At 47.1% G+C, this 69,733-nt stretch overlaps 6 protein-coding genes across 16 annotated transcripts in view; 3 read left to right on the top strand and 3 right to left on the bottom strand.

The window, feature by feature from the left end:
• The window catches only part of nmbr (neuromedin B receptor), an 18,434-nt gene extending 13,101 nt beyond the window's left edge, over positions 1 to 5,333 (top strand). The window contains exons 4-5 of the mRNA XM_061703672.1: positions 4,360 to 4,598; positions 5,077 to 5,333. Coding sequence (XP_061559656.1) covers positions 4,360 to 4,598; positions 5,077 to 5,206 — 369 coding nt within the window. The 3' untranslated portion in view covers positions 5,207 to 5,333. The remainder of the gene's footprint in view (positions 1 to 4,359; positions 4,599 to 5,076) is intronic.
• Positions 5,334 to 8,147: 2,814 nt separating this feature from the next.
• On the top strand, positions 8,148 to 15,071 carry txlnba (taxilin beta a). 4 transcript variants are annotated; one of them, XM_061703659.1, is made up of 12 exons: positions 8,148 to 8,178; positions 10,106 to 10,232; positions 10,324 to 10,369; positions 10,467 to 10,552; positions 10,640 to 10,768; positions 10,905 to 11,099; positions 11,162 to 11,281; positions 11,361 to 11,435; positions 12,847 to 12,939; positions 13,912 to 14,007; positions 14,072 to 14,796; positions 15,004 to 15,071. In XM_061703659.1, the coding sequence occupies exons 2-11, from the start codon at positions 10,119 to 10,121 to the stop codon at positions 14,780 to 14,782; spliced, it is 1,665 nt and encodes a 554-aa protein (XP_061559643.1). In that variant the 5' UTR covers positions 8,148 to 8,178; positions 10,106 to 10,118; the 3' UTR covers positions 14,783 to 14,796; positions 15,004 to 15,071. The 4 variants fall into 4 exon arrangements, with proteins under 4 accessions (XP_061559643.1, XP_061559640.1, XP_061559642.1 ...); XM_061703656.1 differs by lacking the exon at positions 15,004 to 15,071 and having other exon boundaries at positions 14,072 to 14,975; XM_061703658.1 differs by lacking the exon at positions 15,004 to 15,071 and having other exon boundaries at positions 8,157 to 8,178; positions 10,109 to 10,232; positions 14,072 to 14,975.
• A 4,684-nt stretch (positions 15,072 to 19,755) lies between these two features.
• On the bottom strand, positions 19,756 to 23,985 carry slc35d3 (solute carrier family 35 member D3). Its single transcript, XM_061703664.1, has 4 exons — positions 23,691 to 23,985; positions 22,267 to 22,477; positions 22,040 to 22,197; positions 19,756 to 21,447 (listed from the first exon to the last, which is right to left on the bottom strand). Exons 1-4 carry the CDS (start codon positions 23,913 to 23,915, stop codon positions 20,827 to 20,829), a joined length of 1,215 nt encoding a protein of 404 aa, XP_061559648.1. The 5' UTR covers positions 23,916 to 23,985; the 3' UTR covers positions 19,756 to 20,826.
• Positions 23,986 to 24,089: 104 nt separating this feature from the next.
• Positions 24,090 to 39,480, bottom strand: pex7 (peroxisomal biogenesis factor 7). 2 transcript variants are annotated; one of them, XM_061703674.1, is made up of 11 exons: positions 39,396 to 39,446; positions 38,730 to 38,871; positions 38,609 to 38,666; positions 38,319 to 38,472; positions 38,128 to 38,205; positions 37,934 to 38,042; positions 35,069 to 35,175; positions 33,264 to 33,377; positions 32,863 to 32,918; positions 27,879 to 27,978; positions 24,090 to 25,698 (listed from the first exon to the last, which is right to left on the bottom strand). In XM_061703674.1, exons 2-11 carry the CDS (start codon positions 38,851 to 38,853, stop codon positions 25,621 to 25,623), a joined length of 978 nt encoding a protein of 325 aa, XP_061559658.1. In that variant the 5' UTR covers positions 38,854 to 38,871; positions 39,396 to 39,446; the 3' UTR covers positions 24,090 to 25,620. The 2 variants fall into 2 exon arrangements, with proteins under 2 accessions (XP_061559658.1, XP_061559657.1); XM_061703673.1 differs by having other exon boundaries at positions 24,093 to 25,698; positions 38,730 to 38,875; positions 39,396 to 39,480.
• A 1,191-nt stretch (positions 39,481 to 40,671) lies between these two features.
• bub1 (BUB1 mitotic checkpoint serine/threonine kinase) lies at positions 40,672 to 61,382 on the bottom strand. Of its 3 annotated transcripts, none has more exons than XM_061703642.1 (22): positions 61,231 to 61,382; positions 59,578 to 59,637; positions 59,329 to 59,470; positions 58,516 to 58,712; positions 58,360 to 58,403; positions 58,220 to 58,287; positions 56,780 to 56,823; positions 55,926 to 56,259; positions 54,981 to 55,077; positions 54,738 to 54,848; positions 53,882 to 53,995; positions 49,483 to 49,546; positions 46,662 to 46,737; positions 46,426 to 46,573; positions 45,623 to 45,692; positions 44,701 to 45,347; positions 44,535 to 44,635; positions 42,546 to 42,707; positions 41,695 to 41,852; positions 41,448 to 41,625; positions 41,173 to 41,279; positions 40,672 to 41,019 (listed from the first exon to the last, which is right to left on the bottom strand). In XM_061703642.1, exons 1-22 carry the CDS (start codon positions 61,356 to 61,358, stop codon positions 40,818 to 40,820), a joined length of 3,252 nt encoding a protein of 1,083 aa, XP_061559626.1. In that variant the 5' UTR covers positions 61,359 to 61,382; the 3' UTR covers positions 40,672 to 40,817. The 3 variants fall into 3 exon arrangements, with proteins under 3 accessions (XP_061559626.1, XP_061559627.1, XP_061559628.1); XM_061703643.1 differs by having other exon boundaries at positions 46,426 to 46,570; XM_061703644.1 differs by having other exon boundaries at positions 53,882 to 53,983.
• Positions 61,383 to 65,591: 4,209 nt separating this feature from the next.
• mei4 (meiosis-specific, MEI4 homolog (S. cerevisiae)) overlaps positions 65,592 to 69,733 on the top strand; it is a 5,426-nt gene continuing 1,284 nt past the window's right edge. Inside the window, exons 1-4 of one of the 5 annotated variants that reach the window (XM_061703669.1) lie at positions 65,592 to 65,830; positions 66,067 to 66,276; positions 67,668 to 68,101; positions 68,912 to 69,055. In XM_061703669.1, the coding sequence (XP_061559653.1) occupies positions 65,806 to 65,830; positions 66,067 to 66,276; positions 67,668 to 68,101; positions 68,912 to 69,055 (813 nt within the window). In that variant the 5' untranslated portion in view covers positions 65,592 to 65,805. The other 4 variants (XM_061703668.1, XM_061703667.1, XM_061703671.1 and 1 more) reach the window with 4 other exon arrangements.

Below are 69,733 nucleotides of genomic sequence, written 5' to 3'. Positions count from 1 at the left end.
GTGGACGAGCAGCAAGCTGTCAATGACATAATACGACCTTTCTCGCTCCAGAAACTGGGAGAACGAGCTCGCGTCGCTTTGAGCCACAAGCCGATATGTTGACATGAAAGAATAGCAATGACGGCCAATCAGAGGTGGGCGTGAGTCATATACCGTATGTGCGAGTCCTAAATACGAAAGTCTCAAGTCAAGCATGTAAGCGCTACAGGTAAACGCCTCCGGGGAAGTGGTTCTCCGCACGAACTGTCAGTCCATGCAGAATCCTCCACAGCAGTGATTCACAACCTTTATTGAGCCAAGGCACATATTTTAAATGTGAAAACCTCACTGCACACCACCAAAAAAAATGGCACAAAATGTGGATACAGAACTAATGTATGCACTTTCTGCCATCCAATTCGTCCTGCTTGTCACTATACGTCGCTGACATAGATATATGAACAAATTACAAGTATTTGTTGTAAATAAATAATTTTCTGAGCAATTAATGAAATAACATAACTTCCCGCGGCACACCTGAAGAGCTCTCACCCCACACTAATGTGTCATGGCACACTGGTTGGGAATCACAGGTCCACAGCAATAGATCATCACCATCTATCCCCTTCTCCGATGAGGAGGGAGTAAGAGAGATGAGAAACGGCAGTAAAACAGGCCAAAGTCCAGATGTCAAGGGGTAAGACAAATGAAATACTAGGTGTGGTTTAACTTAAATACGTCTTAAATCGAGATTGAAACGTTGCTACAGAGGTAGGCGCTCTAATTTCCACGGGTAAGGCATTCCATAGTACTGGAGCCCAAATAGAGAGTGCTGAAGAACCTGCAGTCCCACAGGTCCCGAGTCACTACGGCAAAAATCAAGTCAGTCATCAACTGGAGTCCCCACTAAATTTCAAACAAGTCACATCGTTATGTGGGGTAAGGGAGACATGGAGTCCAGTCAAGTCATGGATCCAGTTTAAGCCCACTACTTGTCAATGTCGATTTTTAAGTTGTGACTGATGCCATAAGAGAGGAACCACCACGGTGTGTAGATGAAAAAGGGGAAAAGGAGTTACCCATCATGTACAATGTGGATAGAACAAGAGTTTTCAAGCTGGTACCAAGATCAAAATAAAGTCTCACTTCACCCCCCCGTCACCAAAGCCACACTCGTCACAAAGAACGTGCATGAGATGAACGTGAACGCGCCCCTCACAAACAAGAATGTGTACGAGACTAACGTGAACACGCCCCATGCAAACGTGAATGTGTAGATGAACATGAACGCAGCATGGCCCAGGTGGGAGAGTGGTCGTCTCTCAACCCAAAGGTTGTGGGTTTGATCCTCGGCCCCTATGACCATGTCCAAGTATCGTTGAGCAAGATACTGAACCCCCAGTTGCTCTGGATGCTGCGTCATCAGTTGGTGAATGAGACAGTGTTAAAGCATTTAGAGTACCTTAGGTAGAAAAGCGCTATACAAAAGAAAGCCCAAAGTCCATGAATGCACCCCTCACAAACGTGAATGCGCTTCTCATATACGTGAATGTGTACGAGACGAACGAACGTGCCCCCCACAAATGTCAACGTGTACGAAATGAACCTTACCGCTCCCCTCAAAAACGTGAACGCACCTGTCTAGCAGAAAAGTTAGTAATTACACGGGGGTCCTAAAGTGCTGGGAAAACTTCCTCATTAATATAAAATGGGATATTATTGAGGGAGTTTACGACTCTCTTGAACAGACATTGGCCTCTCTCCCAGGCAGCCTAACAACTCTGCTTTATTGCATTCCAAAAGAATGATACCCTACATGGTTTAGTGCATGCTACCAACTTGGAGCATAAATAGTTGAGTTTTTCCACGCCAAATCAGGCAAGTGACTCCCGACTAAGCCTTGTTGCATGAACAGATGAAGCCTGCTCAGATGAGAGATCAGAATCAGAATCAGAAATCAGAATCATCTTTATTTGCCAAGTATGTCCAAAAAAACACACAAGGAATTTGTCTCCGGTAGTTTGAGCCGCTCTAGTACGACACCAGACAGTCAATTGACAGAGAACACTTTTGTGACATAAAGACATTGACAAAAAGAAAACAAAACAGTCACTGAGCAATAAAGGGTTGGTAGTTATCTGATAATGCCGGTACATCATTATTATTATTATTTTTTTTTTTTTGTGACAATTGTGCAAAAGATGCAGAGTCCTCTAGCACTTAGAGCAGTTCGAATGACTCATATTGCAATAGTCCGCTGCAATGAGCATTGTACAAAGGGCGCCGGGACTTCAAGGTAGGGGATGCCGTTTTCCAGTGACGAGTAGTGCGATCATCTGGGACAATGTTGATTGTGCAAATGTTGCAGATACTCCTCAATCAGTGTGAAAATGGAGCAGATGCTACTCTGGCATGAGTGGCCAGTATTGGTCAACAACAGATATGCAAATAGTGCAGCGTGGCGAGACTACTACAGTGAGTGCACAAGTAATGTATAATTGGCCCGACAGAAATGTGACAACGAACTCAAGTAAAAAAAATTGCCAGTTGTAATGTTGTTGCAATGGAATTGTAGGTTAGGTGTTTAAGAAGTTGATCGCAAGAGGGAAGAAGCTGTTGGAATGTCTGCTAGTTGGAGTTTGCATTGTTCGGTAGCGCCTACCTGAGGGAAGGAGCTGGAAGAGCTGGTGACCAGGATGTGGAGGGTCCAAGAGGATTTGTTTGTAAACAACATGAGTCAATATCTTTAAAAAATAAAGACCAAGTCCGAAACCTTGGTGTGCTGATAGATTACGATCTGACTTTCAGCAGTCTTATCAAAACAATTGATAAAACAGCCTTTTACCAGCTAAATAAATATCCAGGGTGAAGGATTGCATGTTCCAAGCAGACCAGGAGAAGCTAATTTAGGCTTGTATCTCCAGTAGACTTGACTATTGTAACAGTCTTATATACTGTATATATTATATATAAAACTATATTTGACATACGTGTCTGCACTTAAGAAGGAGCTGCTTTCAGTCTCAGTGTACGTGTGTATAGTGCCAATAAAAGGCCTTCTATTCTTTTCAATCTAAATAAGAAAAGCAGCAGTAAAACTGGCCAAAACCCAGATGTCAGGGGGTGAGGCCAAATACTTTAAGTAGGCCTCTCACGATACTTACTATCTCGACTTATTGTTCGATAAAGAAAAATGGACACGATAGTTTTTCCGGACTCGATAAATTTTCATTGTTGTGGTGAGCCGAGGGAGAGTCGGGCTGTGTCATTAGCAACTAGTGGGTTCGTGGAACGCCAGCGGACCAGTGTTGGCGCCATCTAATACTCCACAGTCTTGCTCCTTGTGCAGCGCATAGATTCACACAACAGAGACACTTAAGGGAAAGTTAGCTGTTTATTATGTTCGTTATCCAGCGAGCTAACGAGCTAGTGAGTTAAGGAGCTAAACAACTAAACAGATCGCTCCACCGCGACAACATCGTTTAAAGCGTCAGCGCCTTTCTCTGAGTTGTTGTGTGTGTTAGTTACCCTAACCCTAACCCAATTAACACACACACGGGGGAAGTTAACTGTTTATTAGGTTTGCTAGCCTGCAAGCTAACGAGCTGGACAGCTAAACAGCTCGCTCCACCACGGCAACATCGTTTAAAACGTCAGCGCCTTGCTTCGAATTGTGTGTTAGCCCCCAATTAACACAGACACGGGAAACTATTTATTAAACATAACCTCAGTTGCACACGTTATTCAGCCAGCAGTTGACCACAGCGAACGTATATTTGATTGTCTGGTGAAGGGCTCGTCTCCAGCGCCTTCACCAGACCAACCACACAGTCTTGCAGCTCGAGAGCGGGCTTTATTTCTCCTGATCACAGAGGCATTAAAAAAAAATATATATATATATATATATATATATATATATATATATATATATCGTTAATCATGGCAGTGTTTGAGAAAATATATTGTCTTCAAATTGTATCATTGCTGGCCTAACTCCCAAATCATAAAAGTGGCGACTTAAGTCTGACTCCAGTCCAATCACGACTCAATTCCCCCAACTCTGCATCTTGTAAAAAAAAATAATAATAATAAATAAATAAATCAAAATGTACCAGCATTACCAGATAACTAGCAACCCCTTACTGCTCAGTGACTGTTTTTTTTTTTGTCATTGTCTTTATGTCTCCAAAGTGTTCTCTGTCAATTGACTGTCTGTTGTCGAACGAGAGCGGCTCCAACTACCGGAGACAAATTCCTTGTGTGTTTTTTGGACATACTTGGCAAATAAAGACGATTCTGATTCCGATTCTCTGCCGCTAACACAATGCTAATGATGCGCAAACTGCTAAGCTAGCGGCTAATGCAACGCTACCCCTGCAGATGGAGACGAGGAAGCGCTTGGCCAAGATCGTGCTGGTGTTTGTGGCTTTGTTTGCTGTGTGCTGGCTCCCCAACCACGTCCTATACCTCTACCGCTCCTTCCACTACCAGCAGGTGGACCTGTCGCTAGTGCACCTGCTGCTAACGCTGCTCGCTCGCATCCTCAGCTTCTCATCGTCCTGCGTCAATCCGTTCGCGCTCTACCTGCTCAGCGACAGCTTCCGACGACACTTCAACAGGTTTGGACACCGGCGGGTCACATGTGCGCACACATACACATTAACACACACACGCACACACACAGACACACACACCAGACGTGCACACAGACCTACACCCACAGAACTATAAATACAGACATAGACATAGAAAATAGACACACATACACAGGCTCGCAACCACACACACACACACACACACACACACACACACATACATAAATACACTCAAACACACACACACACACACACACACGCACACAAACTTACACATGCATATAAAAACACATAGATACACACACATACACACAGACAAACACAAACCCATAGACAAACTGACTCACACAAATAAATCACACACACAATCCCAAATACACAAACATATAAGCTTATAAACACATTCAGACTCATACACACCAATAATTACACAATTCGCCAGGCTGCTGTCAGGTGACATGATGGTCCTAATGCTAACACTGTGTGTGTGTGTATGTCTCAGTCAGCTGCGATGTGGCAACGTGCGTCCTGACCGTCAGGCGAGCTACCAGCACAGTACATCACACATACGTCTGACCTCCATCAAAAGGGCCACGCCCACCATCGCCATGGGCAACAGGCAGGAAGTGTGACCAGCAGGCAGCAGGATAAGGTCACGTGACTGCCGGCTCCGCTCAGAAGAAGTGTTGTGTGATGAAGTGTTAGACTCATCAATTCATTTGGATTCATTTGAAAGTTTTACGCAGGAACAGATTAATTCACTGGCTCATGTTTGTGTCAGTGTCGGCAGGCAGCCATCTTTGTTTGGTGATGTCCCTGTGACGTGTCAACTGTAATAAAAGTGCACAAACTCTGTGTGTGCTCGTGGTGTGTGCGCGCGCAAAATTATCTCGCTGAGCAACTCTGAAATACTGTACTTTTTTTCTTTTTTTTTTTCACTGCAGCAGTGAAAAGTTGAATTTGAAAGATGGTGATTTTCATGCATGTTTAAGATCTTTAAAAATTATTTTTTAAAATGTACTGGGCGCTGGCGTATTGATGGAACTCAAGACTGGATAACAGGGTCGTGACGTCAATAACCTAACCCACTCCACCATACACCCAACAAGCCCCGTTGGGCCAGGTAGCACCCGCAAGCCCAAAAGGCCCAGGAGCAGACAAGGGGGCAGCCCCGGCCCCACGCCACTCGGGTTGTCACACGGAGGCGGCTCGGCTGGGGGGCCCAATAGGGGTGCGGCGACAGGACCGCCAGACACCCACCACAGTCCCTGCCCATCCAGGCCAGCCACAACCCAGAGAATCCGCAGGCAAAACCCCAGTACTCCCCATCTCCCCAGGGACCCAAGGGCCGTGACCGCATGTTGGATTTATCTTACCAAACATTATAATGAATAAACACAAAAGGAATGAAGACGTTGGTCATTTGACTCATGAGGAGGGCGCATGGGAGATTGTTCAGGTTACAGCCTCTCAACACGCTCTAAACAATCTCCCCCGTCGCTCCTACATTTATTTGAAAATAGGAGGGTTCTACAAGACATAATGTTCTAAGCATTAAGACACAACACAAAACATAGGACCAGACGACACCTGTCCCGTCCCCGACCACATCCGATCACGTCCTTGGTCAAGGCGCCCTTCCATCAAATGTTGCTGAGTCATCTTCTTGAAGGCGAGACATCTTTCTATCTAAATATTGTCCATAATACTAATGCAAGCTACTAATGCAAAATACTAATGCAAGCTAAGCAAATAAATGATAACTACTAAAATATATCTAACACCGCACCACATGGAAAGACTTGGAGCAGGCGCGGGGGACCGGGGCAGTCCCAGGGTACCGCTTCCACGCCAACATTCCCAATGAGGGCCAGGCAAAACAAGCACGCCAACCCTTCACCCGTGTAATTGGGGTACTTCCCATCCAGTCACCCCTACCCAGTCCCAGATTGACAGGAATGACCTTCATGAATCTCCCTGTAACTACCCCATAAAATCTGGAAAAGTGATGATGAAGATAATGATGACGACAATGGCGTTCAACAGGAATGAAAGGAGGGGGTAGGTGGTGGAAGTGTTGATTGGCACCCAGCATACTTGAGCACGCCAAAACGACATCACCGAGCGGCATGCAGCGTCCATCATTCATTAGGAAAGGAAGTGAGGAGGAATGCACTATTAAGCGTCTAGCAAGGAGCCCAAAGAACCAATCAGGACTTTCCATCCTTCCGTCGGGGGCGGCTAAGGCATTCCGCCTCAGATCTGAGCTCATCAAATTGTGGCTGGGTGTGTATGTGTCATGCGTGTTTAGGTGTACGTACATGTATGTGTGTGAGTGCACACACGAAGTGGAGTGGGGGAGGGAGCAATATGTAACTCGAAATAGAAGTATTATCGGAAAACACAATATTTGTTGCCAACAAAATGAAGCAAACTACACACGTACAACAAAGATTTCAGTCCTAACACTACTTGCATGTGTGTGCTTGCTACCCCCTTCATTTGATCTGGAGGCAGGCCAAAGAGAGCAGCACACACACACACGCACACACACACAAATGACATAGGTCGTAATGAATGTGAGAATCGATTCGTTTCCAATTATCAGGATATTATTAGTCATTTAGCTTAGCAGTAAAGGGATGACAGGCATGAAAGGAAGCAAACGTTTGTTCCATCCAATCCCAGACTCTTCACGAAAACTCATATGCACAAACACACGCACACTGACGCACAGAATCAGAATCCTCTTTATTTGCCAATTATGTCAAAAGCACGCGGAATTTGTCTCCAGTAGTTGGAGCCGCTCTAGTACGACAACAGAAAATACTTTTGAGACATAAAAACACAGTACGGAAAGTCACTGAGCAATGAAAGGTTACCAGTAATGTGGTAATGTCGATACATTATTTATATTTTTCCTTGGGGGGGGTTGTCTTAAGTTTCAGTTGTGCCCTGAGTGTCTGCTTACCATGGCAACCTATTCTTATATACCTAAGAATAATTCATACTGATTTAGGCCACGCCCCCTTCCAAAAGACGTCATCTCACTCATGACAGGCACGTCTCCACTTTGGCGACACAACGCTGCCACCAAGTGTTCGCCGCTCAAGTTGCAGCAGTAAAATAGGATCTGCACGACTTCAAACTAGACATGACGGGGTTTTCTTTTTTGTTTTTTTACTTCATGGAATTTGCACATATTGTACATTAATCAATAGACATGAAAAGATGCTTGCATCAGATTTAGCAGAAAGCTAATTTCCATCTGTAGTCCAGAACATAAAATATAACAAACAAAACAAACATGAATAACCCCAAAATTGGGGTACAGAACTAACACAGACTGATAAAATATACAATAAAAATGCATGCTGATGTATTTTTCCACATCTCTCTCATGTGTGTGGATGACTGCACATTTGAGTCCCCCAGTGACATCATCAACTTGTTGACTTCTCTTGTGACCCTTTGACCTCCAGCTGACGGCTGCGAGGTCAGAATGTGGGCGGAGCCTGTCCAATTATTTTGGGACTTCAGCTGTTGTCCTCGGCTTCCTCCTCATTTAAATTGCTGTCTCAGTCGCCTTCGCTTCGCTCACCTGGTAAGTTTTTATTTTTCATTGAACTCGTGTTGCACGCTTCAATGGACAAGATGACGGACAAAGGCTGCGTCATGTCGTCATGGTTTCATTTTCACTTTGATCACAAATTCCTTCAGATCGTTCAAATGACTATGCAAACCTTTGATGGCAGCAGTGAAAATGATTTGATCCACATATATTGATGACATCACAAGTGTGTGTGTGCATGCGTACATGAGACTGTGTGTGTGTGTGTGTACATATTCTATCTATCCATTTTCTGTACCGTTTATCCTCATGCAGGTCCAATTTATTTTAATTTAACTTTTATTTATTCAGGTTAACCAATTGAACAATTCTCATTTGCTATATATATATATATATATATATATATATATATATATATATACACACACATACACACACACACATATATACACACACACACGCCCATGTGTGAGCCAGGTATGTACTTTTTGTGATGCCCAAACAGCTGCAGCTGTCGTGGTTCATTCTTCGCCCCGTTGACAACTTTCCTAATTTAGCTCACCACTTGTCTGCCGCTGTTGCCATCTTGGCTCCTCGAGATTTATTGTACCATGCTAGTAAGCGTTAAGCTTGCTGATGTCAGATGATATATGGCGGAAAGGACGGGAGCCTACAATAAAGTTAAGTGGGGGGGGGAGAAAGAGAGCTAAACTGGACAGGAGATTTGAAGCTGTCCTTCACCAACAGGCAAGTTAACGGCTGTTCGAAAACTGCACTTGTTTATGTTCAAACGTAGGCAAATGACGTCATGCATGCTATGATTTGCAAAATTTCAATTTCGGCATCCCGCCGCCATCATACGGGTTCGATGGAGACTTCAGTCATGTTCTTCACTGTCGTCTTCACACAACGAGAGCGAATCAAACTTTCAGCCTCCTCTGTGCCAAAGGGAAATGTCAAGGAAACTCTTGTATATTTTCATTTGAAATTATTTATTTTACTTTCATTATTGCGGCATGGTGGAAGACACACACACATCTGCCTCACAGTTCTGAGGACTGGGGTTCAAATCCCGGCCTCGCCTGTGTGGAGTTTGTTCTCCCCGTGTCTGCGTGTGTTTTCTCCAGGCACTCCGGTTTCCTCCCGCAGCCCAAAGACATGGATGGTAGGTTAATTGAAGACTAAATTGCCCATAGGTGTGAATGTGAGTGCAAATGGTTGTTTGTCTCTGTGTGCCCTGCGATTGGCTGGCGACCAGTTCAGGGTGTACCCCGCCCCGCCCCGCGCCCGAAGAAAGCTGGGATAGGCTCCAGCACGCCCGCGACCCGCGTGAGGATAAGCAGTACTGAAAATGGATGGCTGGACTATCATCATTATCATCATCATCATCATCATCATTATTATACCCGGGTTCAAATCCGGCGTCGCCTGTGTGGAGTTTGCATATTCTCCCCGTGGCTGTGTGGGTTTTCTCTGGGTACGCCTGTTTCCTCCCACATCCCAAAAACATGCATGAGAAGTTAATTGACACTAAATTGTCCGTAGGTGTGAATGTGTGTGCGAATGGTTGTTTGTGTATTGGTGCCCTGCTATTGGCTGCGCTTTTTGTGCGCTTGATACATACTTATCGTACTTGATAAGACAAGCGTGTAAGAATAGCATCTTAGTGTCCTATTTAGCAGCCGTTTACCATGTAGTACTAATTTTGCGGATGTGAGCATCCCATGTGTTAGCATCATTTGTTATCAGCATATTTGTTTGTGTTATCGGTATGTTAATAGCTTTAGCATGTTAGCATCAGATGAGCCTTTGTCTCAGATTTAGCAGCTCTTTATCATGTTCATGTCAGACAGCTTCGGTTTAGCATGTCTGCGTCAGATAAACTGCTGTTTAGCATGTTAGCTTAAGTTTCCTAGTGCGTTGGCATCCGAGTCACATTTGATTCGTTCCTGCTCGCTAGCAGCCCCGTGAGCATGGAGATGTCGATCAAAGCCACCAAGATGTTAGCTGAGGTGACTCCGCCCTGCGACGACCGCATGGACGAGTTCAGCAGGAGGTTGAACGAGATCATCGGCAGCGACGCTCAGGTTAGCCATGGCGGTGTTAGCGTCACATGGGTTTGCGTTGAGTGTGTTCATATCACGCATGTTATAGTGCAACGTTGTGTGAACATTCCAGGTGGAGGTGAATGCACACGATGACATCACTGCGAGCGTCCAGTCAGGTGTGGCCTGAGAGTCGTGACATTGACATCCTTCACATATTTGCTACTTCTCTTCTTTTTCTTTTCCTCCTCCTCCTTGATATTGTTATTGTTGCAGAGGTTCATTGCGTTGCAGACAGTCTGAGCGCTTTGTCATCTCCTGAGGAAAAACTTGATCACTTGATGTGGAAACACGCTGAGCTGGTGAGTTTAGACTTCCTGTTGAGCTTCTCCCAAACATCCACTGTCAACTGATGTGTGTGTGCGCATCTTTGTTGTGTGCGTGTGCAGATGTTGCGTGAGCAGGGCGAGCAACGGATGCTTCAGGATCTCCGTGACAACATTTGCGTCCTGCAGGCCGAGCGAAGCAAATTGGGAAGTTTGTGCAGAGATGTCCAAGATCACTACTACACACTGCGGGTGCAACACGCGCGCACACAGACACACGCACACAAATTGCAGGAATTCCAAAGGCTGCCTGAACTTTGATTTCCTACTGTAAGTGTGATGTTAGCATGCTAACGCAGCCGGCCGCCACATGCCCCCCCCTTACCAGGAGGAGGCGCTGCGCCGCTGCCGGGAGGACGAGGAGAAGCGGTCGGAGATGGCGGCTCACTTCCAGACGTCGCTGGCGGAAATCCAGACGCAGATCGAGCAGCACAGCGCCAGAAATGAAAAACTTTGCGAGGACAACGCCAAGCTGAGCGAAAAACTGCACTCGCTGCTGGAACAGTGCGAGCGCAGAGAGGAGGTCAAACGCAAAAACTAAAAGTGGCACCGTTCCCCAGCTTATTACTCTGTGTGTGTGCGCAGAGTTTGGAGAAGGTCAACCATCACCGCGACCTCCAACAACAGCTAACCTCTGCGAAGCTGGATCAGGCCAACGCACTCCTGGCGGACGCGCAGCAGAAGCACCAACGCGAGAAAGAATACGTGAGCGGCTTCGGCGTTCGTGCGTCGCTCGTTCGTTTCGTGTGCCTGTGAGTTTGTTCTGTGTGTCGCCACGCCACAGCTGCTGGCCGAGGCGCTGGACAAAACCCGGAAGTGCTTCGCCATGAAGGAGGAGGAGCTGAGCATGAAGAAGAAGGTAAATGCGCAGTCACACGTATGCTCTCTTTCGCTAGCTGCTGCACAAGGCGGCTGAGTGGAAGCTGCAGACGCACTCGCTGCACAAACACGCCGCCGTCACGCACGCGCAGGTGAATAACACGCCACCCTCACGCAGGTGAATAAGACACCGCCGTCAGGCCCGCGCAGGTGACTAACACGCCACAGTCAAGCACACGCTACGCCAACAACCCCGCCGTCACGCCCGCGCAGGTGAATAAGACTCCACTGTCACGCACACGTTTCACCCATGCAGGTGAATAACACGCCACCATCACGCACACGCAGGTGAATAACACGCCACCGTCACACACACATGGCACGAACACGGCGCTGTCACGCACGTGGTCAAAAACACACCACCATCACGCACACGCAGGTGAATAACACGCCACCGTCACACACACATGGCACGAACACGGCGCTGTCACGCACGTGGTCAAAAACACACCACCATCACGCACACGCAGGTGAATAACACACCGCCGTCACACATGCGCAAGTGAATTACACACCACTGTCACGCACCCATTGCACTAATACGCCGCTGACACGCACACGTGGTCAAAAACACGCCGCAGTCACAAACGCGCAGGTGAATACGCAGGCAGGCGACATTTCCTCTACAACCTTGGGGACCCTTCCACACACGCAGCAAGGGCTAATTATTATCACAAGATGGCGCCAGTGGTATCATGACTTACGACTGCTGAGTTTTTTTAACTTATGAGCTGTCGCTCGGTCAACTTTTTGCTTTGGTGTGTGAGCCAAAATTTTCTATCGATGCTTTGTGTGTGTGTGTGTGTGTGTTCCATTTATGTGGATTTGGGAGCGGTGGGTTGTTGTATATCTCTTGCTATTTGAATTGTCTTTTTTTTCTCTCTGTAAAGCACTTTGTTTTACATTTTTAACCTATGAAAAGTGTTATCAAAATACATTTGAGTTGTTTGATTCTTAGTTAAAAATGTTTGGGGGGTCTGGAACAGATTAATGGCATTTCAAATTACTTAAATGAGACACTCATCAGTACATGGATGAATTACGAGCTTGGCCACAGAATGAAGAAATTAAACCCGTAAGTCAAGTTACCACGGCACTTTTGTCTTATACAGGGAGTTGGCATGGGCACAAAAATAGCGAATATCCCCAAAAATCCACAAGTATCTGAATGCAAACTGAATGAAAACTAGTAAACTAGGCATTTGTGGCGCTGCGCATTTATCGCACAACGTATTCATCTGCGTAAGCATACATTAGTGTCAAACATACTTTCAAGCATACAAACATTTGTCTGTGTGTGTGTATTTTGTTCACTGTTCAAATATTGGGTACATTAAAATTTCCTGGTCTGTGTGACCTTGTGATGACCTCTTAATCTTGTCATCCTGCAGTTGGCGCTCTACTCCAAAAAGTTTGATGAGTTCCAGACGACATTAGCCAAGAGCAACGAAATCTACGCTCGTTTCAAGAACGAGATGGAAAACGTACGAACGCAATAAGTTGTTTGTTTTTGGCTTTGTTGACCTCAGTTGTCATGCGATGATTTATGTGATTGATTAAGAGCACGATGCCAACACTAACTTTTGATCTAAAAAAAAAAAAAAAGTATAACTTACAATAAAACAATGTAAACTTAATGTGTTCATTTAAATGTACCCTGAAGCACCACACAATTTTGGTAAAAATGGAAAACTGAACGAGTTGAAGAATTTGTGCAGTCTAATACGGTAAAGGCAGCAACGTGCATAGTTTTTTTGCTCGGTCTACAGAGGCGGTGACCTTTATACAAGAACAATTTATAAACTAAATTACGGGCAACATAAAGAATAAAGGAGGGGTTATGACAAATGGAAAAATAAATAAAAAGATGCAGTGTGTGAACTCAAGATTTCGAAATGAGTGCCTGATAGGGTCGGCCCTAAGCCCAACTCTGAAAGGATGTTGCGTTGGCATCGTGTCGATATTGCGTTGACGTTGTGTTAAGGCTTGTTTATACGCGGACGGCGACCGCGCTGACGTCACTGCGCCTGTCCCATGCAGTTCACCTCCAAGTCGGAGGGTGTCGCTACGGCTGGTATTGGCTAGGACACCACACGGTCGAGTTTCCTCTGCATTTTTGGGCCATTTCCGGGAGCCGTTTTTAACTTTCCTTTCAGTAATAAGGAACAAAGCAACAACAATAGCGATTGTGGAACAGTGTCTGCTCGAACAAATGGACCTAGATGAATTGAATTAATTATGCTGCAAAATCGATTGAGAAGGCGGCAGCGTAGATGGTATGCTGAACCGAGGGGCACGCAGAGTATGTTGTATGTAATTTTTGCCGCGTGCGCATCATGTGACGCAGGGGGGGGGCGCGGGGCAATTCGGTCAGTCACGTGATGCAATGCGGGCGTTATCGGCCGTGGGAGTATAAAGAGGCCTTTAATGTTTTTTTACTTCTGTTTGTTGAGCAGATGTCTGAGAAGATGAAGAAGTTGGAGAAGGAGTCAAACGTTTGGAAGTTGAGGTTCGAGAATTGCAACAAAGCTTTGACAGACTTGTTGGAGGAGGTGAGTCATGTTAGCACGTTAGCACATCTCCCTCTCATATGCTAACAAGGTCCCATTCCTGCAGAGGAGCGAAAAGGGCAAAGAGTACAATGTTTTTGTGGTGACCATCCACAAGCTGGAGAAGTTGTGTCGAGCTCTTCAGGATGAGAGAAAAGTTCTGTATGCTAAAATCAAAGATGTCCGCCGGGCCAATGTCGAGACCTCCCCCAAGGCGTCATCTGCGCAGGAAAACCACGACGACGGCAACAGTGTGATGACTGAGGAGATGCGCCGTCTGAGGGCCGAGCAAGTCAAACTGCAGGAATTTGCAGAGTCCTTGATGGCGTCTCACGGAGCCAGACAGGAACAGGAAGCGGACCCGTCGGATCTGGACGATGACCTTGTCACGATGCCCTTTGGACGTTTCCACAAAACTCAACAACCACAAGAGCCGAACCACCAATCACAACCAGAAGTAAAACCAGAACCAGAATCAAAACAAGAACAACAGTCAAAACCAAAATCAGAGTCAAAACCAGAAGTTAAATCAGAACCAGAAGTGAAACCAGAACAACAATCAAAATCAAAGCCAGAAGCCGAATCAAAACCAAAAATAAAACCCAACTCGGGATCTTCTTCGCAGGTCATGACTGACGTCAAAGTATTGACCTCTACAGATAACCTCCAGCGTGACGCCCCGCCCACCTCGGAAAACACGCCCTCTCCACTGGTACCCCCCAAGAAGGAAACCAAGAAGAAGAAGAAGAAGAAGAAGAGCAACAACAGGAACATCTGAGCATCTTTGCACACGTGAGGCTGCAATGTGTCGGAATTTCCGCTGGAAGGCGCTGTTGTACTGAGCAACGGAAGGCTGCTTGGCTGCCTGAGGAAAAAGAGATTCTTCTTCTCCTAACTTTAATTTGAAAATCATTCAAAGATAAGATGTTGAAATTAAAAATTCATCTTAATAAAACATTTTATTTCTTTGACTTTTGACAAACGGGACTTTTGTTTCAGAGAAGAGAGGCCAAACCCTGGACTGGTCACCAGCCGATGCCAGGACGGAGACAAACGCACATTGACGGTGATGTACAACTTGTTGGGGCTCAAAGACGCTAACATGCACGGCATACGAGCGAACGTAACAAACTTCACAAGCTGCTAAATATAAGACTGAGAACCTGTTTTTCAATGGATTTAAAAAAAGATACAATACCGTGTAAGGGTTTTAGGCCACCTTAAGATGCATTAATTCATCGATTTTCTATGCCGCCTGACGGGTCGCTGGAGCCTACCCCAGCTGTCTTCGAGCGAGAGACGGGGTACATAGACACAAACAACCATTCGCACTCACATTCACACCTACGACGATTTAGAGTCTTCGATGAACCAGCGCAACAGCACAAATAACCTTCTTTTCAAAGTAAACTCACACAAAAAGAGCAACAATCTACAATACACTCAAGCAACGGCGTGTACGTGCGTGTTGCAGCTTCAAGTGAGAAATCCCATCCTAACTGAAACAAAAACGCGCACACGACGTCTCTCGCAGTGCTTAGGAACTTGCAAGCAAATAATTCGTACAAAATAGCGGCTACTCACGGTACTGAGGTTCAAGTTGCTCGTCTGCAGGAAGACAGCATCTTCGGGAATTCTCCTCCTGAGGTCATGAATATGCTCCGAGTCCAACTCCAGGCGAAACCCCCGCAAAGATTCCGCAGAGACGACTCGGCCTTACACCAAACACGTCGACGCCGAACTTCCCCGCTGGCAAAACAATGTTTGCGAACTCCCACTTGTCTCCAAGCCCGCAATTGACTCTCGTCTTCCACTTCCTGGTAAGCGGGTTCAGACCGCGCGAGGTCAAAAGGCGAGTTGTGATTGGCTCATTGAATCGCCGTGGGCGGGAATGAACGAGACGAGCGGCATAAGAGCCCAGGTAACAAATGCGAGCACGGTCGCAGCAAAACCGTGGACTGGACAACCCTAACCTAAGTGGAGCGGATTAGATAACACACTAGGAATCCTTCACCATGAACTGAAGGGAAACCAGAACCTTTATGATCCGATTGAAGTGAACAATGACAGGTTAGATGATTTTTTTTCTTTTATTTAAACTTCCATACTGGCCACCTTATACTGACTTTCTCTCTCTCTCTCTCTTTCTCTCTCTCTCTCTCTCTCTCTCTCTCTCTCTCTCTATATATATATATATATATATATATATATCCATCCATCCATCCATTTTTTGAGCCGCTTCTCCTCACTAGGGTCGCAGGTGTGCTGGATCCTATCCCAGCTATCATCAGGCAGGAGGCGGGGTACACCCTGAACTGGTTGCCAGCCAATCGCAGGGCACATACAAACAAACAACCATTCGCACTCACATTCACACCTACGGGCAATTTAGACTCTCCAATTAATCCATGTTTTTGGGATGTGGGAGGAAACCGGAGTGCCCGGAGAAAACCCACGCAGGCACGGGGAGAACGTGCAAACTCCACACAGGCGGGGCCGGGGATTGAACCTCAGAACTGTGAGGCTGACGCTCTAACCAGTCGGCCACCGTACCGCTATATCCATCCATCTATCCATTTTTTGAGCCGCTTCTCCTCACTAGTGTCGCGGGCCCAGTACCCAGCGATTTATTACTGTTTTATCTTCCTCGTCATCCTCTTTCACTTTCTTCATCTTCTTCGTCTTCCTCCTCTTGATCTTCACTCATGATACACGCGCACACACACACACACACACACACACACACACACACACGACATCTTGTTCCATGACCACAACTGCAAGTCACACTTTGTCATTGTTTAGGTTTGCTTAACAGCAAATGCAGTTTTCACAGGTGAAATCCAAAACCAAAAACTAGCACTATCTGTTTAAGCAATCAATCTAAAAGGTAACACCTGAGCAACTAGAAACACCCGTCAGTCACATGTTTCAATACTTTTGCTCACTTGAAAAACGGGTGGCTTCAACTAAAAGGTGCTCTGTCCTGAGTTGTTTAACACATCTAGCTGTAAATACCATGAAATAAAAGCTGGAATTCTGAACTTTTGTCTCATATTCATATTTTGATCTGAAACCCAAATGTCTTCAGTATACAACAAAAACAAAGGAATTGACGTTGCCATTCCAATACTTTTGGAGGGGACTGTATATACAGTATATTAAGAATGAAAAAAACTGAATTATTTGGGGGCGATTTAGAAGATTTTAGGGGACCTAAATAGGCCTAGCGACGCCACTGTGCGGCACATTTCTTAACTTCAACCACTCAATACCAGGGTAGTATTATCATTAGCAGTCCTGATTTTTGCTGCATTTAATCGTAGCTCTTTCTGATGTTCGGTAGGGGTTAGCTGACCTTTTTTTTTTATAGCTACAGGAAACGATTCAGGTGGTCAGACAGTACCACTGTCCTCTGTTTGACTTGGGATGAGAGAAGTTAGTTGTTGTGTCATGTGCATGGATAATATTAAAGGTGCTACTTAATAGCTTACTGACTGGCACGGGCGCTAATAGGCCATTTTGGGGTGTGCTGATATGAATCCCAGCAACCCACAAGAGAAAGCCAGAACCCAGATTCTAACCATGAATCTCAGAAGTGTTAGGCCGATGCACTAACCAGGAGGCCGACGTGCTGCTCTCCACTTGTCAAATATTGTGCAGATTTAAATCGAGTTTTGCGCCGACCAACCAATCAGAGGATGGGAAAATGCATGCGAATTTGAAATGTGATTGTTTAGAGGAAGAGTCCCATTCTCAATGTTGTCCGAGTCCTGTAAACCGGCCGTTAGGCAGATTAGATTGGCACGGCAACATGTGCAGGCTGCAATCTGATTGGACAAAAATATCTAACAAGCAGCTTGACGGTGTCGTCGGGTTGGAAAATTGCGGTGGTGGATGTCGTTTGCTTCAAATGGCTTTCAGGTGGGAACATCACGTCCTCACGGTGGAAAGACAAAAAGTACAGGTCGCCCCCACTAGCCTGTCATTTTACAACACGCACGCCCACGCCCACACACACCGACGCTCTGCCCAGTACCCAGCGATTTATTACTGATTCATCTTCCTCGTCATCCTCTTTCACTTTCTTCATCTTCCTCCTTTTCCTCCTCTTAATCTTCACTCACGACACACACAAACACAAATGACATCTTGCTCCATGACCACAACTGCAAGTCACACCTTGTCATTTTTTTAATGAATAATTCATGAATAAATCGATTGTCATCATGCTGACAAGATTTCAACAACACAAACAAAAACACAAACTTGAATAAACATCAAATCAAGCCACTGTTCTTAAGCACCCCTCTAATGATTTGGTTGTTTTCAGAATATTAATAAATATATTTTTTAACCCCCCAAAAATATTTAATTAGCAGTGATAAACCGCCAATAAGCGGTTTCGGGGATGATTCCCACCTAAAAAAAATGAGAAAAATAATTTCAAAAACGGACAAAATTGAAAATAGAAAAAAAACATCGGCAGATAGGTGAATCCGCGGGTGCCGACTTGCAAGTATGCGGTGGTTCGGTCGACAAGCTCGTTAGTAGTAGCATGGGACGTTCTGCTGTTAGCTGGGGGCCGGAACTAACTCACTGTTACTACCAGCAGTGATGAAGACTTACTTTCTTGAAGAACTTTCTTATGTCCATCCTTCGTTCTTTTCCTCACACTGCTTTTAGTCAGCCCTGTATTGTGAAGCTGTTTACATTGTGAAGCAACATCTCATTTATTGTGAAGCTCCTGGCTGTTTACATAAAGATGGAGGAGCTTATAGAGTGAACTTAATGCATGAATTCACACCATGAAACAGGAGCACAGCTTATTCACATCTAGTTGTCATCAGTGAATAATAATAGGAGTAATAATGGGCTAATAATAATCACTCCTCCACCCCTATTCAACTGTAGGAATCAGAGAGAGTAACAAACGACTATTTCTACTGGAATTGTGAGTCTAAAAGATTTCACACAATAAAGCCATTTGTGACGCAGTCTAAGAATCGTATGGAACTCAATATGGATATGAAATATGAAACATTTCAGTTTGGGTCCATTGTATAAGACTTATTTAACTTTAAATATTATTTAGTAAAGTAATGATGAGAAAGTAGAAAGAGCCAAGAGATGAATACGAGCCAAATTAACCTGTCCCAGATATTTTCAAGACTATTTTAATATTACTTTATGATTTAATTTAAAAGTAATTGAGTAATATTTTTCTCTAACCATTTTAGTCTCATATGTGCCCAAAAAAACGACTAACCCTAACCACACCTGCCTTACAACGCTGAGGTTGCGGGTTCAAATCCGGCCTCGCCTGTGTGTAGTTTGCATGTTCGGCCCGTGCCTCCGTGGGTTTTCTCTGGGTACTCCATCCATTCTCAATATCAGTTATCTTGTTCAGGGTCGCGGGGTGCTGGATCCTCTCCCGGCCGACTTTGGGCAAAAGGCAGACTACACCCCGAACTGGTCGCCAGTCAGTCACGGGGCACATACCTGGATAGACACAGACAACTATTCGCATTCACATTCACACCGTCACTGAGTGGGAACTAAACCCGCACTGCCTGCACCCAAGTCAGGCCAACGTACAACTGTGCCATCAGTGACTCGAAGGGAAAACATTCTCTGTAATTTTTTGTTAATTGAAAAGGATGGGCTTGGCTGACTTTGTGACACCACATTGACCTTTTTTTTTGCATACACTTTAACTAGGTATACATATTTTTGTCTTTTTTTGTGGTTAAGGCTGTCAACATAATTCCTGTGTTTGTGTACTGTATTTAACAAAATAAAAGACTGAAATAACACTATAAATCTAATGGTGACTTTGAACTTTTACTCGATATTGTATTATTTTCTGTCCAAAAACATTCAAATGCAATTTCTCAGTTTCCGTTAGCTGTTTGTGAAATTTGTGCTCGTGCGCTACATTTGCTCGGGGTTAGGGCATCTCTTAGGGGCCAAGCCCCCCTATCCATAAAACCTACTGACGACCCTGGCGCACACACAAATTCTAACACACACATACAAGGGCATGAACACAAACGAACAAGTGTACACATACACACACTTACTGGTCATTGCGCGTGTGTGTGTGTGTGTGTTGGCTGGCTGGATGTTGTGAGTGTTGGTGCTCATCGTCATGTGCACGCGCACGTCTTGTTGCCTTAAAATGATATTTGGAAAAAATCAATAGCAATCATAGCTTCTTATTTCCTGTTGTTAAAGCCTGCAGTAACAGTGCTTGGGGGGGGGGGGGGGGGGGGTGCCACCTGTCAGGAGGTCTCACACACACACAACAACATCATGCCTCCTACATTTTCTTTGACTCCCGCGTCATCATCCATTAGCATTAGCGAGCGCTAAATGGAAGGATCGGCGGCGCACGCGCACTTACGCTAACATGGTCATCATGCCTCTTCGTGTTAGCATAAAAATAAAAGCTCTCGAGCCACAGAAGGTTAAGCTCAGAAGACTGCTTATGCTAAGCTAACACCGTCCGTATGGAAAATAAACACGAGCAGAAAGAGCGAAAACGAGCATCGATTGACATCACCAACGTCAGACATGACGAACACACAAACCAAAACGCCTCAGACGCAAGCGACAGATCCCACAAGTAGCTTAGCACTGCTTGCTCACCAGTGAAAAAAGTTTATTTTTTACCTTCCCCGATTGGCTCTTTTCCTTTTTGGCATTCTTTTGTTTCTAATCATGCTAGGAATGTGCAGTTAGCCCCGCAGACGCTAACTTCAGTGACGCAAATGTAGGCGTGTCAGCCGGCTAGTGTGTCATCCGGAACCACGAGCACCGTTAGGGGCTCTGCTGCTCCATGTTGTCGACAAGGGCGTCATCCTTGGCAAAGTGCAGCTGTCTGATGGAGTGCCACACGCCGACATAGTTGCCCGCCGCCTGCCCCAAGAGGGCAGCGTCCTTGTCGGGGTGCTCCTTGTGCATCTCTGCCGTGTCCTTATCCTTCATCCCGCAGGAGGACGCGCCCCTCACCTCGCGGTCGACACCCGCTTCGTCCACCTGGAGGTGCGGCTCGCCAGAGGGCGCCGCTGCCGCACCGTCCTCGGTGCTGCCCTCCAGGTGGTCATAAGAACCCTTCTTCTTGATCTCGAAGAACTTGACCACGCAGTAGATGACGGAGCCCACCGTATTGACCACCACACCGGCCAGAAACAACGCGGTGGGTGCCATGTCGTCAAAGGCCATGATGCCCACCGTGATGGTGATGACGCTCTTGACCACACCCACGAAGCTGGTGGTGACAGCCGAGTTGAGGTAGGTGCAGTGGTAGGTGGTGAAGTTTTTGGCGCATCCGAAGGTCACACTGGACAGGAACAAGGCTAAGATGCGAGCGTCGCTCCAGCCCGAGTACGACCACGTGGCCACGGCGTCGGATGAGATCAGGGTGCACACCAGCAGGACCTGAGGGATGCACGGGAAGTCAGTGGACAGGAAATCAGGAGGAAGGAAGTCAGAGGACGGCTAGTGCGCAGAACAGGAAGTTCGGTGACTCAGCGTGATGGGAAGTCAGTGGATGGGTTAGGGCCTATCTTAGCGGCAGATCAGTCGCAGGCGACTCAGGAGACCAAAATATTGCTCGTGCTCTCACCAGCGTCCAGAAGTCCCAACGTCGCGGATACGTCTCCGCAATCTCCTCGGTCTTACAGAGACATCGACCCGGTCGAATAGAGATTTAGCGATGTCTCCAGCAGGCCTCCGATGAAGTAGAACATGTTCCCATTTAGCGTGACTCCCTGGCAACCCGGTTAGACGCCAGGAGACGTGGCGGAGACGTGAGTCGAGTCTCCGCCGTGTCGCCAACTCGTCTCCAGGCCGGTGAGACGGGCCCTTACGTTAGCGGACAAAAAGTCAGCGAGACAGGAAGTCAGTGGATAGGAAGCGGGCGGAACAGGAAGTCAGCAGGGCGGGAAGTGAGTCGATGAGCAGTCAGCGAGACAGGAGGTCAGCGGACAGGAAGCGGGCAGACAGGAACCGCGCCGGCCGCACGCCTTACCGGTGTGGCCATGACGGCGATGGCGTACTGCGCGGTGAGCGGTCCGTGCTGGCTCTCCAGACTGGTCTTCTGGATAACAACCAGGTAGGAGGCGTGGACCACGACCGCCAGGACGCCCGTCACGTACCCGAACGGGTCACCGCTCAAGTCTCCCGCACCTGTCCGGCGCAAACATCGTGATATACGGCGGCGACGATGTCATACGCGGGCCTACGACGGCGGCTTACTGGCAAGCGCGGCGCCCCCGGTGGTGATGACAACGGCGGCGATGACGCCGGGCGAGGGCGCGCCATTCCTGAGGACGCAGACGCCGATGGAGAGCGTGAAGAGCGGCAGGCAGCGTTTGAACACCACGTACATGGGCAGGCTCAGGCCGCGCAGCGACCACAGCGTCAGCGTCGACTGTAGCGTCGACAGGATGCACACCGGCGCAAACTCCTGCAGACAGGCGGATAGAGGCACCCTCGCGTCGTGTAAATATGGCTGCGCGCATAAGTGTGTGTGTGTGTGTGTCATCGTGCGCATGTGTGGGTGCGCAAGTCTATAAGCGCGAGTGTGTGAGAGTGCCCGTTTGTGCATGCATTGTGTGTGTGTTTGTGGCATGTGTGAGAGTGCCTATCCATGTGCGTGTATTTCTGTGTGAGTGTGTGTGCGACTATACTGTATGTTTTGGCTTTATACGTGTGTTTGTGTGTCTGTGCAACGAGATGTGTTTTTGTGTGCGTGACTATAAATGTGTTTTTGTGTTTATGTGTGCGAGAGTGTGTGTGTGTGTGTGTACATGCGTTTTGCACTTTTTGCGTGGTGTCCCTTATTGTGGCACCTGCTCATCAACATTTTGTCATTTCTATAAAGTTGTATCTAATGTGAATATTTTGTTTAAAATATTGTGTTATGCATGCACAGTTGACAACGTATCTTATTAGACTATTCATTTTAATATTGGAAATCAATCATTGAATTCTTTGACATTTGACGTTATCCGCCTCTGCTGGGGGGCAAAATGGGTTGCCGAGTGTGAGCGTGTGGGTGGGGGGTTGGGTGCATTTTTTCCGTGTTCAATTTGGGAGATTCACCAGCTCATTTGCATCCTCCGAAACTCCTCCAGGATTATTTTGTCACTCCAACACACACACAGAACCCTAAATACACACAGACACAGACTTACACACGGATATGAATAAACACATTGACACGCACGCACGCACCAGTGCATCTCGCTAAAACCGTGCGCAACACGCCAACGTTTAGCACAATTAGCTCAATGTTAGCATTCCCCATGCGCGAACTTGGTGCAGAAGTGATGATGATGATGACGATGATGTCGAAGACGTGCCGACGCTAATAATGATTTGAAGATTTATATGCGATCAATAAGTCCACATATCATCTTGACTATTGCGCCCGCGGTGCTGATTACGGACGACGCACATCCGCGTGCGCAATTGTTTTACGTGTTTTCGATCAATCATGAAGATCGTCTCTTCCCAGCCAATGGAAAGTGCAGTGCACATGCGGCGACCTTTCAGCAGGATAACACATGGAGCGCGCGTACTGATCGAGCTGATGCCACCACCATCATCATCCTCCTCACTTGACCGTGAAGTTGGCGCGCTTCGTTTGGGAGGTCGTCGTCGCCAAGTTGCGTTACCTTGGAGAGGCTGAGGCTGAACGGGGGCACGGAAACCCTCCCGAGCCTCCGGAGGGTCTCCAGGCCGAGCGCGGCAGCGGCGTACGTGGCCAGCTGGAGCAAGGTGAGGAAGCGGAAGTGCAGGCTGCTGATGAGGAACTTGAGCATGATGTTGAGGCTCGCCGACGACGCACCGTGCGCCACCGCCACCAGCACGCCCGGGGCGCGCCCGCGGACCGCGTCCATCTTCCGTCCGACCACAAAAACTTCTCAACAGGAGCGACAGGAAGGCGGCGAGAGCCAGAGCGAGAGGAGGGGCGCGAGAGGGGGAGGACCTTTCCTCCTCCGGCAAGCGCACGCGCAATCTTTGGGGGTCTTTTTTATTTTATTTTTCCCTCTTCCACGTGGAAGATTAACATGCACAAACCACCACCAACACCCGCCTTTGTACACTGAAAAAAAGTACTTCACTTTTGTTTGCACAAGATTAAAATGTGCTAAACCGACGTCATTTTCTTCAGAAATCATCAAATAATGTGTTGGACCACTTACTGGCAGGAGGATACAATTCCTCAAGGGAGAAGCGCTTCCCAGAAGGCGTCATCTCTTTCAATTCCAATGTTGCCCACTCGACATCACCCCGCCCCATCTGCGGTCCCTTTTCAAGGTTTCTTCTTTTTCCCCAAAATGGAGTTTGGAGTTCTTCCCTGCCCGTTTGGGGAGATTAGATCAAGTGATGTCAATCTTCGTCAACTGGGGTCCCGTGAAGACCTTTGAGACGCATTTGGAGTGAGGGGGATACAAATCGACTCGGCTTGGCAGTTGAACACATTTTTGTCAGGTGCAACCGATGTACATGTACGCATTAAGCAAATTCAAAGGCCCGAGAAGGGAATCCCTGGAAGAGGGAGCAGCAGCCGAAAGGAAGATGAAGAGGGGAGGGGGGGGGGGGGGGTGACGAGCCCCCTTATGCCAAGAGCCATGAAAAGTTGTTTCATTTTAATTAAAACTTTTCATCAGGAAATCAGTTTGAGGTCATGGGGGTGGGCATCCTTCCCATTAACCCGGGCAGAAGATTAGCACTCGGCCCACGCGGGGGGGGGGGGGGGCGTCTATTGTTGCTCCAAGATTAGGAGGTATTCATTTTACCAGAAACATTAAACACTTGCATTAAGACGCACACATCCGCACACGCACTTTGCCAACACCTCACACAATGCACTCGCTTTCTCGCAGGCACGCACACATGAACGCTCCTATTTAAACTCATGCGCACACTCTCTCACACACACACACACACACACACACACACCCATTCACATTCTCGCACACCAACGTCGAGCTGGTAGCACGCTTCGCCCGATGAAAATCATTTTCCTTTGACATTCCGTATGAAGTTAGTCGCCATCTTGTTGGCAAGCTTACAACATTTACATAATTGAATGTCACCCTTCATTCATTTGTTGTTCATCAATGTTCAAATAAGTTCAGAGAGAGCATGTGAGGGGGGCTAATTAATCTGCTTGCCCCATAGACGCACTTCAGTTGGTCTCCCAACAAGCGAGGAGCGAGGTTTCAATGTCTGGCTCCACGTGGAAGTTCCCGCGGACGACCTCTGCTGTCATTTGGCGCCACGGAAATGTTGAAACGTAGTGGCGCGAGGTTAGCATTCCAATCGGGAATTAGCCAGCATGAGTGCACGCCAGCAACCCGATTGATGGAAAACCAGAAGCCGTCCAATCAGCCGCTTGCCTCGTTCTTACCGGACGTACAGCCGTTCGCCACAGGAAGTTGAGCTGCAGACAGGCGGCGCTTCTTCCTGTTTAAGTCTACGCCACGACAAAGGCGGGGGGTGGGGCGGCATCGGGTGACCTGCGTCACTGAGTCGTGATGATGTCATGGCGGCCGGGGGCGTGTCCTCATCATCCTCGTTATCATCGGCGTGTCCTGGTCAGGGGTGTGGCGTGGCGGCAGATAAACATGGCGGCGTGTAGGTCTTCACAGTCTCATCCCACGAACAGTCCAGCACCTGAACACAAAGCTCAAGTGTGTGTATTGTCATGGTAACAGTAGCGCATCATAGCACTACCGCGAGTGTTAAACATCTTTTAAATATGACGAAAACAGTGGTTTTCAGCATCCAGTTAGCACACACACCTACACGCACACACACAAACTTACACACATCTATGCATACACGCACAAAGTTACACACACGTATACTCAAACCACATACACACACACACACACACAAAGGTTATTATAGTACACGAAATCAAAAGGAAATAACTAAAACTACAATTGAAAAAAACTTGTTGTCAAGCGTTACCTAAAATGACATTGAAAATTTGCAAACCTAACTATAACTAGCAAAAATACACTTCATTTTCATCATCATTTAGTTTCATACATGAGTTTTTGCCGTTGATTTCAAACTTATTTATTTCAGATAAATGCATAGATACAAAACAGATACAGAAGGAAGGTCGAACAATCCTTCAGGAACTGTAGTTCACTTAATATGTGTCGCCTAGAAGTGAAAGCATCGGGCAACGTCATCATATTGACGGATCGCCAGACCGGGCGCAAGTTTTGCCACGAAGCTAACTTTTACGTCCGAGCTGTTTTTGTTGCTACGTGTTCTAAACGGAAACGGCTAAGACGGCTACCGACTAGCTCGCGCCCTCACGGAACCTGCACGTCAGTTATTCGTCTTTTTGGGAAAACACGGAGGAACGGACAACTGCCGAGAGTCTGAAAATGCGGTCGTTTCCTGCCATGAAAGGCAGATGTGAAAGCAGATGAGAAGTTTGTCACGCTGACACAGCAGATGATTGAACTACTGTGACAACAGGACGTTTTCACAGCACTACTTCAGCAACAGCAGGATTACTTTTAAAGTATTGTCACAATAATTATGGACTCAAAAAAAAAAAAAAAAAAAAAAAAAAAAAACTGGATGCACTTTCACTGGAGATACAGCAGGTAAAAGCAAGCTTACTTTCTATCAGTCTGTCACAGAGCTGAAAGTCCACTTGAGAAGTTTGCAAATTAGCAACAAGGGAAGGAAACATATTTTAAGAAGGCCATACTACAGCACGTGTCTCATGAATGGTTTTACGTACCTTACTAATCTAACTTTAGACGCAGTATTATGCACTGCACTTATTGCACTTCAAATTCTGTAGACTGTTACAAATACCTGGATTTGATTTGTGGATGGTTGTCAAAAAATTACTGTAGTTTTTGTTGAGTTTTTATTACACAATACTTTTTTTTTTTTTTCTCTCTCAAACTTGACAAACACCCCAAACTAATACTGAAACTAATAAAACAAAACTAAAATGAAGCATATTTGAAGAAAATAAAAACTAACAAACCTGCTCTAAAAAATAATTAAAACTGAATTTGAAAATGAAGTCAAAATGAAATAAAAACTATAATGGAAAATCCAAAACTATTATAATCCTAACACACACACAAGCGCGCAGAAACAGACTGACACACACACACAAAACTACACACGTACACGTGAATAAACATGCACTCGCAAATACATGCAAACCACATATAGAACCACACATTTACACATTCACATAAAGATGCATACGCACACACATACGTTACAAGCACTTTGCACACACATACTTACACACACGCAGAGGCATTTAACAGCGGTGAATATATAGAAGGGAGCTTTTTTTTTTCTCTCAACAGAACTGGGAAGTCATCTGAGATTTATCACCTCATCTACACGCACACACACAGAGCGTCTGTAAAATGTGTTTGCGTGAATGGCCATAAAGAGGGGATCCATCACACACGTAGTTGAGCCTGGATAGGAACGGCCACACTGTTGTGTGTGTGTGTGTGTGTGCGTGCGTGCGCCATTGTTAGCTTGGTCAGCAAATTAGTTTCATTCTCATTTGCCTTCAGAGAGGTAGTTAAGTAGAAAGAATGTGTACTATAGACTGTGTGCATGTATGTGCGTGCGTGTGTGCATGAAAGTCACTAGAAACAATACACACACGCACGCACGTGCACACGCACACACACACACCTGTAATTATTGTCATATGCTCTGTATGTGTTTTGAATTAGCATAACGTGAATGCTAATTTCTGTTAGCCCGTGTGGGGTGTTTGGCTGTGTATGTTAGCATGAAACTAGCAGACTGTTGTTTGCATACGTCTTCTTTTGTGCTTTTACCTGGTTGGGTACGTGCATGTTGAAGTCTAATCCACACACAAACTCAGAGTGATGCTCCACCGTGTCCACGAGAGGAATTGCATTCTTCCAGTCCCAAAACCTCAAACAGCAATAAATGACAAACATGTTAGATTCACATTTGAGTAGCTTATGCTAGCATGTTCATCAGGTTGATAAGCTAGCTAACACTATTGACGAGCCTCATGTGAAGGTGTGTCTGTGTTTGACGAATCATTTACCTACTCAACATTTGACCGACTGTAACATTGCTTCATGATCATGTACATGCTTGAAGCATGGTGTTGATGCTTTATGATCCTCTCTCATTTAAGTGCTTTGCCACCATCTTGTGACATGTATCCGCAATTACAACATCGTGCACTTCTAACACGTAACACATTACACTCCAACACAAAATAATCGTACACGCTTTCACTTACAAACACACATACACGCACGCGCGCACACGCACACACGCACACACACACACACACACACACACACACACACACACACAGCTTTTATTGACTTTCACTCACTTTGAGTGTACAAAACACTGCAACATGACGCGCATGCACACGGAACAGTAAATTTTGGTGACACTGGTCACTTAGTGGGGCACCTCCAGGTTATGTGTGAGGTGTGTGCATGTGTGTGATGGTGCCCGATGGCGGTCAGTGTTCCCTCTCTCTCTCTCACTATGATCAAATCACATTTGCAAAGTGGATGAATCTGGAGGGAAGGTTTGCTGCGCAAGGGCTTTGACCACACGCACGCACGAGGTAGAGAAAGTGGTTCAATTAGTGTGATTGGCTGCTGTTGGCTCAGGTCCACAGGCCAACTTTTATTGGCTCAATTGCCGCTTGGTCGTCTCTCCTATCAAAAACTCACACACGTACTCGTGCTTAGCAATGCTACAATTCCCCTCCCAGACATAAAACTCATTCACGTAAGCGCATTCGCGTCGATACTGAAGGTGCCACAAGCGACGTTAAGCAGTGACGTGTGGTGAGCTTCATGACTGGTGATGCATTCGCATCAGAGTCCCATTTCAAAATCTACACGCCAAACACAGTCATCTATTTGTCATTAATTTAGCAGCTAGACATACAAAAAATAGGAACAAAACAACCAAAAACAAAAGTAATTATATATATATATATATATATATATATATAAAGCATTCTTTTTACACATATTTTGCAATAAAGAATGTTGTTTCCAGCAATTTAGAGAGACCTTAATTAGCTTTGTAATTTCTGATTTATTCAAAAGGCTACTCATTAAATTACCAAGTGTTGCACAAAAATAGGAACTTTAATTTAGGCCTATACTGAAGTAACATATTTGATGTTATTATTATATTATTTATTGTAATGTACAACTATTTTAAATGCAGACCATTCCAAAAATAAATAGAATTTCTTTTTTAATTCAGTCTCATTTTTAATTTGAATTTTGGATTATTTGTTTCATAGTTGGTTATTTATTTTTAAAAATGATTATTATTCATGTTTCTCATTCACCCCGTCCTGTTCAGTTGCACGGTCATGCAGACTGCCTTTTCTAACGGAACAGTTTGGATCTCTTGGGTGTTCAACAGCTGCTGATGAGTCAAGTGTGGTTGCGTAGCGTCTGCGTGCTTGTCACCGCTCACTTTTCAGCCTCCACCGCTGGCTAGCACTGCTGTTTGTAGTCAGCAGGGCAAAAGGGGTGTCTGCCCTTGCCAAGCTGCATCGCCTCTCTTCAGCAAGTCCTACTACAGTGCCAGCACATGGCGACACCTGGTAACTGAGCGCACTTCGCACGCAGGCTGAAGCTACATGGACGCTTCTCTTCTCAAGAGTGGCGTGAAACAAGGATGCGTCCTGGCCCCGACCGATACTCTTTCGCGTGTTCTTCTCCATGCTCCTACACTAGGCTTTTCGAGAGTCTGAAGATAGCATCTTCCTCCACACCAGGAGCAACGAGAACCCTTTTAACCTCGTCCGCTTCAGAGCAAAGATCAAGATCGTAGCGTTCTCGGCAGGGCGATGCTGTTTGCAGACGCCGGCGCACTCCCGGCCCGCACTGAGGAAGCACTTTAGCGGCTCATCACCCGCTTCTCAAAAACACGCAATGAGTTTGGCCTCACCATCGGCCTAAAAAAGACTAACATCATGGGCAAGGGTGTCAGCGACTCTCCCAGGATCACCATCGGAAACCGCACGTCGGAAGCAGATCGACCACTTCGCATACCTCCAGCAACCTGTCCGTGGATGACGAGCTCAATGTTAGTCGAGACAAAGCATCGACTGCATTGGCTCCAAGAGAGTGCGAGACAACACCATTCTGACAACAAACAAAGATGAGCAGACATGCGTCCTCAGTACTCCTCGATGGCAGTGAAGCCCGGAACACCGCGCGCCAGTCAAGCAGGCAGGCTGAACGACTTTCACGTTGCCTCGGACGACGTGGCAACACGTGACATGTACGACGTGCCTAGCCTGTTCGCCATCCTGACCCTATCACCTCGAGGCGCCTGCGCTGGCTGGGCCATGTCCGCACATCCCAAAAGACATCCTGTATGGCCAGCTCACCACAGGAACGCGTCCAACAGGACGGCCAAACTTCTGCTACGAGGACGTCGGCGAATGCGTTCTGAAGGCGTGTGACATCAGCCCGGCAGTCAGCAGCCCCAGATCGCTCCGCCGGGTGGTCTACGAACAAGGCTGGTGTCCACCTAGCTGAGCAGAGGTGGGAGAGCAAGTGGGAAGAGAGAGAACCCGCAGTTGTGTGAGGCTCCAGGTCCCCGTGTTGTCTCCACCACAGAGTACGCCTGCAGCGAGTACCAGCGGACCCGCGGCTCCCGCATCGTGCTCTTCGGCCCCAGCGAGCGCTGCAACTCAACCACGGACTGACCCAGATACAGACTCCATTGTCTCCCGGGACAGACGGATGCAAACATTTTACGTCAACTTTGAAAGGTCTTATTGTCTTATCTTTATCCCAGTTACTTTGCAGTACAAATCCTCATTTTCTTCTCGGAGCTTCAAAAGTCTCTCCATCAAAATTGAGATTATTTCCATTAAAAAAGTATTCCTGGATGAGTACTTTACCAAATGAATGTTTTGAGTCTTTTTGATGCCGAGGATGATCTTTCCACAGACGCTGTTGTCGCTGGCACAGTCAGCGCAAGCTGGAGTAACTTTGTCGCCTCCAGTCTTTGGTCTGACAGAGTCAAAGGAACAGGCTGGCTAGCTGGGCGTAGGAGGAGGACGGCAACAACGTGAACATGTGTGCTCTCGTGCGCCCCCTTCACGGTGGCTGCCACGGCCACTCTTAAAAAGGCTTCTTTCTCATTGTGGAGGCAGAATCCTGTGTGCCTCCACTTGCGCTTTTTCTACTGTTTAATGCGATCAGCAAAACTAAATAGCTACATTTGGTTAGATTACATATTAAACACATTAGCCTGACTATGGAAAATCAGAATGCTTCTTACCAGAGACTGAAAACCTTTCATTGGAGACGTGAAGACAGACACAGGAGGATATTAGGAAGTGCCTGCTCTGCCACTGCTCGGCCATGTTGGATGTGGCGACGTTCCATCAAGAGCAATGCAAGGAAATTAGCTTCGCGTCGCCGTAGGTACGCAGCTCACGTATCTATCTAATCACACCAGCGGCTGTCGTTTACTGGAGCTAACGAGCGCTCGTCGTGTGGTTACAGTACGCTGGACCACGCCATGTCGACGTATCTGAACTCACCCCCACAACATTGTTCCACCAGCTTGTTTGGGAAAAACAAAAACTTTTCAAACATTTTCAGGCTTTTTTACAACTAGTACAAGTTGTTTTTAGGCCACAAAAGTGTTTCAATTTAACAGACAAACCCTCCTACCCCGCCCCCATTAGTCTGTTGAATCGAGGTTCCACTCACTGTACATCCATCCATCCATTTTCTGAGCCGCTTATCCTCATTAGGGTCGCGGGCGTGCTGGAGCCTGTCCCAGCTGTCATGGGGCAGGAGGCGGGGTACACCCTGAACTGGTTGCCAGCCAATCGCAGAGCACAAACAACCATTCGCACTCACAGTCACACCTACGGGCAATTTAGAGTCTCCAATTAATGCATGTTTTTGGGATGTGGGAGGAAACCGCAGTGCCCGGAGAAAACCCACGCAACCACGGGGAGAACATGCAAACTCCACACAGGCGGGGCCGGGGATTGAAGCCGGATCCTCCGAACTGTGAGGCTGACGCTCTAACCAGTCGTCCACCGTGCCGCCCACTCACTGTACAGTACATCTTTAAGGTACACTTCAGTTGTATTTAACTTTTACGTACACGTCTTGAACTGTTTGTTTTTTTTAAACAAACTTCACTTGTGCGTGTCCGAGCAGGTTGATGTAATGAGCACAAAGAGTTCTTTGTACATGGTTTCCATGGTAACGAATGATTTGCCTCCCATTGTTGCCATTGTGTCACAAGTGTGTTCACCTGTCAGCTTTGTGAGTCACTGACACACACACGCGCACACACAAGCACTGTTTGCACAACTTGCATATAGATCAGAACAGGAAGTGCAGACTGCGTCAATCATTGTGCTAAAAAAATATTTGCCTAAATGCTACTTAACCAGCGTGCATAACAGTGTGTGTGTGTGTGTGTGTGAGAGAGTGTCCTTCTCATCCTCATCATAATCATAGTCATGATTGGTCGCCCTGCACTGATTGTTGATGGCTAAAGTGATGAAGTAACAGGTCGCTAGCGTTAACGAGTCGTGCGGCTCGTTAGCCGTGACGTGTCAGCACAAAAGCCGCCGGGACGCTACTAATGATGCGCACACGCGAATATTGTCGGCCGCTCGCACTGCAGCCGCAGGGTGCTGCCTTCAAGTGCAGCAGACAGTGTGGGACGTTTTTGTGCTCGACTCACCTCAAAGCTTCTTGTCCTGTTTGTGTTAGAAAACACGACAAGACAACTTTTTTTGTGTGCGTGCATTACCTGACGGTGAAGTCATACGAGCAGGACGCCAACATGTTGCCACTGAATGGAGAAAACTACAAAAACACAAACACCTCATGTCACTTGATGCATGCAAATGTTACAAATAAATCGTGTTCATACACGCACGCACGCACGCACGCACGCACGCACGCAAGCACACACACAGTCAGACAATTATGGTGGTGATCTGCTCTCAGGGAACTCATGCGTCCACAGTAGGTGTGTGTGTCAGTAAGAGACTGTGATTGAGTGTGTGTGCACGTCTGTACGTGAGCGTGTGTGTCGTAATTACATCCATGCAAGTGAGTGTTTTGATTCTGTCTCGTCTGTGTGCATGTGTGTGTCACTAAGTGTGTGCACACACTACGGGCTTGCGTGTGCTCGCCACGCACGTATACCTTGACCCGACGGACTGCGTAGGCGTGGCCTCTCATTTGATTGACAGGCTGCCTGGGGTTCCTCAGGTCCCAAACACGCAAACTGCGGTCCACGGAGCCTGTCACCACAATATTCTGCGTGCGCACGCACGCACGCACACGCACACACACGCACACACACACACACACACACACACACGGCCATATTGCTATTGTTCAGAGAACATGAATGGAGGGGACATGCGTCTCCGGAAAAGGTGGAAAACAAGTTGAAGGACGACTGAAGATGGAATGCACGTTTATAGCAGCCATCTTTGTGGAATTTTCTAAAAAGATGGAATGTGCACTTCAAAGGCCTTTATAACCCTCCAGAAACAAAATAATTCTGGAATAAACAATTGCTGACTGACGTCCATGACTGATTCTGCTGCTCTGCCCACCAATGTTCCTCTTGCGCTATTTAAGTCGACTTTTTAGGGCAAGTAACACCATTGGAAATGTCACGCTCATTTTGATGCGTCCACGTCCTGGGAATTTTGGCCCATATGAGCTTATTGGTGGACATTTTGAACTGAAACTTGTCAGCCAAAGGGAGAAGGGCTTCCCCGAGTAGCAGACCAAACGAAACAGCTGAGGAATAACCAAGTTATACTGTTTGATTAAAATTTGAAGGTGTCTTTGGACCTGATTGTCCATCGGTGTCCATCACACAAAACGTTCTCCAAAAAGGCCACACAAAAAAACATTTTGCCAGACCAAAAGCTCCATTTCTCCACAACTTATCTTGCTATTGTCAAGATTTTTGGCGTGTTGTACTCGGGTTGAAGTGTCCACACCCTCCACACGCTTGCAGCTTCTCTGCGTTCACAAGAAGAAACATCATCATCATCGCAGTGACTCCAGACCTGCGGCGCTGAAGTCTGTAGTCATGAAGACTTTTGAGCGCCTGGTCCCGCCCCACCGCGACTCAATCGCCTCTCCCCTCCTTGACCGGCCGCAGTTTGCCGACAGGTCTGTTGACCACAAGTCGACCTGGCCCTTCACTCCATGCTGCAGCATCTGGACTACCCGGGAACCCACACCAGGATTCCGTTTGTGGATTTCAGCTCTGCCTTCGACTCCATCCTCGGAGCTCCACGTGCCCGACCGACCTCTGCAGGTGGATCTCAGGCTTCCCGACGGTCTGGAAGCGGCACACGCGGCCGGAAAAGACCGTCTCGGACACTCGGACCATCAGTACAGGATCCCCTCAGGGCTGCGGACCCACACCCTGGCTCTTTTCCCTGTAACCGACTACTGCACCTCCAGCCGTCAATCAGTAAAACCGATCAAGTTTACAGACGACACCGCCCTCATCTCGAACGGCGATGAGTCTACCTACAGAAAGGCAGGTGGACCGGCAGGTGTCCTGGTGCAACCGCAACAACCTGGAGCTTAATGCCCAGAAAACAAAAAAGATGACTGCAGGGTTCAGGAAAGGACCGGGCCCACGGCGGCCCATCACCTTCACAGGCTCCGTCGTGGACTCCTTCATCCTGGGCACCACCATCACCCGAGACCTCAAGCGGGAGCCAAAAAAAGGCTCGGCAGAGGATGGCCTTTCTATGGCAGCTGAGGAAACTCCAGCAGTTGACCAAGATGTCGCTGCGGTTCTACACGGCCATCCTCACTTCCTCCATCACCGTGCGGTACGCCGGCACCACCGTGGCGCACCGTCGAGACTCTATTTTATTATTACCATTCATGTTTATAAAAATAAATAAATAAAAAGGGTGAATGTAACTTTCACTGACAATGGCAATAAAATGTATGCTGATTAGAGTCACCTGATCGTATTTGCACCAATCACAGCTCAGAACCTCAGCGTTGTGAGCTGGGACCACCAATCGGCAGGCGCCTGCCTTCGCGTCCCACACTCTGAGCGTCCCGTCACCTGAGCGAGAATACACACACGATTTTATTAATAAAAGAATGATTTTTTAAATTTCCAGCCCTTTTTTCCAAAAGAGGACATGATCTCAAATTGACAATGCAGGAATGACTGATTATGCCTCAGTTCCTGGTTTGCTTTGTAACATCCGTCGGATGTTTGTGAATGTCTTAGTTTGACGAAAGACAAAGAATCGGTCTGCTTTGACGGAGGAGGACCGGAACCTGAGAATTTTTCCAGGTGAGAGGCTGAAATGCCGAAGATTTGGCCAATTTGAAGTGAACGGGGTCTCGAAACAATTCAGATTATCAAAATAGTTGTCCATTAATTTGATAACCGATTAGTTGTCGATTAGTTGCTGCACCTCGAGTGTGGATATTGCATTTTTGTGGCCTTGTCGTCATGCTGGCGTGTGCGAGCGTCGGGTGACATTTTCCCCATAAATTAAGGCCGAGACCACGCGTCACACTCGCGCTTCTTTCAGCTTCAGAAGAGATTAAGGAGCCGCTTGCTGGCTGAGCGTCCTCTTCCTCATCGTCCTCCTCCTCCTCGCAGACCTCTTCATCCTCATTCTTATCTTCATCCTCTTGCACTTTTGCAACCTTGTCAGGATCAGAGCCGCCGACGCGGCCGCCTCGGCAATCCGCCGCGCCTCCCTCATCTCCGATCGCCAAAAGGGATTTCCGCACGACGGGCGGTCGGCAGCTTTCGTTTCGTCTCGATGTCAGCCGCCAACGTGACGGACAAGAAAATCGTGACCTCGTGATGGAAATTAACAACTACATCGTTCACCTCATGAAGATCCAGTAAAAATCCCGCACAATCTGCGGCGTCGGCCATTTTGTTGCATAGCAGTTGGCGAGCGGCGTGTTTGTGTGCGTCTAAATGTGTGTGCGCGTGTATGTATGCAGGGGCGTGCAGAGAGCTTTGGAGGGGCAGGTGCTCAAAAAAGAAAGGGGCAAATGGAACCTTTTTTTGTTATTGTGGAAACAAAATAAATATAACTAGATTTTACACCGATCTGATCGGACTCGGCCGATAATTAGCATTTTTTGCTGATTGGCTGATCGGCTTTAATGTAATAATTCGCCGATCCGATGAAACAAATAATTTTCTGTACGTTTCATTTCCCATACTTTTCCAGACCTAGACGTTAATGTTATTAAATTCCATACCTTTCCATATATCCGTAGGAACCCTGTTTAATTAGCGATGCACCGAATTTTTGGCCACCGAAATGTTTCGGCCGAAAATGGCCCAAGAGTGCATTTTCTGTTTCGGACTGCTAGCCTTTTGTCACCCGAAAAAACGTCCGGAAAAAGATCATGTCGTGATGCAAGCAAAAACTGCAGCCAGCGTGGTCGTGTACACGATACTGTAAAAATAGAATGAAAATAAAAACAGCGCGTCCACATTGAGCAGTCGTCCAACCTCGCCGCCTTCCGTGTTCGTATCGGAGAATGCTTGCCGCACCGCGCCAGCTACCTTCGCGCTACAGCTAACGCGGCAGCACTTAGTAGCAGTGATTTTGACACACTGGTTAGCATCAGCGCATATCTGGATGCAGGCGGGAACTCAGCTGGCATTTCGTGGCCGAGGGGGCGCCTCTGGCAGCTTTAGGGGTACATTAGCCCACAGCCTCTCTTCTTCTTCTTCTCTTCCTGGTCACGCTCGCAACATCAATTGTGCGGACGTGTCGTCAGGTTCAAACCTCTGCCAACCATTTTCCACGGCCGCCCACAACCCAAGACGCTCCTCTCTGATGTTTTTCTCAGAACAGAGGAGCCGCTTGAGATCAGATTAGCGACAGGAAGTTGAAAGCGTCGATGCGACAGCCAAGCTTTCGGAAGCACCAAGCAACTTTTTACATTTTAATTACATTTTACGTTTATGGGAGCAAGCGAAGCGCTCCAATGCGTGCACCGGTCCCCCCGACCCCACACACACACACACACACACACACCCACACACACAGGGGTTGGTTTGTGACCTTTTGTGTGAAGAATGATTGTTCGAGTGCGGCAAAGGAAAAGTGCGGAGGCGGACATTTTCCCCGGCGGGTCAGCAAGCAACGCGCACGTTCATCCCAGCTGACGACAAAAAAATAAATAAATTAAAAAATAAAAACAAAACAAAAAACTCGGGATCATACCGTGAACATAAAATTGATGACACAAACACTCTCTCGCAATTTTGCACTCACACATGCAAACTTGAATTCACACGAACAGATTTACACGTAATCCGGCACACAAATGAATGCACAAACCGACAAAAGCACACACACACCGACACCCACATTCACAGATAGACACACACGCGGAATTACACAAGCTCGCACTCGCACACATCGAAACAAAACAAATAGAAAGCAGAAAAAGATGTACACTGGACCGCACACACTTGCAGTTAGGCACCTGTGGATTAACCTATTCGCAGATGTATCTCTTTTCAATTGTTTTTCCCCAATTTTGTTTTCATTCTTCTTTTTTGGGGGGGCAGATCAACCCATAAAACCATACTGGCAGTTTATCACCACTCATTCAAGAATGTGAGAAAAAAAACTTTTTTTTTTTCTTTTCAATGCAATGATAAAGGCCATCAACGATCTGCAGATTTTCGCTATTCATGGTCAGATAACGAGGCTGACCTGTCGACAACACTCACGAGTACACACCAGCAGGTCAACAGTGCCCCTTTGTGGTAAAATGTGGCCATGACGTATCCTGCGTGTGTGTGTGTGTGTGTGTGTGTGTCTGACCTGAGGCTGAAGCAAAGCACGCCGAGATGTGAGGTGACCAAATGGTGCTGTAGACGACCCCCTGGTGACCCGTGAGGGTGCTCAGCGATTGGCCGAGGACGGAGTCCCACTGGAGTGCGGGTGACAAGGACGATGTTGAAGGTCAGAGATGTGGCACCAGGAAATTCAACACACACACACATAAATGCACACACCACTTTGACGGTGCGATCCCATGATCCTGACACGATGGCGTCCACGCCTCTCGTCTGACTCCAGTCCACCGCATACACCTGCGTACACACGCACGCACGCACGCACACGCACGCACGCACGCGCACACACACACACTCGCATGAACACACATACACGTGGACACACGAGCACCCCAGAGAGTGCGCGTGACCTCTTGCGTGTGTTCCTTGGCCACCCTGAGGGGGGCGACGTTCCGCCGGTGGGCATCCCACAGTTGCAAGCTGCCGTCGCCGCCCGCCGCCACCAACACATGCTCGTTGGCCTCGCTCCACGACACGTCAAACACCCCGTCGCTCCACTCCCACCTGACAGCACAAAAACGTGACGGCCAGCGAACAGACAACTAGAACAGCTAAACTTTATTTGCCCTCGAGATCTAATCAGCTGTCATTTTGAAGACGTGGGCGGCGTCCATCCCGTCATCGCCATTCCTGCAGTTACCTGCTCACGAGGCGAAGTCCGTCCGGCGTGTCGTCAAGGACCAGCAGCGAGCCCCCGCCTGCGCGAGAGCAGAGAGACAGCTGAGGTCAGAGGTCGTTCAGCCGCAACCGCCCGCGATCACCTGCTATGCCGTAGTGCTGAGAGGTGGCACACGCCAGCCTTTGGGCCAAGAAGGGCGAAGCCTCTACCGCGTAGCCGTGACGAGCAGGGCTGCGGAACACCTTCGTCGGCATCGGCGACGTCATCACTGACTGACTGACTGACTGACTGATACACACACACACACAAAATCGGTCAGTGCCCTGACATTAGAAGGTGACCAGTCAAATGCAACAGCAAACTTCTAGGAACAAGACTTTTTTTTTTTTTTTTTTGCTTCCTTTTGAGAAATTATAAAAAATATTGGAGCTTTTTATTTCGGTTAATCGGCATAATTGCTGAATAAATACATTTTACTCACAAACGCCTTTTTGTTTTTGTTTGAATTGATGATTTGTGCGCACACCTGCAAACATTTCAAGGGGATAAATTGATGGTGATTTAAGGAGAATTCCAAAACATTTATCCTTAAATCACCATTTGAATAGGCGTTCGTGAGTAAAGGAAAGATATTTATTCAGCAATTATTCCTATTTCCCAAAGGAAAAGGCCCAAAGAGTTTTATCATTTCTCAAGTTGATAAACACGACCTAATTATTGCTCTTGATGTGGCACATTGTTAGCATACAAATGTCACATCGTACCAAGTAATAAGACAAAAACTATTAAGTCCCAAAAGTATTTCAACCTGAAAACTTCCCGACGCGCTTGTTGTTGTTGCAGTTTCCGTCTTATCTTCTTCTTCGTGGTCTTTTGTGCTGCTTGCTCGTTGTTGTCCCCTGCTGGCGACTTCTGAAACAGCCCATTGACTCGGTTCTCCAGAAGTGACGTTTACACTCAGACACCCTCTCGATGTAGATTTAGTCACTTCAAACCCGTGACCAGTTTGGAAAGCTTGGTATGGGGAAGTTGCGCTGCACGGGAATCTTGAAGTGAGCTCTACGAGTGTATTGTAGAGCTCGCTTAGTTTTTCTTTTTTTACTTGCAGAAACAGGCTTCCATAGCAAACTCATTTTTTGTCTCTGGCCACTTTTCAATGCCCCTCAAAGGGCCGGTATGACTGTGAAACCATGTAGCTTCATTCCTTCATTATTAATAAATGTATTCAACAAATTAATTTTGACAGTTTTTTCCCCCCAACTATTATTCAAGTTTTAATAAACAAAAGGGGTTTGGTTAAAAAAAATAAAAATACAATAAAATCCTTGCAATATCTTATTCATTCATTCCATATGACGGTTTGAAATTTCGGCACAAATTTTAGCAATAATGATTAAAGTTGGCACGGTGGACGACTGGTTAGACCGTCAGCCTCACAGTTCTGAGGACCGGGGTTCAATCCCCGGCCCCGCCTGTGTGGAGTTTGCATGTTCTCCCCGTGCCTGCGTGGCTTTTCTCCGGCCACTGCGCTTTCCTCCCGCATCCCAAAAACACGCATGAATTGGAGACTCTAAATTGCCCGTAGGTGTGAATGTGAGTGTGAATGGTTGTTTGTTTGTATGTATGTATGTGCCCTGCGATTGGCTGGCAACCGGTTCAGTGTGTACCCCGCCTCCTGCCCGATGATAGCTGGATAGGCTCCAGCACGCCCGCGACCCTAGTGAGGAGAAGCGGCTCAGAAAATGGATGGATGATTAAAGTTGACGCAGATGATTTGCTTTCACGGGCACTTGAGTTTGACACCTGTGGCTTGGAGCTTTGGCGAGATGTGCACATTCAGGTTAAAAGAAAGCCATCGAAGCCTGAGGCGGAAAGCAGCAACGTCGCTCGCTGCTCCAACTCCCTGAGTGGCGGATTATCCCCAACTTCAAGTCCGTCTGAAACGGATCCACCGCCATAAACGGGGTTCACTGTACCGTTCAAAACCTCATGTAGTTGCTCGGTCTCCCGTGGCGCCACCTGCTGGTCAAAGTCACTAAAGATAGAATCAGAATCATTACATGAGAAAGTTTTTATTGTTTCAACACATTCTAACCTAAACAAGTCATTTTTTTTTTCCATCACGGGACTTTATGATCCTGCCACTATGTTGCGGGATGCGTGATGCTGCGCCAGCGTCGACAAACAAACAACCCTTAAAAAAACCAAAAAGAAAGTCTCCGCGGCAGCGTCAGCGCCGAGCGGCCTTGCAGCTCTCCAGGAGCAGGACCATCAGGCGGCTCTTGAGCGACGCCATCTTGCCGCGGTAGTTGCGCTGCAGAACGGCAGTCAGACGGCGGCGGAGGTCAGCTAGGGTCGCCGGGACCGGGCGGCAGGCGGAGATGTTGAGCAGCGTGTGGAACAAATGCAGCCACATTTCGCTGTGAGGGTTCCTGAGAACCAACGGCCACGCACACGTCAACAATACTGGACATACGCTTCCATTTATCAGCGCTATTTCTTTCAAAAAGGCAGAGTTATGTGCATGGTCACAGAACAAACGGCGCTCCTGAGGCGAGGTAATGCCAGATATTGTATAATAATACCTGCGAAATGTGGCACAAGTCCTCCACACACCATCTTCTTCCACAACCTGCATGTACGTCCCCAGCAGCATGACGTGCACAGTGCCTGCCACGCCAAAGTAGTCTGTCTGCATCCATACACACACGTTAGCGTCATCATCATCATCATCATCATCATCATCATCAGTCAACTTTACATCTGGCCACCATCAGATTGAAATGTGATTGGTGGGGAAAGATAACTGGGGATGGAATTCAACTGGCAAGTTTCCACCTGCCGTGTGATGACCTCTGACCTGGTAGCTCCAAGGCTTCCTGCCGAGCATCTGCGTGCACTGGAAGCCGGACGTCAAGCACGCGGCTGTGAAAGCCGTGCCCGCCGGGAAGAGGTCCATGTCGATGCTCTGGCCCAGGTCGATGAGGACCAGACCGTGCTCCAGGTTCTCTGGCTCAAAGTCGTCATTCTCCGCGAACCTGTGCAACGACGCCGTGTACAAAACAGTCACGCCGCACCGAGAGCAGAGCTGCGCGCGCGTTGCGTACCTTTGTCCGAGCATGAAGTTGTCTGGCTTGACGTCGGCGTGGATGATTCGTGCCGCGTGCAGTTCTTCCAGCATTCGCAGGATGCACACGGTGAAGTAGATGACAAGAGGCTGCGGCATCACTTTGTCACCGAGACCTTTGTAGACGTTCACCGCGTTCTGAGGGCAAAACACTCGCGTCAACAGGGCGAGCAGAGACCTCTTCCGCTTTCCGAGACAAAGCTTCAAGCAGAATAATAATAACAAAAATGATCCAATGTGTTGATCATTTGCATATGGTCGGTCCCGTTGGGATAATTACGGTGCTCATTTGTCAGGTGTCGCAGGGTTACACCAACTCAGCGGCGTGGTGCCAGGCGCCTCCTACAGGCCTTAGGCGGAATGCCAAGTAACCAAACCGGAAAACTTGTTGGCGGACTTCCTGTGTGTGCGCAGCGATAATGGCTGGTAAAAAAATCTTTATGGCTGGTATCTTCAGACAAATGTATATCATTTATTTACATATATATGTCAAGGCGAATAAAGCCAAAACAGGATATTGCCATCTCGTAAAAAAAAAAAGTGTCAACGTTTAAAATTTCTGCAGGTGCTTTGTCCTGCTCTCCTGCCATAGGGCTCCACCAGTCACCAGAACTGGAAGTACTTTGTCTGGTTTTGTTTCACTCAGAGTTGGTGAGAGATAGCGAGAGCACACTATGTAGCGCTTTCGAATGTTTTCGTACTACAAGAGAAACATTATTTTAGTACGTCAGCATTTATCGAGCGGCATTATGTGCCCCGTGGTCAGTTACGCGCCCTGACGCCAACTCTGACCCAGAGGACCGCCGGGGTCAGGACGTGAAGCGGACGTACCAACAGGGTGCCGTAGCTGTGCAGCTCGCCCAGCAGGACGCTGCCGTCGGTGAACACGTGAGCCGTGCGGACGCGGCCGAACAGGTGGCGGACGGACAGAGGCAGGCGACGGTCGAGCTGAGTGTGGATGTAAAACTCCCAGGGATTGGCCGGTTTCTGCACCTGGTCAACACACAGAACATGTCACGTCACCATTCCGCCAGTGCCACCTTTTGGTACCATGGGTGTCAGAAAAGTTCCAGGACTGGTGTCACAAACCAGATACTTCTAACCCAAACTACAATTGGCAACGTGACAAGATTTGCCCAAAACGACAGTCTCAGACGGTCAAAATGCTCAGATTGACCACTTCACCTAATCACTAGAAATTGTTGCCTGGGAAGCAGCGTTGCCCAGCGTTGTGTGACACGCCTTCATGCACTCCTGGAAGGACCCCGTCAGCACAGCCATCTCAATGTCATCCACGCCTTCGAAACGGGTCCCCTCGATCATCACCCCACACCCCCACCCCACCGTTGAGCTTGGGAAAGAGCAAAACAATAAAATAAATAAGTCAATAAAACAAAAACATTCACAGAGCCAGTTCGGGTGAGAAGCGCGGTCACTCCAGGATGGCCAGGAAGTGTCAGATGCTCAGGGGATGCTGAAGCAATCACGAGTTGTCCCACCCGCCGCAACTCTAGCCTCTTCCGACCAAGCAACCCCGCAGAATCTCTTTGTAGACGTGCTGCGCGGTCGTCTGGTCCACACTGAAGGGAAAAACTCGGAACGTGGCTTTGAAATCCATCTCGTGACACCAGTTCGGGAAGCTCTATGACACACCTTGTCATATATAGTTGAAACCAGATGTTTACATACATTGTATAAAAAGACATACGCTCCCCCCCCCCCCCCCCCGCCCCCCGCCCTCACTGACATGAAATCAGCCTAAATTTCCTCTTTTTGAAGTCAATTAGGATTACCAAAATTATTTCTTTTTGCTAAATGCAAGAATAATAAGAGATGGACTTTTAAGGATATTTTTCATGACTTTCTTCAAGTTCTGAAGTTTACATTCAGTAAGAATATGATGGATTTCAACAATTTGAGAAAAACCAGATCACTATGTCATTGCTTTGGAAGCTTCTGATTGACAACATTTGAGTTAAGTAGAGACACACCTGTGAATGTATTTGAACTCGGCACACCTGAAACACACCGATTCTTTGTTTAACAACATGGGAAAGTCGATGCCACATTCATCCGTTCAAACAATTATGCACAGGGACAAAGACCTTAATTTCTAGAGACATGTCCTGTGGTCTAACTAAACGAAAATTGAACTGTTTGGCCATAATGAGCATTGCTACATTTGGAGGAAAGAGAGAGAAGCTTGCAAGCCTGAGACCACCATCCCAACTTTAAAATAAGGTTGTTTGGCTACAGGATGAAGATGATGTGGAAATACTGAAGCAACATCTCAAGACATCAGCCATGAAGTTCAAGCTTGGGCGCAAATGGGTCTAACTGCCAAACTGCTTACAAAGTGGCCTAAGGATAACAAGGTCAACGTTTTGGAGTGGCCCTGATCGCAAAGCCCTGACCTCAATCCTATTGAAAATGTATTGGTAGACCTAAAAAGGCATATGTGACCAAGGCGGCCTCCAAACTTGGCTCAGTTCCAGAAGTTTTGTCAGGACGAGTGGGCCAAAATTCCTGCCACCTACTGTGTGAAGCTTGTGGTAGGATATACAAAGCAAATACTCAGAAATGTATGTGAACTTCGGACATTGAAGAAAATCATGAACAATTGTCAACTATAAATAAATAATCATCCTTCGCTCATTATTCTGGCATTTAGCAAATAGAAATAATTTGGGTAAACCTAATTGACCTAAAACAGGAAAGGTTTAGTCTGATTTCATGTCAGACAGTGAGAAAAAAATGCTTGCGTGCCTTTTTATATACTGTATGGAAACATCTGCTTTCAACCGTTTAGTGCCATCTTACCTTGAGCACCATCTTGTCAGAGCCGGCGGGGTCAGTAGCCTGATAAACGGTCGCGAACGCTCCTTGGCCGAGGACACGGTCCACTCGCAGAGATGCGCTTCCTGCCGGAGAGAACCTTCAGCGTGATGACGCTAGGTGAGGCTTTCGAAGTTGTTGTTGTTGTTACCCATGCTGATGGTCATCTTGGGGCCGATGTCAGGGAGGCGGCGCTGCCAGCTGATGCACTGCGGGTGCGAGGTGAGGGGCGGGCTCATAGTTGACAGGAAATCCGAGATGAGCTCGCTGCTCCAGGGGTCAGAGAGCAGCTGAGCGGCGTCTGAGAGACGATGACACTCTTTTTCGGGACTTGCCATGTGTTGGTCGGCGGGCGGCGGCGGTGGACTGAGGGGGGCCCGGACGCTCGTCTTTGCGGCGTCTGAGAGACGATGACGCTCTTTTTCGGGATTTGCCGCGTGATGGTCGGCGGGCGGCCTCGGCGGACTGACGGGGGCCCGGACGCTCGCTATTGCAGCGTCCCTTCGGACGGACAGCGAATTGGAGGATTTTTTGACGACTTCCTGTCGGGAATTCTGTTCCAAATCCTCCAGGATGGAAAAAGGCTCCGTGGCAGCGGTTGATCCAAGCGTCTGGTCCTTGAAGGACAGCGCGGCCGGCGGCAACGAGGCCTGCACCGGGGTAGCGGAAGAAACAATCAGCTGGTGGCCCCCGAGCCCCTCGCCCACGATGGTCCCGTGCGCCGCACAGGAGGCTGCCGGCTGACTGCCGGCGGTGTCAGAAAGCTTCTCGTCAGGCGGACTCTGCTCCATGATGGGACTGAAGCGGAGGAGGCACACGAACACTACTATTATGTATTTCAAGTTAAATATAACTGAAATGTAATTCACCAAAGTACCATAGAAGATATTTCTTTAAAAAAATAAAATAAAAATGTAAACGTTGACACCACTGCAACATTATGCACTGTTTGATTGTGCAGTGATTCTTTGTGGATCACGTACCACCCTTTGCCGATCACCAATCTTAGCGCTATTTCTGATTAATTTGTTCACAGGAACAGGAAGTTATGAGTGTGAAGTGTGGACTTTCACCTGAGCTTGTGCAAGCGTCTGATGAACGTGTTGTCATCTGTCCCCCTGCCAGCGAGCATCATCACGTCCACTGGAAAAAAACAACATGGCGAGCACGTCAGGCTGAATCACTCACGCGCTCAATTGTGATTTACGGGGTTGTCCGCGCGTCTCGTCAGCTAGGATGAACGTCCGTGCGTTGCTCGCTGGCACGCCGGAAAATGTCCGCCTCCGTGTGCGGATGCAAGTGCGTAATGTGATAAAATAATCCAATTAATATGATGTCTTTCCATATTGGCATGGAGCAGAAAGTGGAGGAAACCATTTTTGCTTCTAAAAATGTATTATTTTGATACACCACATTGTTTTGAAGAGAAATTGTGTTACAATTTTAGTTGCCAATTGTTTATTTTCATCTTTGCATACCTCGAACACAGTATAAACCTCTGTAGTATTATTGGTAGACCCCACATCCACACCCCCCGCCCATGGCATGTTGGTGCTCCCATTATTTATTTATTTTCAACACCCACACTTTTTTTTTTTTTTTTTTTTAAATAGCATTGCAGGTTATGTCAAATGTCATTTTTAAGACATGCCACAGGCCGCTGAAGAAAGGACAGCAGCCCGTCGTTCGGCCATCCCTGCCTTAATCACTAGATTTTTATCCTTTTATTGTTGTGATTCGGGAGTAAAGAATGATGAATGAGCGACTCTGTTCATTACAACACACCTTTTCCGCCTAACTAAATAAAGCGCCTCTCCTCAATCCCGACACGGCGTCATAGAGAAAACATCACACCGTAGGAAGCAAGAAGTGTTACCTGCGCTCTGGGACGCACCGACGGCCCCTTTGTGCGTAAAGGGAGTGGACATGCAGCGCGCCGCCAAGGCAAATTCCGCCGTGTTGTTGGGGCACGACGCCAGCCAGCCGTCGCCCCACACGGTCAACTCGTCGGCCGTCTTGTCCTGCTGTTACCACGCCGCCGGAGCCCATCAAACATATTGGTCAGTTAAACCCCAAAACACGTCCATCGGACGTCGGTCGTGCAGAACTCACGTCGGACGGCATATTCTCGGACAAGCCTCGGCCTGACGCTGCTTTGCTCTTGGCCGACACGCAGGAAGTCGCAATGCTGCACACCCACAAAAAACAACACTACCAGTTTGGTTACAAGTTTTTAAATCAAGCAAAGTAGCACGATACTGTAGAAAAACATAGAAAAGATAGTAAAAGTCAATGTCAAGAAATGCATAACTATTATACCTACAATAGAATTCATGTTAGATGTGTGCCTTTAAGGGGCGTGACCTTGCGTGCGAGGTCAGGAGCTGGAAGCTCCTTTCCTCGTTTTGTATTTGTCCCGTTCAATAAAGAACTGAAAGGGCATCGGCGACTGCGGCTTTCCTTGCCCACATACGAGAGGGCATGACAGGATCCGACAATGGGCCACAACGCCGCTGTATCGGGCCACCGCTGACGTAGAGACGCTGGCTCGCACGGGCCAGTAAAAATTTCAAAGTCACTGAACATTTTCCAATAATGTGCGGAAAACAACTGTGTGCCAATGAGAATTTTATTCATCATAGAAGTAAAGAACCTTTCACAATGCATTTGCTCAGTGTGAAACGGCCCCGCGTCAAAACGCAACGTCGACGGTAACGAGGGTGCGGCCATCCCATAATTGGAAGTGCTGACGTAGCAGCCGACCAGGAAGTCAACAGAAGGTTTTTCCCGCTGAAGAAGTAGACCGCACTCGGGAAGATGCCGTCACTGTCTTTTTCACAAAAGAAAGCCCTGGCGTTGCTCATTTTAAAGGAGGAGGAGGGCGAGACAAGCCGGAGAAAAAAAACATAAAAATACAGGTTCATCCCATTTTAGCGGCTCATCGGAACCTCGGAGATTTAAGGCTCGTTTGTGAGCTACAATTTGACCAGGACCGCTTTGAGCTATATTTCAGGCTAAGCAGAGATTTCAGGACAAAGACAAACCACACGTATTAGAGCGTCCTCCATTTCCCCTTGCCGTTTACAGTACAGTACCAAAATCGCACTCGCCAGCCTCCCACTGGAGGAGCCTTTTGAAGTCTCCGCATCAATGCTCCAGATGACGCTCGGCGTGGCGTCAAAACATCCTGATGCCCCCTCAGCACATACACGGAACGGGAAAGTCGAAGGTGTCGGACCCTTTGCCAAGTGCAGCGTGAAAGGCCATTAAGACAACACGCACCAAAACACCATGACACTTTACGGCACTGTCGTAACATTTGACGCAATACGACACAGGGCCGGCGTGTGTAAATCATAGGTCTTTGCGTGACGGTCAAAGGCCCTAAAACATTTGGGGAACGCTGCCATTGTTTTATGCATTTACTGTATTTAATGCCCGGATAGCCCCCTTGGGATGCATCATGTCATTTTCAACACATACATATACAGTAATCACTGATACACAAAATAATAAGTATAAGTAAATGAAAATCACAATACAAATACTAGTCATACACACGCACGCACTGCTCCCCTAAGCGGAGCATCCCACCAACATTTCATAATAAGCATGTACATACATATTAATATAGGATATAAATAGTGTACACAACATCAAGGCACAATATTCTAATAAGTTTGTAATTGTTTTATTCTTTGAAGCATTACCGTTTTGCAATGCCTAGATCTTAGTGAGGTGAGTACACAGACACAGCCATGAACGCAATTGTACTAATAACTTATTAAAGGGGCCTAAATAACACAGCTTTTTTTTTTTTTCACATCACTCGAGCGGCGGCATATTTGAAGTATGCTGGGGTAAGCCACATACAAGATCAGGAGTAACTTTTTCCTCCAAGGACCGCATACAGAAAAATGGAAGGATACAACGGCCACTTTGACATTCTTCAAGTTGAATTGATTAAAAATGCTAAAACCGTTCCATCAAGCAATCATATATGAAAGTTATTTTGAAAACCTTCTAGGTCACTGCTTTCTGTTACAGGTGACAGGCAAATAGTTTTGGATTTTTCAGGATTTCGGGTTAGCCTGCTGCCGTGTAGCCACTCCTAGTGTAGCGTCAAGTCACCCCAGCACTGAGCAGCAGCTGAATTCAGAACCAAAACAAGACCAAACCGTAGTAAAGCTGACAATTTTTAAAGCACTTACTTAAGGATCATTAACGTGACATGTCTGGCCTTCCTGTGTGGATTTTGCATGTTCTCCCCTGTGCCTGCGTGGGTTTTCTCCGGGTACTCCGGTTTCCTCCCACATCGCAAAAATATGCATGCGAGGTTAACTGAAAACTCTAAATTGCCCGTAGGTGCGAATGTGAGTGCGGATGGTTGTTTGTTTATATGTGCCCTGCGATTGGCTGGCGACCAGTTCAGGGTGTACCCCGCATCTCACCCAGATTCAGCTGGGAAGGGCCCCAGCACGCCCGCGATCCATGTGAGGATAAGCAGTATGGAAAATGGATGGATGGATGGAAGTTGTGTGTGTTTAGTTGTGGGTCCTGTCAAATGCTATTTTTAATGCATGCTGCAGGTTGCAAAAATATTGACGGTGGGCCGCAAATGGTCCCCGGGCCTACGCTTGGACACCCCTGATTTAGAGTCTTTAATGAAACTACCATCATATTTTTGGAATGTGGGAGGAAACCAGAGTACCTGCAAAAAACCCACGCGGGTCCCGGGAGAACATGCAAACTCCACACAGGAAGGCCAGAGCCCGGATTTGAACCCACCACCTCTGAACTGTGAGGCAGATAGGCTAACTACACATTCACCGTGCCCCACAAAGTAAAACAAGAAAATAAAATTGACCAAACAAAGGCTAATGACTGGAAAAGTAAAGAAACATTTCACATTGTGACGTTTTATTTGACTGACCTGGCATCATCCTGGTAGATGGTGAACGGCTCCGCTGCAGTGGAAGTGGCCAGCAGGGCGGATACTGTGAGACAAAGTGGCAACACCGCAAGACAAAAGGTTTATTTGCCATCTACATTTTCAAGCACATTTTTTATTTTATTTTTTTACAGTAAACTACACAGGCAAATGAGAATTTAGAGTTGCATGCCTTCAGTGTAGTATCACGTTGTGCCACAACATGCCGAGTGGCAGCACAGAGCTCTACTGGAAGACATTCAGCGTGTTAGAAGAGGCAGAGCAGATCCCTTAAGCTCCAGTAGCACAGAGAGAGAAGATGCGCCTGATGTGAGGATTGTCGTATGTGAAAAGTAGCAGCTGTTTGAAAGGTTCGATTCTACACGCGCGTTGAACTTTTCATGGAGGCCCACGTGGTCCTTGTGCTTCCGCTCAGAAGAGATGATAACTCATAGAAATGTTTAATAAAAGAAAAATCTGACTTCTCAGAACAATGTCTTGTTCTCTAAATTTACAGAAGAGGAGGGGGAAAAAAAATAAAAAAAATAAACACCTTTCAAAAAACTAACCTATATATAATTTGCCTTTTTGAAAATATCACTTTTGATTTTCGACTTTTGAAAGAAAGTCTAAAAAATATGTTTTTAACTTTATTCTCCCAAAAAAATAAGACTATTGAAAACTAAAATTATATATACATATGCATGTTCCTCCTGGAAGCCGTCACCTTATCGTGGTGGAGGGGTTTGTGTGTCCCAATGATCCTAGGAGCTAAGTTGTCTGGGGCTTTATGCCCCTTGCAGGGTCACCCATGGCAAACAGCTCCTCGGTGAGGGACCAGACAAAGCACAGCTCCAAACACCCCTATGATGACAAATAATTCAGGAAAACATTTTCCCTTGCCCGGACGCGGGTCACCGGGGCGCCCCCTCTGGAGCCAGGCCTGGAGGTGGGGCTCGAAGGAGAGCGCCTCGTGGCCGAGCCTGCACACGTGGGGCCCGGCCGGGCACAGGCCGAAAGGGTAATGTGGGTCCCCCTTCCCATGGGAGGGGCCACAGGGGTCGGGTGTAGTGCGAGCTGGGCGGTGGCCGAAGGCGGGGACCTTGGCGATCCGATCCCCGGCTACAGAAGCTGGCTCTAGGGACGTGGAATGTCACCTCTCTGGCAGTGAAGGAGCCCGAGCTGGTGTGTGAGTTCGAGAAGTTCCGACTAGATATAGTCGGACTCGCCTCCACTCACAGCTTGGGCTCTGGTACCAGTCCGCTTAAGAGGAGTTGGACTCTCTTCCACTGTGGAGTTGCCCATGCTGAGAGGCGCCGAGCAGGTATGGGTATACTTATTGCCCCCCCCGGGCTCGGCGCCTGTACGTTGGGGTACGCCCCGGTGGACGAGAGGGTAGCCTCCCTCCGCCTTCGGGTGGGAGGACGGGTCCTGACTGGTGTTTGTGCCTATTCACCAAACAGCAGTTCAGAGTGCCCAACCTTTTTGGAGTCCTTTGAGGGGGTGCTGGAGAGCGTTCCCGCTGGGGACTCCATCGTTCTGCTGGGGGACTTCAATGCTCACGTTGGCAATGACAGTGAGACCTGGAGGGGCGTGATTGGAGAAGCGGCCCCCCCGATCAGAACCCGAGCGGTGTTCTGTTATTGGACTTCTGTGCTCATCACAGATTGTCAATAACGAACACCATGTTCAAGCATATGGGTGTCCACACGTGCACTTGGCACCAGGAGACCCAAGGTCGCAGTTTCCAGCAGAATTTCAATCCCCGAACCCGTTGGTGGACACCAACGGTGAGGGATGCCGTCAAGCTGAAGAAGGAGTCCTATCTGGCCTTTTTGGACTGTGGGACTCCTGAGGCAGCTGATGGGTACCGGCTGGCCAAGCGGAATGCAGATTTGGTGGTCGCTGAAGCAAAAACCCGGGTATGGGAGGAGTTCGGTGAGGCCATGGAGAAAGATTTCTGGAAGGCTTCAAGGAAATTCTGGTCCACCATCCGGCGCCTCAGGAGTGGGAAGCAGTGCACCATCAACACTGTGTATAGTGGTGATGGGGCGCTACTGACCTCGACTCGGGATGCTGTAAGTCAGTGGGGAGAATACTTCGAAGACCTCCTCAATTCCACCGACACGCCTTCCCATGAGGAAGCAGAGTCTAGCTTCTCTGAGGCGGGCTCTCCTATCTCTGGGGTTGAGGTCACTAAGGTGGTTAAAAAGCTCCTTGGTGGCAAGGCCCCAGGGGTGGATGAGATTCGCCCAGAGTTCATAAAGGCTCTGGATGTTGTGGGGCTGTCCTGGTTGACACACCTCTGCAACATCGCGTGGACATCGGGGACAGTGCCTCTGGATTGGCAGACTGGGGTGGTGAAGAAGAAGAGGGGCCGGAGGGTGTGTTCCACCTACAGGGGGATCACACTCCTCAACCTCCTTGGTAAAGTCTATTCAGGGGTGCTGGAGAGGAGGGTCCGTCGGGAAGTCGAATCTCAGATTCAGGAGGAGCAGTGTGGTTTTCATCCTGGCCGTGGAACAGTGGACCAGCTCTACACCCTCGGCAGGGTCCTCGAGGATGCATGGGAGTTCGCCCAACCAGTCTACATGTGTTTTGTGGACTTGGAGAAGGCGAGTCCCTCGAGGAGTCCTGTGGGGGTTGCTTTGGGAGTATGGGGTACCGAACCCCCTGATACGGGCTGTCAGAGTTTGGTCTGCATATCCAGCAGTAAGTCGGACTCATTTCCGGTGAGGGTTGGACTCCCAAGGCTACCCTTTGTCACCGATTCTGTGCATAACCTTTATGGACAGAATTTCTAGGCGCAGCCGAGGCGAAGAGGGGGTCCGGTTTGGTGTCCTCAGTATTGCAGCTCTGCTTTTTGCAGATGATGTGGTTCTGTTGGCTTCATCAAGCAGTGATCTCCAACTCTCACTGGAGCAATTCGCAGCCGCGTGTAAAGCGGCTGGGATGAGAATCACCACCTCCAAATCTGAGACCGTGATCCTCAGGCGTGCTCACAGTGCATGCTCTGACATGCACTGTGAGCTGTAAGGTCTTCTCCAGACAGGTGTGTGGCTTTCCTCATCAAGTCCAATCAGTATCATCAAACACAGCTGGGCTCCAATGAAGGTGGAGAACATCTCAAGGATGATCAGAAGAAATGGACAGCACCAGAGTTCAATATAGGAGTGTCACAGCAAAGGGTCTGAATACTTATGGCTGTGTGATATTTCAGTTTTTCTTTTGTAATAAATCTGCAAAAATTTCAACAACTCCGTTTTTTGTCTGTCAATATGGGGTGCTGTGTGTACATTCATGAGGAAAAAAATGAACTTAAATGATTTTAGCGAATGGCTGCAATATCAAGAGTGAAAGATTTAAGGTGGTCTGAATACTTTCCGTACCCACTGTATATATTAGGCTCCACACAATCAAGATTTTTGGGGCCGATCACCGATCAGCAAGTTTAAAAAAAACGATAACCGATCACCGATCCAATCACAAGATGGAGCAATGTGTCCATTTATATTACTTGCTGATTTATTGTATATACTTGTGTACTGTATCCATCCATCCGTCTGTTTGACTCGCCCCCCCCCCCCACGCTGCGTTGCTTGAACGAGGCATGCTCCTTGTGTACGTTCTTCAGGTGCTCGATCAAATTTGTTGTGTTGAAGCATTTCGATGACATTCCCCACGACGTACTTCAGTTGTGCACAGACTGCAAATAACTTACGTGTTGTTTGTCTGAGACACCGCAAAATAGTCCCACAACGATGATGTACTTTTTCACCGACAAGATTGAAAAAACTTTATTGGCCGTCAGATAGGTACAGTACTGCGCAACAAGACACATGACAAGGCTAAAAATAAACTAGCTTTTGGATTCATACGCGAAGAAGACGCGGCGTTAAATGTCTTGTGCGGAGCCGATCGACGACGTCACTGATCAGATCTGCGACTTATGACATGAAAGTCGATCAGCATAAAATGCTAATTATCGGCCGATCAGATCCGCGTAAAGTCTAGTCTGTGTGTGTGTGTATGTATGTATGTATGTATGTGTGTGTGTATATATATATATATATATATATATATATATAGTCTCGCAAAATGTGACTTTTTTTTTAATTTAAAACCTTCAAATATTAAAAACATAACATTTAGAAAAAAAAAACAACTTTGAATTGTGCAGGCAATGTTCTAACATTTGAACATTTTGAGCTGTCATACACGTCTAAATGTATGCTAACCAACTAGTATTCCATCAATTTTCTACCGCATATCCGAGTTCGGGTGGGGGGGGCAGCAGCTCAAGCAGGCAAGCCCAGACTTTGCGCTCTTCAGCCACTTTTTCGTTTCCTTCAAGTGATGTTATCCCAAAATGTTACCGTGCAGAGGCAAAGAAGGCGCTCACCGTTTGCATCATCCGACGGCTTCCTGGCGCTGAAGAATGCCGATGCGTCACCAAAGGGGTCCTCGGCGAGCGCAGGGGCCTGGAACATTCCCATGATCACATCTGCAAACACAACTGCCATTGTTGATTGTAACTAAACCACGTTTACGTGTAACTAGAGACAAGCTCATCCTTATTTCAACATATACGGGTGTGCCTTGAGATACGAGCTTAATTTGTTCCATGACCACGCTTGTAACTCACAACACTCCTATCTCAAATACCAGTAATCCGTTCCCAAAAAAAATTATTGTTGTAATGTATTTTTTGCAGAGGTCGTGTAATACTGACATACTGACATAGGATACTGCATTGAGATGGTCTCAGCTCCTCAATAAGCCACAGAAATATAATTTGCTCCTTGTAAACTAGAAAGAATATACGCCTGCTAGTGTTGTTATATTACCGTCTACATGTGTTGGTCCACCGTTTGAGTTGAAATAGCCGCGGCCTAAATGTTTATAACATTTGTTAGCCCGTCTGTGGCGAGCTATGCGCTTGATTAGAATACACAATGTTGAATTCTTCTGTTTAGCTTTTGAGTGAACTTCAGCTGAGAGAGGCAATAAACAGCTCCAAGCCTCTTTTTGAACAATTCTTGACAATCTGCCAAACTGCTGCTTGTTGTCAAGTTGAGCTGAATCAAGTTTAGTGACACCATACAGCACTTGAACCTTTTTAAAGAAAATAATAATAATAAAATGTATAAAAATTGCCCGGATGACAGCTGTTATCACTAAACCCTCGTAAGCGGGTCACTCACATCTCAAGGCCCACTGTATGCGCCCTGTTGGGAATGCAAAGAGGAAGTGCTCACCCACGGCCTCGCGTGTGGGAGACGGCGACACGCGTGATGGCGTGGTGGCGTCATGCAGGCAGCTCAGCGAGTTGTTGGGAGTGACGTGGGGAACGTTCAGCGCACTTGTCGCTGGAGGGCAGGCACACGCGCGCGCGCACGCACACGCACACACGAACACACACACACACACACACGAGACGAGAATGTTCTGAGTCGGGTCTTGGCAGGATCAATGTGACTTTTACAGAACAAGAAACTCACTATTGAGGTTCTCCTCCACTTGTGCGTCACTCCCACCTTCCTCTTGCCCAAAAGCCTTCTGGGTAGGATGGGCCGAAGCATTTTCTGTGGCACACGTCTGGAGAAGGAAAAGCACATTTGATGTCGTTAACACTAGTACCCGACCGACTCATCTTTGATCCCTTTTAAAAATAATCATAATCGCCCGATATAGTCTTACTTTTTCACGAAACAGTAAATGCTGTTACATGTTGAAGTCACGCAGAATTATCCTTGTGCCTTTTGTCCACTAAATTCCTGTCATAACGTTAAACAAATAAATGCAAAAGTATTGTAAAACAGTCAAATGTTCTACATGTAATTCATACCTACATTGTCATAAGCATTAAGGGACCAAATAATAATTTTCTTCCATTCCACATTATACTCGCAGCTTATGAAAGCGACTCGCCTAAGATGAGAACTGTCAGGCAACACTGTCACCATAACCAAGCACACTGGCGTGGATAAAATGTGAAACTTTCAAACATTTTCAAGCTTTTTTATATTTATTAAAAAATAACTTTGGACTCTACTAGGCATTCCAGGCCACGGAAAAAAACCTTAAAAACAATTTTGTACTGTTCAGTAATATGGGTGCATAAGGACACCAAAAAAGTGCTTCAATTTAACAATCGGTGCCTCAAAAAAAGTGCTACAATCTAACGGACAAACGGCTATATCGGACAACCCCCCCGCCCCTATTAGTCCGTTCTATCGAGGTTCCACAGTATTCCGCATACAGTAGATAGATACTATAGATAGAGATACAGTAGATTCATCCAGCAGGGACTTGACTGGAAAAGGAGACAGTAGATCAAAGCAGACGTCAGGACGCGCGCAAAGGAAAAAGAAAAGCGGATTCGCCCGCTTCCCGGTCAGCGGACGTCGGGGGGGCCGACGGGCGGTCCACGCAGGCCGGCTCACCGTCAGTGTCCTGCACATCTGGTTCAGTTGGCACCGCAGCGTGCTGGCAGCCTCCTCATCCTCCCGCATTGCGCGCTCCTCTTCGCGTGAGACAACGGGACATCGGTCAGCCGGGAACGTGGCGAGCGGCGGCGTGCCGTCCCCCGCGCGCTTATGTCTTTGTCGCTCGTCGGCCTCCTGCTGTCGCTTCCTCTTCTCGAGGTACGTCCGCGCTCGTACTTCCTCGAAGCAAAGCTCGGATCCTTCGCATGCCAGCGCGTCCTTGGAGTACATGGACACGAACACCCGGTCGGGGTCGTGGCCGGAGGCGCTCGGCGTTTCGGAGCGCGACACTCTGTAGGGCAAACGTTACTTTTACAAGGACAAATGGAAACATTTATTTATAAATAATTAAATCCCAAAAAGCTCATAGGTCCAGGTCATTCAGTCCTATCTCAAGTCACCACAGTACCAATAATAACATACGAACTGGCCCACAATGATGTTTTAATTGCATTTTATTTTTTAAGTGGGGGGTTGCGACACTCCTCTTTAATGGGTGGAACGCTCCTGACAACTACAATGAATAAAAATCAATTGTTTTATGCAGCTTTTTCTAGATACGAAATCTTTATAATAATATAACTAACATAGTAGCAAAATTGCCATTTGACACCCAGTGACTAAAGATCATTCCGTTTTGGATTTGGCAGCGTACAGTATCACATGAATGATCCTTAAGGGTAGTTTTTAAGAATGTTAAAAATCAAGTTGAAGAACGTCATATGTCCCCCTGCTACACACACAATAGTGTCTGCGCATGTTGGACATCATTTGTCCTGCTGCGTAGTTTGGGTGTCATTGTTGTAGCTTACGTGCGGACGTAGAAGGCTCCGCTGCCTGGGAACTCTACTGCGGCCTGAGAAGGAGGAGAGGAGAAGAAGGTTCAGTTGAGCTCAGCAGGTATCCAATATTTTTACAATCCAAATGGATTGATGAAATAAGGGTGCAGAGTTCGCTGTTGTGAGCTCATCTTAGCGGCTGTCTGTTAACTGGCTAACCGTTAGCCGGTCTCGCGTAGTATTGAGTGGCTCCCAATGTGCTGGGTGCACGTTTGTTTTCCAACCATTTGTTGAATAAGGCGATTGAAAGTGCATCTATTCTTAACCACAATTGTGCTACATTAGTTCTGCTTTTCAGTCGAGACAATGGCCCCCATTCACTAACCGTGTGTATGCAGATTTGTGTTTAAATCGTGCGTACACACATTTGACATGCAAATCTGTATTCGTCAAGATGTTCTTACTTTGTGAACAAATTTAGCTCTTCAGACCATGCGTCCCCACAAATAAGGCAGGATCAGCTTTCGAAAAAACAAACGTTTTATCCAAAGAGCCACAACGTATTGTTACTAGTCAGTTATAAAAATAACCATAATAAGTTTAAGGGTAATAACTAAGGGAAATTGCTAATGATGTCCTCATATGCCTGTGTAGGTTATTTGTGGGAAATATCTTTCTTGCCGACTCTACACTACCTTTGAATTCTCAACAAAATTGAAATGTGTCCCAACATTACTTCTTTTCCTGCTGTCAATCATTTTCGAGAATATTGCTTACATCCATTCATGAGTTTATCCTTGTGCTCTTCATTCTCTCGTTTCTCTGAGTCCTGTGTGGACGTATTATTTTATATCTATACATGCATCTCTAAACACGTATTAATTGGCCTATTTTGTTGTTCAAGGCTGGCGACTCTGCACAAAAATGCAGTTCCAGGCAGACCTATGTGACAACTGTACTGTTTCACCAAATCACCTATTTCAATGGTTTGCGACAGCGTAGAAATGACTACGCGCCTTCGCCTATCCACTTCTCGTCCTCCCTTTGTGACACTTTTGTCAGAAGCATGTAAGAAGTGTATCTCATTCGCTAGCATGGAGGCCATTTGCAGTGACTTCCAATGCGTTGGCAGTGGACGCAGTGAACTTTCGCCTCCGCGGCTTGGCAGTCAGGGGCGGAATAAAATAGCGTCCACCAAGCAGCTGTTCAAAGTGGATGAGCCAGTCATTTTTGTTTTTTCTTCCCCCACCAATATCCGGAACAATCACTGTTACGGTGATTTCCATCACAAAATACAGTTTGGACGTTCCGTAACACTAGTGTTACGTGTGGTTATGGTGACAAGGTCGGACACTAGAGCCCTGACGGCACCAAGCTTATTTCTACATGGAGCGGTGCTCGCGGCCGCGGTAACATTAGCCAAGCGCTAGTCATTGGTCAAGCCAAATCATCACGAAGGAGACGAACGAGCACCTGCGACGGAGCGGCAGCAGGCACGCCGTGTGACGGCAGGTGGGGCTCGTCCGGCGGCTTTGGACCTCCTGCATCACACCCGGTAGAGATTCTTTAGCAGCAGACAACAACATCTGCAGCGGGACAAAATGAACACTGACCTCCTGACGCCGCTTCCTGGCTTCCGCTTCTGGCCTGAAACTGCCTGTGGATCACAGGCACAATTTGGAGTCGTACGCTCATCAAGTACAACAACAAGAAAACACACTGATTGAGCTCTTCCTGTGGGAACGTAGCACACTTGCGTTAGCTTTTACCTGTACTCTTGCATCACGCTTTCAGCGGGCCGGGCTTGCTTCTCCTGAGCTTTCCGGTAAACGGCGTCGGCTTGCTCCGGCATCGCTTGGCGCTCAAAGTACTGAGCCCAGGCCACGTAGAGCGCCGCCGTCCTGGTGCCCACGCCTTTGTTGAAGATATAATGGAACAGGGCGATGGGCTCAGAATAATAAGTGGCCTGCAAACAACAAACTTCCATAAGAGCAATCACTCTGGAATGCCCTACCTGCGGAAATTAGAGCAGCTACCTCTGTAGAAATGTCTCAATCTCGACTTAAGACTTATTTCTCCACTCTCGCATTTAGTTGAACCACACATAGTATGCAATTAGTCACTTGCCCTGCCCTACCCCGACATCTGGACTTTGACCTGTTTGACTTCACCCCCCAGCAACCCCTCCCCTCCTTTCCTGCTCACAGATCGGGCTTGGCGGCAGTGATCGAAGTGTGGCCGTTGCAGAACGCTTTCTGCATCGAATGACCGGAGGCCGATGGGAGGTGGACCGCTTCCCCGGAGGCGTCGCTGCGGAGGAGACTGCAACGACCGACCGAGATAGGACCTGAAGAGAACCCCTCCTCCAGGAGTCTATCTCCGCACTACAGTTCATTCAACAGACTCATGCTCTCAGAATTTCCCTTGCCCGGATGGTGGGGAATCTAGGTTTTTAATCACCGTGGGCTCGTGAAGCCCTGTAAGGCTGTTGTGATAAAGGGTTAGATAATGAACTTGACTCCTGTGTCACTCACTCTCAGACACACACAGACAGACCAAAGTAAGTAGACAGGCGCACTTACACATCTGATGCACATGTTGACAAATCGGACATCATCGGCGTATCGCTCCACACTGATGAAGTTGTTTAGCAGCCGGTCAAGCACCAGCGACATTTCACTGCTGCCGCCCGCAGGTAAGCTGTGGTCCAAGTACTCCACAAACCTGCCAAGTGCATGCCGTCAACGCGTCAATGTGATGTGTATGTTGTGATGTTTGCTTGCTTGGCTGCTGGTCAATAGCTAAAGGAGGAGAAAAGAGCAGTGACTCACTGAAGCCAGACGTCCAGGGGGTCATCTCCTGTGTACGAGCTGAAACGGCTTTCAAACGCTCTGTCAAATTACATTTGCACACGTTATTTGTATTGCAGGACAACAAAGTACGTACAGCTGCGTGAAGTTGGCCGCCCTACCCTGCAGAAAACTGGTTAAGTAGCCGTAGTCATTTATGCTTTGACCGTGCTGAATTGTGCCCTTAAAATGGTCGTTTTTGCCGTTGTACTTATTTTGTAGGTTCTTTTAAAACCTTACAATCTAGGTTTTATAGGTCCTCATGGCTTAAAGTTAGAAAAATCTCCACGCCTGAATTTTTTTCCAGGAAGGAGGGTGGGTAAGAATAATCAGTTTAGGAATGGATAAATAATTTATTATCATATAAATAACTACTTTATGAACAGAGGTTGGTTATTTATACTTTTACACAAAATGACTTCACGGACTTTATTGAACTCAGGGAATAGAATTTTTCCAAATTCACACTTTTTACTTGCTAATCAACAATGTTGAAAATTTTGGGTGGTAATTATTATTTACTGGACAGGGGAAGATTATAAAAACTGCTGTCAGATAATTGTGACAAGATTTAAAAAGCAGGAAAATGTTGGCCTAAATGACAAGCACTACTCCCCTTTTGTTTGTCCAAAGTGAACTGAAGTCCAATATTTGAGTTGATGTGATTGCGAAAGGCCCGCTTCCACCGCGTTGGCCTTGGGACGACGCCGCCGGCCAGCCCACAAACTGTGGCAGCGCTAAACTTGTACTCAATTATCCGCAAAGGTTAAATTGAGGCAACTGGACTTGTCGTGTTTGTTGAGGACAGTCCACTTGCCTCAATTTACACTTTGCTGAACGTCACTGAACATGATTACAACCACAGAACGCTGCAGTAACCCATTCATAGTAACCTTTGTTTTGATTCCTTGTTTTGTTTTACAGAACTGTATATTTTTAAATTGAAATGGAAACTGTTATTTTCGGAAGACTGAACAATGCATATGACTTTTTTTGGGGGGGGGGGGGGGATTGGGGGGGAGTGGTGGTCAAAGGAATCAATGAACCCGTTTTGAAGCACTTCATCAATTGTATTGAAACTGAGTTCATTTGTTCGTTTCAGACAGCGAATCAATATCGGATGTGATGACTGGAATAAGACTTTTGCGTAAATGACGTAACTACTACCAAGCATGCTGTGTGCTATAATGTACCAATATGGTTAGGGTTCGTTAACTAACTAACTAACCAACCCTAGTTAATTGATCTAGAATTACAGTTGGCAACCCTTACAATATAGAGAGCTATTTTTAAGTTTTGTGTGCTATACTAGATGCCTGATCTAGGTCTTTATGCACTGATGCATTAGTAAAATTCCAACGTTTTTCGGTTGACCGGGATGAGCCAAGATGCGTCAAGGTAAGGCCAACGTCAACGTTGCATTTCTGACCATGAGAGTCAAAATAATGCACTACTTACTTACCCAGGACAAGTAAGGAGATAAAATAGTGTGAAAACCCGAACGTCACTTTTTGCAGCGCAAACTTTGTACGCCGTTTTTGCCCGGGAGAATAAATCCCTCCGGTCAAAAAGCACCAATAACGAAACACAAATGACGAGTAGAGTTTTCCGTGGGGTCTTCGTCATCTCACTTACTTTAAACAAGAGGCCACATCCATTTTCCTTTTGTTATGTATAATAAATGAATACAAATATTGAATCAAGAAATAAAATACAAAAACAAATGTCGATTTTCTTCTCTCGTTCCTCCGAAAATTTGTCATCGAACAAACCCTCGCTGACGAGTTCGTTTTGTTTTGTTTAAATATCGCGCTCAGCCAATAGCGTCGTCGTCACTTCGGCTTCTCTTTCTTCTTCTTCTACTTTTTGTGTTGTTTTATGCGTTACCGCCACCTACTGTTATAAAGTGAGTTTGTCATCGAACGAACCCTCGGTGACGAGCTGCTATTCAATATCGTGCTCAGCCAACAGCGTCGTCGCTACTTTTTGTGTTGTTTTATGCATTACCGTCACCTACTGTATCTCAGGCATGCTTCCTAAATTCATTCATTCATCTTCCGTTCCGCTTCTCCTCACTAGGGTCGCGGGCGTGCTGGAGCCTATCTCAGCTATCTTCGGGCAAGAGGTGGGGTACACCCTGAACTGGTCGCCAGCCAATCGCAGGGCACATAGAAACAAACAAGCATTCGCACTCACATTCACACCTACGGGCAATTTCTAGTCTTCAATTAACCTACCATGCATGTTTTTGGGATGTGGGAGGAAACCGGAGTGCCCGGAGAAAACCCACGCAGGTACGGGGAGAACATGCAAACTCCACACAGGCGGGGTCGGGATTTGTATCACGGTTCTTAGAACTGTGAGGCAGACGCTCTAACCAGTCGTCCACCGTGCCGCCGTCTCCTAAATTATTACCCCAAATAAATTGCAAATACAAAACATATCTATACTGCATATCCTAATAATTAATGTCCTACAATGCAAAAACGCTGCAATAGAAATATACTGCAATCACAGAAACGAAGCAGAAACAAAAAACGTACAAACCAAAAAACAAGTGCAAGACATAATTGCTGCAAGTTATATAACGTAACACAACGATTCGCACTCACATGCACACACCTACGGGCAATTTAGAGCATATATGTCAAACTCAGGCCTGGGGGCCAAATTTGGCCCACGATATAATTATATTTGGCCCCCAAGACCATGTCAAATGTGTATTAGAGATGGCCCGCCAGTGTATAGCACATGTGCCCGGGTCCTCAGAACTGTGATGCAAATGTGCTAACTCGTTGTCCACCGTGTCGCCATGAACATACAGTCCCCTCCAAAAGTATTGGAGCGGCAAGGACAATTTTTTGTATGAAAACATTTGGGTTTCAGATCAAAAGATGAATATGAGACAAAAGTTTAGAATTGCAGCTTTTATTTCATGGAATTTACATCTAGATGTGTTAAACAACTCAGGACAGAACACCTTTTGTTTGAAGCCACCCACTTTTCAAGTGAGCAAAATTCTTGGAACATACATTATTTTGGGTCCGACCTGCGGGAGCCATGTCTCTTAATCACTCACTTAGCACACACTCACACCATTCACTGTATATATATCACTAATCACATCTGGGCACATACACATATCAAAGGGTTCCTGGGGGACTGATATGGGATCGTGAGGGTGTGGGATTGGGTTTCGGTAGATCTGTGCTGTTTCTGCCCCTTCGCCGCCCTGGATTTTAAATGCATCACACACACTCCCCATGTTCTAATGCACCACATACACCTATCTCGGGGGGGGGGGTCGTGGGTGGGGGCGGTTTGCCTGTTCGGCAGTAGGTGCCTGGCAGCCCTGCCCCCACCCCCTCGGCTCACTGACCTCTCCAGATTTTAATGCACCGCACCACTCGGGGGGGGGGGGGGGACCTGGCAGTCATAGTAACGGGTGGGAGGTGGGTCTCACTTACTTGCATGGCGGTGCTCCCGTGGCCGGGCCCCCCGGGCTGGATGACTGCTTGGTGTCCGCCCTCCTTTCCAACAAACATGGGACACTCTCCCGCCTTCGGGCTGGGCGGGGACTGGCTGCATCGCGGGCCCTGCGGGTTGGGGGGGGCGTCTGGCTCTCCTGGGGGTGGAGGGTGGCGGGGCAGTGGGTGGGGTGGTTGGCTGAGGGGGGGAGTGGAATTGGGTCCCTGCGGCCCCTGCTGGGTGGCCGGTTGTCGGGGCGCCTCGGTGGGGCCGGCGGACCGCCCCGGGTCCCTCGGTGTGGGACGTGTCCCGTACCACCGGGCTGCTCTCAGGTGGACCCCTGGGCCCGATCCCGCCCCTCGATTGATTGGGTGGGGTCCTCAGCCGCCGCGGTGCGGCCACAGCAATTACAGGACACTTCTGTCAGTCTTTGTGCATGTAAAACGGTATCAAATCACTTGCATGTATCCGCAGGCACACACCCCTTACTGCAACAAATAACTCATGAATATGCAAATCGCTTGTGTATCCCCTCACTTATACTCTCGTCCAATACACTTTTATAATTTACATAATTAATGCCACCACAGCCGGGTTCATGACCCTTGTCCTCCATGCTTCTTCTCCTGTCCTCGTCCTGTTCTATCTTGTCCTGTCCTTCCCTCACAGGGTGTAGCACGACAGCCCCATGCAACACTCATATTTAACGTTTCATTGTTGTAGATAATGTAATGATTTGCTTCTCTCATCCTGTTTACAGTTAATGCTTTGTCTTTTGTCTTTGTTTCTTTCTCCCTTCGAGAAACTTTGTTCTGTTCGACTGATCAAGTCTGATTCTCAATAAACCTCAATTATAATACCACAGCGGAAGCTTCAAAACTCCACTGTGACACAGTAAAACTGTTTCGGGATAAAAGGGATACAGATTTTCCATTCTGCTTGACCTAACAGCCGAACAGGACCAAAAAAAAAAAAAGGGAACAGACATTATTAAATGAAGTGAATAACATTTAATATTTGGTGGCATAACCCTTACTTGCGCTAACTGCATCAAGCCTGCGACCCATTGACTTGACCAGACTGTTGCATTCGTCATTTGAAATGCTTTTCCAGGCCTTTACTGCAGCCTCTTTCAGTTCTTGTTTGTTTCTGGGGGTTACTCCCTTCACTCTCCTCTTCAGGAGGTAAAATGCATGCTCTATTGGGTTAAGGTCCGGTGATTGACTTGGCCAGTCTAAGACCTTCCACTTATTCCGCCTGATGAAGTCCTTTGTTGTGGTGGCAGTATGTTTTGGGTCATTGTCTTGTTGCATGATGAAGATTCTCTCGATTAGTTTGGATGCATTTTTCTGGAAATTGCCAGATGAAATGGTTTTGGAGACTTCACAATTCATTCTGCTACCATCATGAATTCCATCATCAATAAAGACTAGTGAACCCGTTCCAGAAGCAACCATGTGAGCCCAAGCCATGACATGACCTCCAGCATGCTTCACAGATGAGCTTGTATGTTTTGGATCATAAGCAGATAATTTCTTTCTCCATACTTTGGCCTTTCCATCACTTTGCTAGAGGTTAATATTGGTGTCATCAGTCCATAAAACTTTGTTCCAAAACTTTTGTGGCTCATCTCTGTACTTCTAACCCAAAATCCAACCTAGCCTTCCAATTCTTTTTGCTGAAGAGTGCTTGGCATCTTGTGATATGGCCTGTATATTTCTTCTCTCAAAGTCTTCTTCAAACAGTGGATTGTGATACCTTCACCCCTGCCCTGTGGAGGTTGGCAGTGATGTCACTGACTGTTGTCTTCACAGCTCTCACAATGTTTCTGTCATCAACTGCTGTTGATACCCTTGGCCGAGTTGTTCGATGTCTGATGCTCAGTACATCGGTAGTTTCTTTTTTTCAGGACATTCCAAATTGTTGTATTAGCTATGCCCAATGTTTGTGCAATAGCTCTGATCGATTTTCCCTCTTCTCCCATAGACAGCTCTTTGGTCTTCATGTTTGCTTAACAGCAAATGCAATTTTCACAAGTGAAACCCAAAGTCAAAAACAAGCACTATCTAATGTTTAAGCAATCAATCAATTAAAAAGGCAACACCTGAGCAACTAGAAACACCCGTCACATGTTCCAATACTTTAACTCACTTGAAAAGCGGGTGGCTTCAAACAAAAGGTGCTGTCCTGTATTGTTTTAAACAGCGAGAGCTAAATACCATGAACTAAAAGCTGGAATTCAAGTTTTTTTGTGTCATATTCATCTGTGTCATATTCATCTTTTTGATCTGAAACCCAAATGCCTTTAGTATACAACAAAAGCAAAGGACCTTGCCATCCCCAGACTTTTGGAGGGGACTACATTTCTTTAGAGCGCCTAAATGTTCCATTTCCAATCACCGTCAAAGTACATGTCACTTAAGCACATCATTAAGTTTAAAAAAAGCTTGTAAATATAGTATTGAAAAGAATACAGGTAGTTGTCTTTGTCGTTACTGCGAGTTCAATAAAGTTTGTGTGAAAAAATCGCCGTGACGTCACTCACTTGCTTGATGCATTGAAACACTTCAAATTAGTGTTGCTTTGATGACATTGCGATGAGAAATTAACTTGGTCGAAGCTCCAATCAATCGCTGAAACCACGAGTACACTTAACGTCTGTGTGTACGGGACCAAAAAGCAACGTAAACGTCGACGAATGAGGGCTAAAGCTAGCGTCAATTAGCATCGTTAGCTCGTGGAATGGAAAGCCGCAGATGTCTGGAAGGTTTCATTTCTTTTCAAACTCTTGTTTCCAAATCACAACTATTCCAACCATTTCACACTTGACATCTGAAGCTAATTAACACACGGTTGAATGTTAAGTTTGAAGTACCACCATCAGAGCGACTAATCAAATCAATGCTTTCTTGTTCATGCAGTATAATATTTGTGGCTACGAAATATTGTTATTCACTGCAGCGGCGTTTTGGACGATGTGCTGTGACGGTTGTGTGTGTCCAGAGTGTTTTTTGGCCAAAGTGAGCGTGGCGGTTGCGATGTCGGTGATCAGGCGGAGACCGGCGGGCGCCAGCGTCGGCCGGTACGTTCAGACTTTAGCGGCGAGGCTGAGGGAAGGCGAGCAGACGTGGAGGAGCAAAGCGGAGCTGCTGCAGCAGGAGGTGCTCGGGCTTCGACAGGCCCTGCTCGTCGCCACGGCAACGGAAAGCACAGGTGCTCCTTGGTTTGAATTGGAATCTTTTTGTGGACACGATTTTAATAAGGGGTGTCCAAAGTACGACCACCCATTTTTGGTGCCCCGCTCCGCAGCACAGCCTAAAATAAACGTTTGCCTCAACCCAACTTTATTTCCAGAGCACTTGAAAAGAACCGCAGCTGCACACAAAGTACTGCGCGTTATATCAAATTGAAACATAAAAACGGTCAAACATAGGGCAAGTTAAAACAATAGTTGAATAAGTGTTAAAAACGATAAAAGTGCAGTTTCATGATGAGTTGAAAGCCAAAGAATAAAAATAGGTTTTAAGACGAGTGTTATAAAGGCATATTGTTCTTCTCTCTCACTACTGTTTTCAACCAATCACACATCATTCAGTAGTGCCACTGGCCACCCCAAAATCCTGAAAAAAGATCCACGTTTCGCTTTATTACCGAGGTGTTTTTTTTTTAACTGTACAGTAAATGTACAAATAGATATAGCGTCACATATCTTAAGCTACACTGATGGATTGGTTTATTGCATCAAATATAAGCTAACCAGTTATGTGTGGATTCAATCATCTGAACTTCTCTCTGAATTTTCTCTTTCTATGAACTTTCCTATGAATTTCTCACTGGGTAATTTTTAACCAGTACTAATATCAAGGCTATGAACCCGAATTTATGTAATAGGTTTCCTTATATAGGTATAGGTTGCATTCATACAAAAGAAAGCTTTCATTTGTTACTGAGCAAGTGCGCTCCCACTGATGGGCTAAATTGGTGTACAGTGACATCGGACAAAAGCAGAACCATTTGCCAACCAAGTCCTGATTCGCAGCAGGTACACTAACTCAAAAAGTTCTTATTTGATGATCATTTCTGCCTTTTCAGGCAATGCGTGTGATCGTAGACAGTGTCTCCTATACCCGCTTGGTATAGAAAATACAGATCCTAATGTTAGCTGCTTATTTGCATTTACATTGACCCACCGTTTTAGTCACAATTCAGCTCGTTAGCTGCCTCAATGTTGGCATTTTATTAGTTCACTCGATTGCCTTCACTGAAGTTCAGCGCACTGTATGCTGACGCTCGGAGTGGGCACATGCGAGACCCCGTTACGTATTGTGAAACCTCCTGCACTGAGGTGAAAGGTCATTTATTTTAAGAAAGTAGACACTTTTGGTCGCCGCTGTGCCCTTCTTTGTTGTTTTTTGGCATCTTTTTTGTGTCAAGGGCTCGTCAGACTGTAGGCATCAAAACTAGGAACGATTCCAGAAGAATGGGAACGTTAGTCCCGGTTCTAATCGATTTCTCAATAATCGATGCCCGACCCTATTCATTCTGGTATCCCATAATAGTCACGAGACTAGTGGAACATGTGTGTGTGTGTGTCGGTGTGTCAGGTACCGATGTGACCACGGAGAGTGACTCGGACACTCCGGAACTCCTTCAGCTTGTTCCGGCCCAGCAGCAGCTTCCCTCCAATCAGCAGCAAGCTGCCCAGCGGAGGGCGGGGCTTCGTCATGAGCACTTCTTGCACTCTTTCTGCGCCTTCCAGCGAGCCGACCCGCCGTGGCTCGGGCCGGGCAGGGACACAGACACGGCCGAAGTCTCGGCGGACGCGCCGTGCCGGCTCCTGGATACCTTGGTGGCTACGTTTCGGGAACGCTCGCTTGTCGGGGGAGCGGGCCAACTCGCCCTGAAGGCGTGCCAAGCGTCCGCCCGCGCCATGGACCTGTTCACCTCGCGAGGTGCGCCCTCCGCCCGCCTGACAACGCAGCTCCAGGCCTCCCTGAGGGAGCTCACCGCCATCTTGCTACACGCCAGCCAGCACCCGGTGAGTCAAACGTGACAAGATTCTGGAATCTCATAGAAAATGGTCTTGATGTCCTCAGGGCCTAACTCACTGGCGCAGACACCGCACCGACTCAGGAGAGCAAAATATTGCTTGCGCTGTCAACCGTGTCTTCGGGTCAGTGAGATATACCCTTCCTCTCTTAGAACTGATGACGACGATGACAAAGATTGGCAATGTGCCAAGTGGCCACCATCTTTGTGGAATTCAAACGCCTCTGAAATCCTCCACAACAGATAAATTCCCGATCGATGACTGATGTACACTAGCTCTTCTCACCAGTACTGTTCCACTTGCACTTTTAGGGCAAGTGAGGCCGTTGGTAACGTCACATTCATTTTGATGGAACCACCTGGAGAAGCCCTTCCTCGCAATTTCGGCCCGTACGAGCTTATTGGTGGATATTTTGCACTGAAACTTGTCAGCCAATCAGAGAAGGACTTCCCTGAGTAGCAGGCCGAAAAAAGGGTCCAGGAAATAGGTTGAGAAAGAATGAAGTTGCACCGTTCAATTATTTTCCACACAAAAAATAGAACCCATCATCTGACTTTCAAAATGCCAATGCAGCCAGCATATTGACTGGTTGTCAATTTGGGCAATCTTGTCAGATTGCGGCGTCGCGAAAGACGAAGGGTTGTGAACGCAGTTGCTGCGTTTGCAATCATTCACTCATTCCTTCCTACTAATGACCCGAGCCGTAGTTTGGACACCCCTGATCTCGGTGGTCAAGAAGTTGAAGTGGCCAATCCAGACACTCAGGATTTTGGGCAATGTTGTCACGTTGCTTCAAAGATGGCCGCCTTCTTCCAGACAGTCGACGTGTTGGCGTCGTGCTTGGCGGCGTTGGGGAGGAGTCGCATTGCAAAGTCCTTCCTGGTTGGTCACATCCTGTCTGAGGTCAGCGTGCTGGCGGATGCGCTGTGCTGCGCCATCCAGGTAATCACACACACAGAAAAAGTCTACACACCTCTGCTGAAATGCCATGTTTTTTGGTGATGATTTTGTCATCTTTTCCAAAATTTCTTGATATCCGGAAGCATTCTGAGATCCTTCCACTGGAACTAAGGGCTTCATTTTCAGACCAAAATAACACTTTTTTTTTTTTTTTCCCATGAGCTGAACTCAAAGACAGCAGTGCCTCGAGATAAGTTTAATGCATTCAGTGACCACGCTTGTATCTCAAAATACAAAATCATCTTTCCCCGTTGAGGTGGATGAAATTTCCCCCTCCTAGCCTCGCCAAAAAACACCCACATAAGAAATATTGCGCTCAACAGTTTGAACATTTGCTCCCCACGCAAAATGCAACTGTCCCTAATCTTTTGCCCTTCTGTGGGTTTTTTTGGCACTTGCAAAGCAGCTCTTTAGCGCCATCAAGTGGTATTGCGCGAGGAAAGCGACGTGTGGTGACGGGCTGCAAGGCTGGCGCCATCTCATGCTGGTGGTGCCGTCTCAGATTTTGGCAAACTCGGCCAAGCCACGGCTCCTATCTCGAAAAACTCGTATCTTGATGCACCGCTGGACATTAAAGGCCGTTTTTACTGCGATATTGGAAGATGGGTTCATGCGCACATCTCCTTTGCCGAGATCATGCATCCACGTCAGAGGTGTGGA

Source organism: Phycodurus eques, chromosome 18 (assembly GCF_024500275.1).
Source record: "Phycodurus eques isolate BA_2022a chromosome 18, UOR_Pequ_1.1, whole genome shotgun sequence".
Lineage (NCBI taxonomy): Eukaryota > Metazoa > Chordata > Actinopteri > Syngnathiformes > Syngnathidae > Phycodurus > Phycodurus eques.
Note: the sequence above shows the minus strand (reverse complement) of the source record. Positions and strands in the feature narration are given on the sequence as shown.

Coding starts and splice junctions, on each gene's coding strand:
- txlnba (XM_061703659.1), top strand. CDS start 10,119: ATGGAGATGTCGATCAAAGCCACCAAGATGTTAGCTGAGGTGACTCCG. Junction 10,553..10,639: donor TGTGGAAACACGCTGAGCTG/GTGAGTTTAGAC, acceptor GTGCGTGTGCAG/ATGTTGCGTGAGCAGGGCGA. Junction 11,282..11,360: donor ACCAACGCGAGAAAGAATAC/GTGAGCGGCTTC, acceptor GCCACGCCACAG/CTGCTGGCCGAGGCGCTGGA.
- slc35d3 (XM_061703664.1), bottom strand. CDS start 23,915: ATGGACGCGGTCCGCGGGCGCGCCCCGGGCGTGCTGGTGGCGGTGGCG. Junction 22,198..22,266: donor CGGGGGCGCCGCGCTTGCCA/GTAAGCCGCCGT, acceptor TGCGCCGGACAG/GTGCGGGAGACTTGAGCGGT. Junction 21,448..22,039: donor TCGCCGTCATGGCCACACCG/GTAAGGCGTGCG, acceptor TGCATCCCTCAG/GTCCTGCTGGTGTGCACCCT.
- pex7 (XM_061703673.1), bottom strand. CDS start 38,853: ATGACGTCGCCGATGCCGACGAAGGTGTTCCGCAGCCCTGCTCGTCAC. Junction 27,979..32,862: donor TCGTATGACTTCACCGTCAG/GTAATGCACGCA, acceptor TTGCTGTTTGAG/GTTTTGGGACTGGAAGAATG. Junction 25,699..27,878: donor ACATGCACGTACCCAACCAG/GTAAAAGCACAA, acceptor CTTTGTGTTCAG/GTGCTGGACTGTTCGTGGGA.
- bub1 (XM_061703642.1), bottom strand. CDS start 61,358: ATGACAAATTTTCGGAGGAACGAGAGAAGAAAATCGACATTTGTTTTT. Junction 45,693..46,425: donor CGGTGCGTCCCAGAGCGCAG/GTAACACTTCTT, acceptor GTTTTTTTCCAG/TGGACGTGATGATGCTCGCT. Junction 45,348..45,622: donor AGACGCTTGCACAAGCTCAG/GTGAAAGTCCAC, acceptor CCTCCGCTTCAG/TCCCATCATGGAGCAGAGTC.